General features: G+C 29.5%; 3 protein-coding genes and 1 pseudogene across 3 annotated transcripts; 2 read left to right on the forward strand and 2 right to left on the reverse strand.

The window, feature by feature from the left end:
* Positions 1–36717: 36717 nt before the first annotated feature.
* On the forward strand, positions 36718–44240 carry LOC125864563 (mitochondrial adenine nucleotide transporter ADNT1-like). Its single transcript, XM_049544582.1, has 8 exons — positions 36718–37177; positions 37994–38042; positions 38341–38504; positions 39881–39918; positions 41351–41463; positions 41568–41681; positions 42136–42480; positions 43818–44240. Exons 1-8 carry the CDS (start codon positions 37017–37019, stop codon positions 43899–43901), a joined length of 1068 nt encoding a protein of 355 aa, XP_049400539.1. The 5' UTR covers positions 36718–37016; the 3' UTR covers positions 43902–44240.
* Positions 44241–44944: 704 nt separating this feature from the next.
* Positions 44945–45498, reverse strand: LOC125864578 (uncharacterized). The gene is made up of 2 exons (XM_049544598.1): positions 45129–45498; positions 44945–44996 (listed from the first exon to the last, which is right to left on the reverse strand). Exons 1-2 carry the CDS (start codon positions 45431–45433, stop codon positions 44978–44980), a joined length of 324 nt encoding a protein of 107 aa, XP_049400555.1. The 5' UTR covers positions 45434–45498; the 3' UTR covers positions 44945–44977.
* Positions 45499–53293: 7795 nt separating this feature from the next.
* Positions 53294–54723, forward strand: LOC125864559 (acyltransferase Pun1-like). Its single transcript, XM_049544579.1, has one exon. It carries the CDS (start codon positions 53300–53302, stop codon positions 54698–54700), a length of 1401 nt encoding a protein of 466 aa, XP_049400536.1. The 5' UTR covers positions 53294–53299; the 3' UTR covers positions 54701–54723.
* A 3423-nt stretch (positions 54724–58146) lies between these two features.
* Positions 58147–60344, reverse strand: LOC125865520 (8-hydroxygeraniol oxidoreductase-like; annotated as a pseudogene).
* Between the last annotated feature and the right edge of the window lie 8973 nt (positions 60345–69317).

Raw genomic sequence — 69317 nt, forward strand, 5'->3', positions numbered from 1 at the left:
TTTATAAGAATTACACATGTATTTTTATATAATTGATTTGTTATTTTAAAAATTTTTGGATCATTCTTCATCTTAAAGTTTCTATGTATATGTAATAATAAAGCTAAAATAGAAAATGTGGGGTGACACCTTCTTAGCAATAGATACTTATTTATTCTTATCAATGTTTCTGACATTTTTTGTCATTTTTTCCTTAAAATAATTGTTGCCTCGATTTTTTGTTTTAGTTTTATTATTTTAGCATTTTCTAATTTTAAAAGACTGAAAAATTTATATTGAAAATTTACAAAATATAAAAAATGAGTTATTTAACTCCTATCATCATCAATATTATTATTAAATTGTTTTACTTCTTTTCTTAATCTTCATTTCATCATTAATGTAATTTATATCATTTTCTTAGATATATATATATATATATTTGTGACATTTCTTAGAAGTTAGGATTACTATTTATTTAATTTTTAAAATTTTTGAATTCTTTTGTCATACTAAATACAACATGTTTTATTATAATTACATTTAATATATTAATCAATATGTTGTACGAATGAAAAGAAAATTATCATTTCACAAAAACAAAGGTTAAAATATAATTTATTATGATTAAGGAAAGATAAAATTATTATTCCAATATCCATAACCATATATAATACATTAAAAATTAATTGAAAAGCTGTAAATGGAAAAGGAATCACCATTTAAGGAATCATTATTTTTAAATTTTTGGATCATTTCTTCTTCTAAAAGTTTCTATCCATACGTAACAATAAAGTTAAAATAGAAAATGTAGTGACACCATTCTTACTAATAGATAGTTATTTATTTTTATCAATTTTTTTTGACAATTTTGGTTATATTTTTCTTTAAAATAATTATTGCCTCGATTTTTTTTTAACATTTATTTTTAATTTTAAAAGATTGGAAATTTTATGTTAAAAATTTTAATAATAGAAAAAATAATTTATTTAACTTTTATCATCATCAATACTACTAATTTTTTTGACGTTTTTTCTTAATCTTCATCTCATCATTAATGTTATTTATATAATTTTCTTAAATCACTTATTTTTTCTTTTTTAACTCTTTTATATATATAAAGTTGGATATGTAAATGATGATGTGACATTTCTTAGAAGCTAAGATTACTATTTATCTAATTTCTCCAATTTTTGAGTTCTTTTGTCATACTAAATACAATATGTTTTATTATAATTACATTCAATATAGTAAACAATATGTTCTAGGAATTAAAACAAAATTATCATTTCAGAAAAATAAATGTTAAATTATAATTTTATTATGATTAAGGAAAGATAAAGATATTATTTCAATATCCCATAACCACATTCAATACATTAGAAATTAATTGGATATAACTGTAAATGGAAAATGAATCACCATTTAAGGAAAATAAATGTTTGCAATACCATAATAATTAAGGAGAGAGTAAGATATTATTTTAATATCCTAATTCGGAACTTTTAATCTACTACTCAATTAAAAATAAAATGCATTTAATAACATTAAAAAGTTATTAGTTTAATATTTTTTCTCATTGTACTAATTCAATTCAATCAAACTTAATTTTAAAGATAAAATAACAGCTTCATTTTAATTGTTATCAATATATTTCAAAAAATTATCGTGAAAAGGCTTTTCTTGCACCTTATTTTAATTTTCATATACTATTATTATTTTTTCTGTCATTTTTCAATGATTTTTTATTTCGATTTAAAATTTAATGTTTATTCTTAAAACTCTGATGGTACAAATTAAGGTGGAGTAGAATATAATAAATGATGATTCTTTTACTAAATAAGAAGATATAACGAAATTGAAAGGGTGAAGGTTTTTTTTTTAAATGGATAGGAAATTCTATTAAGGTATCATTACGTCATTATTCAATATATTTTTAATATAAATTTCATTTGTTGATGCATTTGTTTAGTACTCCCTCTGTCCCTAATTACTTGTTTACTTTTCCTTTTATAGTTGTCTCTAATTACTTGTCCATTTTGACAAATCAAGAAAGAATATTTTTTTACCTATTATACCCTCAATTAAATGACTAATTACTTTGAAAATTGCAGAACTTTTCATCTACTTCATAATTAATAGGGGTAAAATGATAAACTCACTATGTCATTAATTGATTTCTTAATAAATGTGTCAATTTAAAAGTGGACAAGTAATTAGGGACAAAGGGATTATTACAGTGTTATTTGACATTATGAGATATTTCTTAGACATTTAAGGAGAATGGTAGACCGAAATATATATTATATATTAAAGGATGAACTTCATGCAATGGAAGAATTTGTTATTAGCAAATATATTTTAACTTATTTGAAAAAAAATATATTCTTCCTCATTTAATAGATGTAAAATTTGTGAAGCTTTATTTTTTTTCACAATCTTCATATTATTAAAACAAATAATAATATTACGATTAAACAACAGAGTAAATATAAAATTAATAATAAATATTTAATTTAAATGATCGCGCGAAGTGCGGCCAAGTTCTCTAATTTAAAACAAAAAAGTAAAATTTAAATGGGACTACTATAGAATTCCTAGAAATCCAACTTCAAAAATTATGTTAAAAATGGAAAAAAAAAGTGAAATAAATTTAATTGAGAGTTATCCTTCGTCTGTCCCATTTTATGTGAGACTTTTTATTTCTCGAGAATCAAATAGTTTAAGTTTGACCATAAATTTGCGTATGATATCTTCAATTTTTTTTAAAAATTTGGAGAAATTAGAAAATAGTAATCTTAGCTTCTAAGAAATGTGACATCATCATTTACGTATCCAACTTTTATATATATAAAAGAGTTTAAAAAAGAAAAAATAAGTGATTTAAGAAAATTATATAAATAACATTAATGATGAGATGAAGATTAAGAAAAAACGTCAAATAAATTAGTAGTATTGATGATGATAAAAGTTAAATAAATCATTTTTTCTATTATTTAAATTTTTAACATAAAATTTCCAATGTTTTAAAATTAAAAATAAATGTTAAAAATAAAAATAAAAATCGATGCAATGATTATTTTAAAGAAAAATATAACCAAAATTGTCAGAAAATTAATTCTTCGTGTGGGTTGTTGTATATGTAGAAAGGCACGTGTACAATTAATGAGGTAGTGCAATTTGAAATGCTTTGTGTACAACATGGTAGTGCCGTGTTCGTGCTTTAAAGTGTCAACTCTAATAAGGAGCAAAATGAGTAATAATAATAATTCTAATAAGGAGTAATGAGTAATAATAATAATTGCAATGTTAGTCCTTGTAATAGTCCTTGTAATTGTCATTTATAAAAGTTAATGTACAATTCTTTTTGCACGTTGTACAACCAATTTAATGCAGTGAAAGTTAATGTACAAAATTGTATGCATGTTGTACAAGAGTATTAATGCAGTGTTAGTCCTTCTAAGTCTCACTTCTAAATAAGAGTAATAAAAGAGTTAAAAAAGAAAAAATAAGTGATTTAAGAAAATTATATAAATAACATTAATGATGAGATGAAGATTAAGAAAAAACGTCAAATAAATTAGTAGTATTGATGATGATAAAAGTTAAATAAATCATTTTTTCTACTATTTAAATTTTTAACATAAAATTTCCAATGTTTTAAAATTAAAAATAAATGTTAAAAATAAAAATAAAAATGGAGGCAATAATTATTTTATTAAAGAAAAATATGTGTAGAAAAAGTAGAAGTAGATGAAGTTACTTTAGTTTATCTTTTTGGTGGGCCTCAATGTACAATTTCTATAGCTTTTAGTCCAACTCTTTAGTGCAATGTTGGTCCTCCAAACTCCCATTTCTAAATAAGAGTAAAATAAAATATAAAAGAGTTAAAAAAGAAAAAATAAGTGATTTAAGAAAATTATATAAATAACATTAATGATGAGATGAAGATTAAGAAAAAACGTCAAATAAATTAGTAGTATTGATGATGATAAAAGTTAAATAAATCATTTTTTCTATTATTTAAATTTTTAACATAAAATTTCCAATCTTTTAAAATTAAAAATAAATGTTAAAAATAAAAATAAAAATCGAGGCAATAATTATTTTAAAGAAAAATATAACCAAAATTGTCAGAAAATTAATTCTTCATGTGGGTTGTTGTATATGTAGAAAGACACGTGTACAATTAATGAGGCACAATTAATTTTATAGTACAATTTGAAATGCTTTGTGTACAACATGGTAGTGCCGTGTTCGTGTTTTAAAGTGTCAACTCTAATAAGGAGCAAAATGAGTAATAATAATAATTCTAATAAGGAGTAATGAGTAATAATAATAATTGCAATGTTAGTCCTTCTATTAATGTACAATTCTTTTTGCACGTTGTACAACTAATTAATGCAGTCAAAAGTTAATGTATAAAATTGTATGCATATTGTACAAGAGTATTAATGCAGTGTTGGTCCTTTCCAACTCCCACTTCTATATAAGGATAATACGAAAAAAAAAGTCAATTACAAAATTAATTGATCTACTTTTCTTCAAATGAGTAATGTTATTGGTTTAGTTATTTACATTCTTCTTATCTTTATCTTTTTATGGAGTGAATAGAAACAATTATTTAAAATCTAGCCGAAGAAAAATTAAATATATTTACAAATAAAAAAGTGAAAATCCAAGAACAAGAAGAAGGATATTTATCAAAGTGAGAATCCTCTGCAACAACTGTTGATATTGTTGAATCTATAATGTTTTATTGTGATTTTTTAGTTCATTTCATTCAATTTGATTTGTTTCTATTATATTTTGTACTTAAATTCTTTAGGTCGAATGAGTTTCATTTAATTTTTTTAATTTACATTCGTAATTTTTGATGATTTTTAATGTGATCAATAATTTTTTACGATTATGTTATTTTTTATATAATTTTAGTGAAGTTATTCTAATACCTTTTTAAGTTATCATTTTCTGTTAATTTTTTTATTCAATCATTTATTATAACATGTTTTTTAATATTTAATTATTAGTCATATCTTCACATTTATTAGAGTGTTAACTATATGCATTTATAAATCGTAATTTTTATGGAATCATTTGTTATCATAGTTTAAGCATGTTACCCCACTTTCTTATAGGTCTTTAATAATAGATTTGTGGGTGATAAAATATTAGAGAATGAAGAAGAATATATTTAATTTTATTTGTAATTGTATGCTATTTTTTAAATTTAATTTTAGTGAAGTTAATCTAATACTTTTTAATCTTATTATTTTCTGTTATTTTTTTATTCAATCATTTATGTGTAATGTTATTTGTTGACTTAATTTCATTCTTCTTCATATTTTTTTTATGGGGAGATTAGTTAGATTATTTGATGGCTAGCCGAAAATATTTGAATATATTTGCAAATATAAAAGTGAAAGTTCAAGAAGAAGAATAGCAGTATTTATCAAAGTGAATCATGTGCAAATAATGATATTATTAGATATATAATGTCTTATTGTGATTCTTTAATTTATTTCGTTCAACTTTATTTGTTTTTGTCATATTATGTACTTTTATTATTTAGATCAAATGAGTTTTCTATGTCTGTTTTTATATACCTTTATAATATTTGCAATTTTAACCATGATTAATATTATTTAATTAAATCATTATTTTTAAATCACTTTAAAAAATGTATAGGTTGGGGATGAAGTGATGGGATCATGTCATAAGTTAAGTTTTATTTAAAATGTAAATTTTTTAAATGGTTTACTATACATTTAATAAATGATTTGTCTTTTAACTTTTAGAATCTTTTAAACCTATAGAATATATCGCTAAAGATTAAGGAGTCATTTGGTTTGAATTCAAGTTATGACGGGATTAGTTATGATGGGATGAATTATGACAGGATAATTTATGTTGAGATTATATTTTATTGCGTGTTTGGTTTGTTGTATTCAAAATAATAAGCTTTGCATAAATTTTAAGAACAATTTATTTGTTTACAAAAGTACCCTTCATGAATATGAGACTTCTTATATTACAAGATTTCAAAGGATTCAAAATTATTTTGTCAAAAGTGAAATAAATAATATTTCATTTAATTAATTAGAAATTACCATTTAATTAATTAGAATTTGCACAATTGTATATGAGATTGAGAAAAATATAAACGTTCTTCAAAATATCATATCGAAGAGAAATCAAAATTAAGATTATTTTTTTAACAAGGAATTCATATATTTTTCTAAAATATAGAATTTTTAACTTTTTAATGTCGTTAATTAAGAATTATAAAATTGTATTAAAAAAATCATAAAGTAGATATTTTTAAAATTATAAAATTATTTATAATTTTTTAAATAATTGATAACGACTAATCGACAGTTCAAATTTTAAATTTAATACTTATAGTTTTTGAAGATAGTTACACTTTTCAAACTTTATCATAATTGTAGGATACTTATTATACTAGAAGGTACTCTCTAATAGTGCATAAAATCATTTTATTTGTTCAAAGATGTTTTTATTTGTACGCAACCTCGATTTTTATCTCAATTATGTAGAGACATTAATAATTATCCTAAATAATTTCAATCATTATTATTAATAGAACATTAGAAGAATTATTACTCAAAATCTTTACGTTAATAAAAATATAAATTGTTTTACATATGATTGAAAAAAACATCGGGAACAAAATAATAAGTAAAAATTACACGTTGTATTAAATTATCTTTAAATTAATAAAAAATAAATTGTGTAAGTATTATTGTTTATATAATTAAACAAAAATAGCAATGGAAAAAAAAAGTGTTAAAATAATAAGTACTAAATATTATCATAAACTTTATAATAGTCAAAAAGGAATTTACGCAGTAAGTACTATAATCATTATTTTCCTTGACATAATTGATAAGTTCCTTGACATCTAATCATTAATAAGAATTTAAATCATTATTTTCTTCTACAAAAGTTTAAAAGATTAGATTTATGATTTAAAAAAAATAATATAACAAATAACTAATTCACTATATGTAATTAATTATTTTCAATAATTAATAAAAAATGTATATATAAGGTACATGTTTGTATTATTATTACATAATTTTATATTCACTCTTTTAAATCATTTTTCTATTATAGTATGACACAAATTTAAGAATGTAAAGAATATTTTGATTTTTTTTTCTTAGAAAAAAATATATTCAAAATATACTAAGATGTTATTTCATCTTATGATATTTAACATTATCATAATTGTAGGATACTTATAAGACTAGAAGGTACTCTCTAATAGTGCACATAATTATTTTGTTTGTTCAAAGATGTTTTTATTTGTATGCAACCTCAATTTTTATATCAATTATGTAGAAACTTTAATAGTGAATAATTTCGATCATTATTATTAATAGAACATAAGAAGAATTATTACTCAAGATCTTTACGTTAATAAAAATATAAATTGGTGTAACTACTATTTATAGATGATTAAAAAAATAAAATTGGGAAGAAAATAGTAAGTAAAAATTACACGTTATATTAAATTATTTTTACATTAATAAAAAAAAGAAATTGTTGTTAGCATTATTTATAATATAATTAAACAAAAATAACAATGGGAAGAAAATAATAAGTAAAGATTACACATTGTATTAAAATAATAAGTATTAAAAATTATGATAAACTTTATAATAGTCATAACGGGAATTTACGCAATAATTACTATATTAGAATACTAGAAAAACTGATAAGTTCCTCGACATCTAATCATTGATTAAAATTTAAATTATTAATAAGAAAATGTATATAGCAGGTACATGTATTATTATTACATTATTTATATCCACTCTATATTAAATCATTTTTCTAGTATAGTTTGACGCAAATTTCATAATGTAAAGAATGTTTTGGATTCGAAAAAAATATATTCAAAATATACTAACATGTCATTTAATCTTATGATATTTTATATTTCATGTGAAAAAAATTAAATAATAAATTTTTAATATGAAAAATATTAATTTATTAATACAACATAAAAGTAATAAAGGACAATACATAAAAATATTTGAAGTATTTGATATTTTATTAAATTAAAATAATTCTAAATTAATATATAGCCGCGCAACGCGCGGGTACGTATACTAGTTAGAAATAAAAACAACTGAATTAGTTACAAAAATAACAAGACAAGTAGAAATAGTAACTACTGAAATTAAAGAATTAAAAAAGACATTACAAAGACTAGAGGAACAACTCCTTTCATGAATGACTTATGCCAAGATCCATCATATATTAAAGCACTAAAATTTACAGCAAGCATTCAACCAGATCCGCAATGATTGTCTGATCACCAACCTGCAAGTAAATCAGATCAAGTATTAATCAAACAAAATAATACTATAATAGCACTACTGTTAGATTTAAATAAAAAATTAGATAAAATAATAAAAGAAAAAGAAGCCTTAAAGGAACAACCTAAGAACTCTGAAATAGAAGAATTAATAACCCAATTAAAAAATATTGAAATCACTCCATATAGAGAAAGACCGATAACAGCTAGAAAACCTCAAAAATGGACTTTCTTTCAGGTAGAAGAACAACAGTCGAAGAAAGACCACGAGTAAGTTTTTCTGAAAATCGAATAGGAAATAATCTTATATCAAGAATTTTAACACGAAACAAACAAAACGATAAATAAATCCAGGAGTTAAACCAAGTAATAGATATAGATAAAGACCTAAAAATATTTCAACAAAATCAGTTAAATTTACTTAATCCAAAACTACTATATGTTACATGATATTTTGTCAGAAATAATCAGCTATATAGACATTATAGGAAAGAACAAATTTCAGTCATAGGGAAAGAAATAGCTACTATGAATCTAGTAAATCTAGAATCCCTAAGAGGAATAACACATAACAGATTGACATTAATTTACATGGGATTAATAGTAGTAGGATTAACTAGAAAAAATGTAGGAACTAAAATATTAATAGTAATATACGATGATAGATGGTCGGATCTAAAGAAATCCATTATAGGATTAACAAAAGTAGATATGACAAATAATGGAGGAATATTTTACATTAGTCCAGATTTTATGATTCATCTAGCAAAATTTGAAAATCATATAAAAATAGGAATACAGACTAAAGGGTACGAAGAAATGAACAGCGGAAATAATTTACTTATGTGGGTAGGTTTCATTGGAAAAATAGCACTAAGTAGTAATACAAGGTTTAGATTAAAAGTGGAAGATGTAGTGGAAGTAATGGGAAACAAAGGCACAAAGTTAATAAAACCAATAAAAATAAATCCAGAAGAATACGCAGGATTAGAATGGAACCTAGAACAATTTAACGAAAAGAAAGTATTCACACCAGACTCTCATCTAATGTACACTAATACAAAAGGAGAAACATCTATACGATTTACAAATTATAGCTACTCTAACCAAACAGATTTGGAAGACGAAATAGAAGTAGAAGCAGAAACAGAGCTCATGAACATAGAAATAATACAAGAAGAATATGAAGTAGATGAAGCTTTGCAAGAAGCAGAAAAGAGATATAGAGATGATGAAACAATAACGTTTAAATGTAAGGGGTGTAGAACAGGAAATATGGGTATAGCAGAGGTAGAAAGACATTTTAAAACATGCAAATTCAGAACGGATAATTTAGGGTATAGAGAAGACTATAATAACCAAAAGAAATTAGCAAGCCTTGATGAGATAATGGAAAACATATCTGTTAGCGAAGATGAAACAGAAAGAAATTCTATAATAAGTCAAAAAGAACTCATGGAATCCACCAGTTCAAGTGCTAATCCGTTCCAAAGAACGGCCCAACCACATACGATAGATACAAGTACAGGAAATGTACCAAGAAGAAGAGTATTTAGGGTAAATCCCGACACGATAATAGAAAATGTAAGACCAATGGGTAGAAGAATGCCTATAGAAGAACCTATCAGGTTACAAGAAGGGGGAAGTAAAGGAAAAATATTAAATATAGCTGCACATGATCCACAAATGTGAAATGCGGTGATAGACCTATGGAAAGGAATTGTAGTCGCAGACTATAAAAAAAACATACCAAGATGCAGACGTAGAAACAATGTATAAATACATGGAAACCTTTATAGGAGAATCCGCAAAAGCTTTATGGGAAGCATGTAAATCTAACTTCCCACAAGAATTCTAAGCATTGATGAATATCTTCCCACAAGAATTCCAAGCATTGGTGAATATGGGAGCGAACCCATACACTTTTACTAATAAGATACATAGTCTAATTACAGGAGAAGACCCAAACAGTGGTTTAGTAGTATTACAAAGAAATGCTTTAATAAAACTAGAACAGTTAAGTATTGCAAGTTGGTTTCACATCAAAAACTTTCTGAAATATTACTATTATTATTGCACTATTAGCAAAAATTCTTTTGATGAAGAATTAGGGAAAAAGTTGTTTAATAAATTACTAGGAGCTCTAGGTGGAGAAATAGAAGAAAGATGGTATAAAAGAGACGGAGTAATACAAAACCCCAATGGTAGATGGTCTATTGGACACAAAGTACAACATATAATGGAAATATTAACGGAAAAATGTACAAATATATAAATATAGAAATAACTTAAGCAGAATGAAATGAGGTTCTGTAAAAATGTTATATATACAACCCAAAGTTATGATAAAGAACAAAGTAAACCAACTAAGAGATACAAGAAATGCCGACCTTACTACGATCAACACTATAATAATAGAAGATACTATCTAAGAAGGTCTTCAGCCAAAAAACCATATTTAAATAAAGATAGACATGTTAGAAAATATAGAAACGATAGGAACTATAAAAATAAGCTAGAATGTTTCACATGTGGAAGTATAGAACATCTAGAAAATGTATATCCTAAAAGAAATAGCAATAGAACTAGAAACTCACAGTTAATAGAGGATTTTCAAGAAACGTTGTTTAATGTAGATGAATATATGTCAGATAATAAGAGTATATATTCAATAGTAAGTGTAGAAATAGCAGAAAAGAACTGATCTGACGATTCAGATTTAGATAATGAAGAATTAATAAACGAAATAGGTTTAGAATTGAAAAACATGGATTTAGAAGAATTACAAATAAATACAATGATGACTATTTCACAAGAATGTAATCATGAATTCGAAAGAAATAAAGGAATAGATAGTAACCAATGTATTCTATGTAGATGGTATCCAAGTAGAGATAAAAGGGCAAAATGTAAGTTTTGCTATGCTGAAGGATGTATCACATGCATAGAAAATTTATTAAAAATTAAAGTAAAAGAAGGGCGTGAAAATAAAGAGGCAAGTAATGATACAATAAATTTACGAATGATAACATTAGAAAGCATGATGAATGAATTAGAATAGAAGGTGATGTTGTTAGAAAAATGAAAACAAAAACCGGAAGAAAATAGGACAAAAGCAGTATAGAGAACAGAAGAATGGGGGTGTGCAAAACATCCGCCCAAGAAGCAGAACTAATGAATATAGAGAGAATAGTAAATCATTATGAGAATTTGATATGTAATGAAGATGAAAAATTTACTACTATAAAAGTACTAGCTAGACTTAAAATACAAGATATCGAATTAGAAACCTTACCGTTGGTAGATACAAGATGTACATGTAATAAACAAAATGATCTTACCACAAGAATTAATACGAACCTTAGATAAACCAATTGCAGCAATGCAAATGGACGGAACGTATAATACATATCAACATTATATAGGAAAGACTCAGGTAAGTTTTGTAAATACATGTAATGAATTTTATAAACCAATGTATACCCTCGACAGGGTATGGGTAAGAGACCTAAACAGAAATGTAGATTTTGTATTAGGATTAAAATTCATGATACAATCAATGGAGGAACATTGATTACAAGAGATGTGGTAATATTATTTAAAAATTTAACCTATACAGCAGTACAAACTATCAATTTTGAAACAAAAGGAAGACAAGCTAGTATATCTCCCAGCACCCCAGACGACTTACAAACATGTTGTAAAGACTGTTAAAATAAAAGTCAACGTTGTAAAAACCAAGTACATAAAGAACAATACGAAGGAGAAGAAGAAAAATATGATATAAGGGAAAATAATTATACTCTGATAGAAATAGAAAGTGAATTCTATAATTTTCAAATAGGAATCGAAAAGATAGGAACAATTAGAAGTTTTAAAGACTTAGACAATATAGTAAAAATATTAGACGAAATGGAGATAATAGGAGAAAAACACTTAAAATATTGGGAAAATAATAAAGTAGTCTGTAAATTAGATATCATAAATCCAGAATACATAATAAAGACAACTGTTATTGAAGCAACTAACCAAGATCTAGAAAATTTCGGTGTACAGATAAAAGAATTATTAAATTTAGGAGTAATACGGAGACTACTTCAAAACATAGATCAGCAGCGTTCATGGTGAGAAATCATAGTGAGCTAGTAAGAGGTAAAACAAAAATGGTAATTAACTACAAAAGACTTAATGATAATACAAGAACAGATGCATATAAATTACTAGATAAAAATGAATTAATCAATCGAATCCAAGGAAAAAAGGTATTTAGTAAATTCGACTGTAAGTCAGGATATTGGCAGGTTAAAATGTATGAAGAAAGTATCGAGTAGACAACATTCACTTGTCCTGAAGGACATTTTGAATGGCTAGCCATGCCATTTGGACTAAAAACTACCCCGCCAATATTTCAAAGAAAAATGGATACTATATTTGGAGACTAAAAATGTTTGTTTTAGTATATGTAGATGACATTTTAGTATTCAGTAAAGACATCAAAGATCATCTAGGACATCTACAGACAGTATTTAGATTATTTGTACAAAATGGAATAATAGTAAGTAAAAAGAAAATGAAATTATGCAAGAATCATATAAATTTTTTCGGAGTAATATTAGGAGACGGAAAAGCTAAATTACAACCACATATAGCAACAAAAGTATTAGACATGCATGATAAATTAGATAATACAAAAGACTTACAAAAATTCTTAGGATTGGTAAATTATGCTAGAAACTTTATTAAAAACTTAGGAAAAATAGCCGGACCGTTATATTCAAAAACAGGAAGCAAAGGGCAAAAACATTTTAACATAGCAGCTATAAAATTAGTACAACAAATTAAAGAAAAAGTTAAAAAAATTCCAGAACTAAGTATACCACTAGAAATCGATTATTTAATAATTGAGACAGATGACAGTTTCTAAGGATGGGGAGCCGTATTAAAAGACAAACCAAATAAATATAGTGATAAGACAGACGAAAAGATTTTTGCCTATCAAAGTGGAAAATATAAAGAGAAAGGAAATATGAGCAGTATAGATGCTGAGGTTTTAGCAATAATATATGGCCTAAATAGCTTTAAGTTATACTCCCTCTATTTCACAAAGAATGACCTGGTTTGACTTGGCACGGAGTTTAAGTAAATAAAGAAGCCTTTTGAATCTTGTGGTCCTAAATTAAAGTTATGTCAAATGTACAAAATTGCCCTTAATCTTGTGGTCTTAAACATGCCACGTGGAAAGCAAAAAGTAAAATGTTACCAAAAAAGGAAAGAGGTCATTCTTTTTGAAACTGACTAAAAAGGAAAGGAGGTCATTCTTTGTGAAACGGAGGGAGTATGTTTTTAACAAAAATGAAATATTAGTAAGAACTGATTGTGAAACCATAGTTAAATTTCATCAAAAAATAAACCAAAAAGCTAGTAGCAAGAGAAGATGGCTAAACTTTATGGATACTATATCTATCTATCCAAATGTTATATTTGAATATATAAAAGGAAAAGATAACAATCTAGCAGACCAGTTAAGTCGACTAAATATAAAAATAACCTAATTATACGTTTGTTTCAGCATGAGACCAACAGGTCCGGCTCCAATAGACAAAGACAAAGGAGTAGCCTCAGCTTCAGACACATACGCTCAGACTCTATTACGTAATATGAAGTTTAGACCCTAGACAACATCAGTAGAAATGATGGAACACATGTATTTTGGTAAGCACAATTTAATTTGTTACCCAAAGTCAAATTTATCATTTAGAGAATTGCCAGAATGTGTGTTAGATAGACCGTTGAAATGTTTAGTAGACAACTTATGGATGACATATAATAAGAAAGACAGTAAATATTTCATAGTCTCATTAAATGCATTATGTCAATATTTTACCGACAAAAGTAGAGAGAATAAATTTAAATATTATGTTGTAATACATGGCAAAACTAATGGTATTTTTCAAACTTGGATAGAAGTATTAGACTCCATAAACAGGGTTAAAGCCCCTCTTTTTAAAGGATTTAACGATTTTACCGAAGCTCTAGATTATGCAAGAGGGATACTTGGTCCAAACTACTACATCTCCCCAGCCCTCAGGCAAAATCCACAAAAGACCCCTCAATACAACATCCAAAAAGACACTGATAAAATAATTTTCTGTGACCACTGTTCCTCGATGATAGAAGCCTTCAAAAGGTTAAATGGAAAGCCGAAGCCTTACTCTAAGAAAATACCAAATCAATAGAGCAGGTAAAATTATTTACAGGTAAGGATCCCTCTCAAAAAGCTCTCACCGGTACACAGATTTCCGCACCGAGTTTTCCATCTCAAGATAAAATGGATAAGAAGGGTGTGCATTCCCCAACGAATGCAATAAGATCTACCGTATTAAATGATAAAGATACGGCTAGTCCGATTCAAACGGTAGCCGGTAAAGACACCTCAAATCCGTTTATGGCTGCACTTTGCCAAAAAGTGAATAAGAAAGTTCTTCATCCAGACGGCGACTACCCAGATCCTTTATTCCAGTAGAGACGCTAAAAAAGAAAACTATGCTCCACAAAAAGAAAAAAAATGATAAAATAGAGAGCATAATAAAACAGACTTTAGAGAAGTTTTTTCAACATGGACAGGACAAGCATGTAATTACTACAGAAAATCCAGATCCAAGTGAAGATAGACTGGTACCAGATACAGACCGAATAAATACAAATTCGAGAAGAGACAGTCCAACAAATAATAGAACTAGATCCCCAAGTTCCGGAGAAGAAAATTATGAAGAACATTCATATTACCAAGACGCCCAATATCCGAATGAAGATGATGACTCTGGAATGAGCTTCGATTCTATCGTTTTGCACAACCTGGATACCTAAAGACGAAGAACGCAAAAAGACAAACAAGATGAAGACAATAAAATAAAGTGTAAATAAAGGTGTGTGCCATGTGGATATGCCCACATTTGTCGTGTGAGTGCTTACTTTATCACTATTCTCTAAAAAGGAAAAAACTGATAAACATGCGCCAAATAAGTGACAATAATGCATGTGACGATGGGGCCCAAATGTGTACCCGACGTGTATTATTCGATCTTATCTTTAGAGTGTCGGCTAATTTTAAGCCACTACTTTTTATCTTTTTATCCTTAGAGTGTCGGCCAAATTTAGGCCACTACTTTTATTCTACTTTAAACCTTAAGACCTCTATATAACGAGACTTCGAGGAAGAAACGAAGGACACACAACATATTTCCCTTACCAATGTTCTGAAAAATCCTTTCCACGACCCAAAACAAAGACCTCTAAAAACCCTCTTGTAATATTAAGTTTGTATAAAAGTGTGCATTTTAGCTTGTAAGAGTCCGTTGGGGTTCCCGAAAGGGAAACCTCTCTCAGTCCAAATCATGTGAGTCTCCTATGTTTTCCTGTATTTTTCCCAAAAAGTAATCTATGTAAATTATGTTTGTATTATACCATGGTATTATGCCTTGAACTACCCTTAGTATATGGTTAAGCTCTTAATTTCTTGATAACAACGATGGAACCTGTAAATTCCTAGGATGTTTTACAGGCATTAAGAAGTCCGCCATGATTAAAGGACATTATGTGTCATTTCCGGGGTGGGGTTAAAGAAGAAATTATCAGGAACACAGGTTAAGAGAGAGATATGAACGGGAAAATAAAAAAATAAAAAAAAGGAAAAAATATAGCCAAAAACCCATGACAAACATGATAGGACACAACGTGAGAGGGAGTACTGAGTAGGATTTAAATCAATCTGCATATTTATTCATATTTATCCAAAACTCGTTAATAATAATAATAATAATAATAATAATTGTCCAGAGTTTCTTATCATAAATGAGCTTTTCTTCTCTTAAAAGAAAAATACAAAGTCTTCATATTTGGTGAGTCTTTTTTTTTTGTTGGAAAAGTTTATAAGTTGATATTAATGGATAACATGGACACATTTATCTGAATAATCAATATGAGCTGAAAAGAAGCTATGGATATTCTAAATGACCTAATCGAAAGTCAAAAGCAAATAGCATTAAGACTTAAATTAATAGAAATAGAAATAAAATCTATCAAAGAAAATATGCCAGGAAAAATTACAACTCTAATAGAGAAAACAGAAAAATTTGACAAAAGAGTAAGTCAAAAATATATAAATAAACTCTTAGCAGACTAATTTGCTAATAAAAATTCATATAAAAAAGGTAGTCTTGATGAAAAACTTATTCAAGAGTTTTTGAAAAAACAAGAAAGTAAAAAACTAGAACAATCTAGTAAAAAGACTCTAGAAGGAAACGAGTTAGAACAAATCAAAACAGGTGAAAATCCTGAACAAAAAAATGAATGAACTAGATGAACTATTTTATGCTTAGAAGACCTTGATCTTTCAGATAAAAAATTAAAAGTTCTTACAAACAAGGGAGATACAGGAGGACCCCAAGGAAAATTTGAAGTAGGAGAAGAATTGTAACGACCAGCTTGGTCGTTTTGAGAACTAGGACTATTCTGACTCTTTTCAGAAAATTTAAAGGAGTGTTTTAAACTATTCGATAACTATGAGTATCTAGTCGATGAAATTTTGTTAAATGAGTATTATAGTTGAATAGTTAGTGGGTCACATCCATAATTAATAGTAACCACTTGGCCCATATAATTATATTATGTTAAGGGGATTTAGTGTTATTTTTATTAAAAAAAAGTGAGAACAACAGAGAAGAAACTGACAAAGCAATCACGAACGGAAACAAAAGAAAACCTACGATCTTGGTTGAGGATAGCTTGAGGTGCAAATTTTATTTTCTTGGTCAAGAGAACGAGGTTGTAATTTGATGAACTGTATTTCATTCTTGAAATTTTGTAGTCATTATATTCATAGTACTTGGAGTTATTTTAATTGGTTGATAGATTAGGTTAGCACTAAGTATATGTATTTAACGCCTAGTATAGTTTCTTTAAGATTATTAGGGGATAACATTAAGTTTTGATGGGTGGTTGATTTTAATAAGGAAGTAATTACTATAGGGTATATAATAAGTTACTATTAAATTAAAGAGAAAAGAATTGAATTTGTTGATTTGGCTGGAAATTATCGGTGGGAATTCTTTTGATTTAAAAGGAGAATCTTTGGCATTGAATATTGGCAAATCATTAGACAATTATCATGGTTGATTATTTGAGTGGTATAATGCATTGGGATTAGAACTTTGTAACTAGGTTAGTTACTTCCGGTAAATGAATTTTTGGGGTTAAATTGCAGCGTGATGATGATCCAGTGACATTAGGCATTATATTTTAGTATAAATTATAGGAACCACATATTATAAGTACTAAATAACATCATATCCCTTCTAGTTTTCTATTTACCAAAAATCCCTTAGAAATGATGTTTGCGGGATACATAGCGTTGTGCACGGGATACATTAGGTTTGATACATTCCACATAGCGGGATACATAGCGTTTGATACATTCCACATAGTGGGATACATAGCGTTGTGCACATGATACATGCGGGATACATAAATAAATAAGGGATTTTTGAATTTTTTGAAATAAGTAGGGATAAATGGATATTAAGGTAAGTAAAGGAGTGTAGTTAAGTAATTTGTTCTATATTGTATTTTAATTATTTTTTTTAGTGTTAATACCCATTATGGCTAGAGGAAATTGAGGTGAGGCTATTTTCGATCACTGTTACTTTTAGTCCCTTTCTGTTACTCTTTTTATTATTACATTTGGATGGTTATTGTTTCGGTACAAAAAATAGTGAAATATTCGGATTATATAATGAGATGTTTGTGGATCCATTTACTGATGCATAAGGTATATTTGATAGATTGAGAATGTTATGAAGCTCTACAAAAGGGAAAGGTGAAATCTTAAGGATTCGTGATACGAGTTCGACCTTTGAGGTATGTTAAGACTTTCAAACTTGTTGGAGGATGTTTTCATAATTAAAGATTAAAAAGGGGAATAGACAATGGGTAAGGGCGAAAGATGGGGGTCTCGTACCAATGGTGTGACGGGCATTGGTACGACTACCAGTGTTATAAAGGGAAAGTTTATTACTATAGAATGCGGATCTTAATCCGAGAATGCCAAAGCATATGGGCATTGGCTGGTATATTATTGACTGATTATTTTGTGTGATTGTGTTCTTATTTGAACCCGTATACTTGTGATTGTTGAGATGATTATGTATTATGTTGATATTTGATTGATTGAGATGCATTATCATCCCCTTTACTTGAGACAATATTGTGCACATGCATTGACATGAGATTGAGTATAAGTTGGGCACGTGGAGATCGTCCGTGCTAGGGATGGTGAGATGTTAAGATTATAATTTGGGGATGCGGATACCGTCCGTGCGGAAATTGTTTAATTTTATGATAGTGCATGTCACGCCCCGAGCTACCCTCGAGACGTGGACACGGGACCTAGGACCACAAATGATCCCAAGCTAACCTTGCTGGCATGATCATGAGCATACTAAAGATAATAAACTGATGCGGAAGCTAATTCATAAATGAATCTGAAAAGATGGGAAATACCCATATACTATAACTTAATATATCAAATCTGAGAGTTTAATACAAAAGAAATATCAAACTCAAAATACTAAGCTGAATCTAACTATGTCTGAAATAAACCTCTAAACTGACTAGAAATGTTGGGACATGCCCCAACTAGGTCTAGCAAAACTGAAACTAAAGACTAAAAGCAATAAAGATAGACATGCCACTAGTCCTCGAAGAATGAGGACTCACCACTGATGCTGCTGAACTGGAGATTGGGAACCGATCTAAGCGTGATCTGGATGCTGAGAACCTGAACCTACATCACGAGAAGATGTAGCGCACGTATGCGTCAGTACTTGAAAGGAACTAAGAATGCAGGATAAAGTAAAGCTGAAATAACATATAACTGAACAAAGCAATAAAGCAATGAAATAATCTGAACATGATATAGATACTGAAAATACTGAATACTGAGCTAACTGATGCAATGACCAAATTTATAACATGCTGAGACTGAATACTGACTGTACTGAAATATGGTCAATGCAATAGAGTCTGACTGAACTGTGGGAGCTACTAATAACCGACATAAAACCACATGAGCTAAATGTGGAGTCCGATGTATACGCCCCATCGAGAGGACCCAATATACCCTGCCAGAGGTATAGAGGCATGCTGGCGTGATCACTAAACTGATGTTGCCCACAGAGGGGACTTACACCTACGTGGCTCGTAGTTCTGGGACTATATGGGTACGCTGAAACCCTAGTCCAACTCGGTATTATGCTACTCCCAATGAATTAAGTGGTTAACTAGTTATGACTGAATTTCTGTAAATACTGGATAGCTCGAAACTGAACATGCAAACTGAGAATGCAACAATTAATCTGATAATGATGCATTCATAAACTGAGGCATGTATAACTGAATACTGAAATATCTGACCTAGCATGTGTAATTCAAGAACTAAAGAAATACATAACTAGGGTTCTGAAATTCATGTGATAAACTGAGCAATAACATGATAATCTGATTTGGAACATTTAAATAACTAATTCATGATGATCTGTTCAAATTCTAGAAACCCTAGGTCTGTTCATAATCATGGAATCAAGAATCTGACTGAATTCTAGGGACCTAATGGGCGAAAGGAACCCACTAGTGAAATCCCACATACCTGGTGACGAATTTCACGAAGAAATCTTTCGATTTTGGGGCTGGAACTGATGGAACCTTGCTGCGTTCTTGAACTAGGGTTCTTGACCTTTTTCTCCTCTCTTGATTCTAATTTTCTATGTTTTGATTAATGATTTTGACTAAGGTAAGTTGTAGTTATGTTTCTAGGCTTAAACTGACTAAAATCTCATGATTTAGGGTCTAAACAACGCATTTTAGGGGTTAAACGAAATAGGAAAAGACCAAAAGACCCCTGACTTAGCTGCTGTCGAAGTGACTGACGGACTGGACTTACGGGCCGTCATTCAATCGACGGTCCGTCGATTGGATCCGTAGGTCGAGTCTACCCGACAAGGCTTCACTAAAACGAGCACGACTTTTTAGTCGGAGGTCAGAATTTAGCAAACTCGGTGGCGTTGGAAAGATAATTCAATTATATATCTAAACATAGGTCATGGGACACATAATTAATTTTGTGCTAAGAGTTATGACCATCTGAAGTTGACCCATCAATAATTTTCAGCTAACTGGTTGCTGACCCTCATCTACGGTCAGACCTACGGACAGTGGATCGATTGACGGTCCGTACTGGTCGACCGTAGTTTGTGTCAGAGGCTGGGTAAGGGAAGTCTTGATTCACGAACACAGACCACGGACCGTGGGTTTGTCCGTGAGTCGGGACTTAGCCAATTTTCTGAGCTGGTTTGTGGAGGGGTTGCAGTGGTGAATCACGGACCACCAGCACGGGCTGTGGTCTGACCTACGATCCGTGGATAGTGACCGTAAGTTGCACCTGCAACTTCTCAAAATCTGCATTTTTGGCCTGATTCGAATACGGGGTGTTACAGTGCGTTGAGATTTTTCGCACAGACACGTGGAGATCGTCCGTGTTGGTATATGGACCTCACGAGTCCCCCATGGGTCATGAACTCTCGATGTATTTTCGAGGAGTATCATGTATATACGATTGAGAGAGTACTTGGCATTCTGAGGCATATCATTTCATGGCGTCGCATTGCACTGCATCTCATTACATCATTTATTATTGTTGATTACGTGCTTTATTGGTGGTTGTACGTTATGTTTTGATTATCCTTATTTTGAAGAAACTCGACTGGTAAGCGTACTATAGACTTGTATATGTAAAAGACTTATTTTTTATTATTTAAACTGATGTCACTACTTCTTCGTTATCAGTCTATGAGATATACTGGGTACACGTGGTTTCGTACTCATACTACACTTGTTGCACTCTTTTGTGGTGCAAATTCGATTCCGAGTACGAGCACATCTCGTGGAGCTTTTTGAGTCCGAGCTTGGAGTATCTTGGAGCTGTGGTGAGCTGCTTGGCTATTCCGTGACCCACACCTCCTTCTACCTTTTATTTATTCTGTTATTTTAGTATTCAAACAGAATATCCCTTATGTTTGGATTTGTCGTTTAGTTTCAGACTTACATCATATTTAGAGGCTCTTGTACTTATGACACCGATTCTTGGGTGGTATTTTGACTTTCCGCATTTCATATTTATAAAGAACTTAGTGTTGGAAATTTTACTCTTGTTTACCTTTTTACCTCATTAGTTAATCATAATTGGTAAATATGTTGGGTTGGCTTACCTATTGGTTGGGAACATAGGTGTCATCACGACTTGTGAATTTGGGTCGTGACAAGAATCATCCATAAAAGAAGAAAAATTTCAACCAGAAAATATAGAAAGAAACTTTGTACCAAAGGCAAAAAGAAATAAAGATTATATGAATCAATATCATAATAACAATAAATCAAAATACATGCCAAACAGACTCCCAACAGGAGGTGTAGGAACAACCCAATTTTTAGATCTAAACTGTAAAAGAGAACCAGAGTTAGATTTAGATATATGGGCACAAAACATATTTCTTTTTCCCTATTAGGAAAAGGAATAAATTACACAGACGAAGAAAAATATATCATTGCGATAAACACTTTCACCGATAAAGTACGCAATTGGTATACCGAATTATCAGATGATGCGAAAGGAATCATCAAAAATCATACCATAGAAGGATTCAAATAATCCATTTAAGAAGGAATAAGAAACCTTGTATAACACATAGGAAACAAATTCCTAGGTGGTGAAGGAAGCACGTCACAAAACAGAGAAAAATTGTGAATAATAGCAAAAGAACAATTAGAAAAATTACAAATCTGCAACATGAGCTATATTCAAAAATACACTTGTGAATTCGAAGAATATTACTATAAAATATTTGATAACAGTAAAGAAATGCTGCCATATTTTGAAAAATATTTTCAAAAATTACCAGGCTTTTGGGCTAAATATTTTCGAGAAGAATATGAAAAAGAAAACATAGAAGGAGATACTCTTGGACAAAGAATATCATTCCTAAACAATCGACTTGGACAACTATGTATGGCACATAACATACAAAGAAAGGTCAAAAGAATCAATACCCAAATTTATTGCCTAGATACGAATGCTGCAACCCAATATGGATGTAATGATAAGACCTATAAAAGACGAAAGAAGCACAAGAAAGGTTTAATCAAAAGAAAAAATATTTCAAAAAAGGACTATGTACCTAAAAACGGTATTATAAAAAGAAAAATAATTTTAAGAGAACAACAGATAAATGTAAATGCTACAACTATGGCGAAGAAGGACACAAAAATTACGAATGTAACAAAAAAAGAGTAAAAATATCAAAAATTGATAGACAAGAAATTGATTTAGATCTAGAATTTGTAACATCAATAAAAAGTGATGACTTCTATGAAGAATTTTCAACTAGCTCAGAAGAATCTGACTAAATGAATCAAGAAATACAAACAGATAATTCAGTACAAAATATAGAAACTGAAGAAGATCAAAGGGGATATGCCCTAAAAGCAACATTTGATGGAGAATTATTAAGAAAAATCCAAGGATTACAACTTAATCTTAAAGCAGAAGATAATATATTCAATAGAATGCAAAGAATGTTTGCAAGAAATAAAATTTTCTATCACGAATATCAAGAGGTAGAAAAAGTAATAGAAATTACCCAAACCACAGGAAAACATAAGTTAAATCTTTTAACTAAATCAATGATCGAACAAATCCTCAGAAAAATTCCTGAAAGAAAAAGGAAGAAAATGGATTATGTCCATTTAGGAGGAATCCAAATTTTAGTTCAATCAACTTTTAAAGAAGGGATCAATTGCCCTATTGTCATCAACCTTTCAGATGAAAGATTCATTAATGCCAGAGAAGGAAATCTTGGTATAGTTGAAGGCAACTTAGCCTATACCAAACTCCTATTCACATATTATCCCAAGTACTGTATTTCACTCAAGGATGCAGACTTTAATGATGCTCTAAGCTTACATTTTCAGGTCAAAAGAAACGACATATTCAAACCAGGTAATCACATCATGAGCTTTTATTACCAAGCTTAATATACAGTTACAAACTCCAATTATGGTAGTGTATGCAAAAACAAAGAAATGATCGAAATAGATCAAGATTGTGCGGGAATAGCAAGAATTGTTGAAGCAAAAATTCAACAGGCACAAATTTCAGATGAATACGAAATTCATTTCGAAAAAAACACAAGAAATAGGAAGTCCTAGTAACAATCCGAGACTTTCATTAGAATATGGGAGAAACTCAATAAGGAAAAGTATATCCCATAGATATTCCAAAAAGATTCTTGAAATCACTAATATTGCTAGAATTGTAGGAAGAATCTTTAACGGAACTGAATGAAAAAAAATAAGAAATCTTGTTACAAACAGGTGCAACGGTAAATCATGTCAAAGGTATTATATTGGACGGATTGCCAATCTACGAAGGTACCCCTTATATCTATAGGACCTTTGAAGGAAATAGCTTTAGCTGTAAGAATATGGTAAATTTACCAATACAATTAGACATAATAAGAATAATAGTCCCTTGTTATATTACAAATCACGAAAGTGATCACAACCTTATCCTAGGAAACATGTTCCTTAATCGTCTAAACGACTACAGTATAGGAAAAAATGGAATAGAGATAAGTTACAAAAATGAGACTTGTTGCTTACCAATAATCTAAAAAATGCCCAAAGAAACATCTTTTAGGGTATCAGTCTTCATAGAAATAACTTTCTATGATACTAAATTAACAACCTGTTGTCAAATTGATAACGGTTCAGAAGTCAGTTTAGCAAAATCTTTTTTACTAAAAAACTGGGATATCAATAAAAACAACATATCGATGATCGATATTACAGGTGTCAAAGAACAACTATCAAAGTCAAAAGAAAAGGTAGAAATAATTTTAGGATTAAAAATTGTTTCTATAAACAAAATATTTGCCTATGATAAATTAGAAACTGATTTATGATTTTCTCCAACAATTTCAAGATTATCATCAGACATTATATATGATAAGTCTTAAAACCTCTTGCGGACATTTTATCAAAGTTCCAAGAAAATAAAATCCTTATATTCTTGAAAAAGAAAATGGAAATTATAAGAGAAAGTATTTAGAAAATCTAAAGAAAATCTCTTGTAAATGTCTTAATCTAGAACAGATTAAGGAAAATCTACAAAGATTTTATGGTCAAAATCCCTTAGAAAATGGAAAAAAAATCAAGAAAGGGCAACCTTAATATTCAAAGAAGTATCATCATTAGAGTAAAACCCATGCTCTATAACGAAGAGGATAAAATTCAGTTAAAACTCAACTCAAGGAATTAACCAACCTAAGACTTATTAGGATGAGTAAAAGTACTCATAGCAGTCCAGCATTTATGGTAAGAAACCATGCTGAAATAAAAAGAGGAAGAACTCGAATGGTCATAAACTATAAAGAGCTAAATAAAAATTGCATATTTGATGAATATTTTATCCCAAATAAAAACAATCTTATAAATCATGCCAAAGGAAAGACTTATTTTTAAAAATTTGACTGTAAAAGTGGATTTTGACAAATAAAATTAGCAGAATAATCTATCCCATTAACAACGTTTAGTACGGCTAATGGACACTACGAATGGTTAGTAATGCCTTTCGGATTAAAAAACGCCCTCAAAACTTTCAAAGAAAGATGGACAAAATATTTTTACGAAAAGAAATTTTTAATCGTCTATATAGATGATATACTAATATGTTCTAACACGTATCAAGAACATTTAACACATCTAAAAGAATTTTCAGAAATATGCTTGAAAAATGGAATTATTCTAAGCCAGAAAAAGGCAAAAATAAATAAAAATGAAATAGAATTCTTAGGAATGATTATTTCAAAAAATGGAATAGAATTACAAGCTCACATCTCGAAAAAGATTGTAGAATTTCCTGACAAATTGACAACCAAACAGGAAATACAGCGATTTTTAGGATGTCTTAATTACACAGGTGAATTTATTTCAGATCTAGCAAAAAAGAGAAATATCCTGCAAAAATTAATAAGAAATTCCAACAAACTTGGATGGATTGAAGAGCACACTCAGTGAATTAAAAATTAAAAGAAGAATGTTCTAAGTTACCAAAACTTAGATTACCAGACGAAAATGATAATTTGGTATTACAAACAGATGCATCTGATTATCATTGGGGAGCATTATTACAAATGGATTTAAATAAAATCTGCAAGTACACAAGTGGTACATTTAATGAAGCAGAAACGAAATATTCCACTAATGAAAAGGAATTGTTAGCCATTGTTAGAGGAATTAGGAAATTTTCGGCTTTCCTATTACCAAAATAATTTGTTATTAAAACTGATAACACGCAAGTATCATGATTAATCTCAAACAAACTTCCATCAGAATCGCAATACAGAAGATTGCATAGGTGGCATGTTTTATTATCATTCTATTCTTTTAAAATAGAACATATTAAAGAAATTGATAATTCTTTTGCAGATTGTCTCTCAAGAAAAGCCCAATATGGACAATCGAACACAAATTCTGATTAACAGAGTATTTGAAAAAATGCAACTTGTGAAAAAGTTCATTGATGACAAGAGCCACAAATTGTTTAACATCAGGGATGAATTAGCCAGCTTGTTCGAACAAGCCAGGAAAATGCAATACGAAATCAATCAACTCAGTGATGATCAAGCTGAAAACATGAGCGAGTTTCTTTTGTTATGTGAACGTCTAAACACATGTCCAAAAAGGAATTCAAATCCTGAAGGGAATATTAATCCCCACAAAGTAGCAGGAGATGTTCCACTAGCACCTAGTGCCAAAAACATCTCATCGGTAAGCATGGATATGCCGAAACCTGAGTCTAAGGACAAAGGTAAAAGCCAAGCAAATAAAAAAGATGTCAATTCTTCGAAAGAGGAAAAGAGCACATCTTCAACAAAAGTTTGAAAAATTATCTCTGGGAAACCAGAAGGAAGTACTAACAAAGTTTCATCCGGAACAAAAGTTTTCTCTTCTTTTCCGGTTGGAAAACACGAAGGAAGAAGAATATCTTGCTTTTACAAGATATATTTACAATCTCCCAAAAGAAAGCGGATAAACATTTGGAGTTTTAGGGACAACTAGTTTGTTTCCAAGAATTTCAATATTTCCGAACGGATCACCAGGCTTTACGGCTCAATTATTTGAATTTGATTACTTAGACCGAGTTTATGCTAAACTAGATCTATAGGAGATATCCAAACTACCTGAACAACTCAGTAAAATATTATGCACAATGTGAAGGAGTTTATTGCAGATTCTTTAGTATCTCCATGGAAAGCAAAGACTTGCAACTATATTTTCCAACAATTAACTATATTACAATGGAAAAATTAAAAGATTTTAATATCAAAGCAACAAGAGTTGATAAAAAGCTCACACATCTAAACAAAAAATGAATACAAACTAAAAGAGCTTTGGGAATTAAAGCATTATATTTTATTCTCAAACGTTTTTACAATGAAGATTACAAAGTCTTGGACCATGATCATGATTAGGTCTTAATGACTAAAGGAAAATCCAAATCCAAAATATTGAAGGAAAAATTCCTTGACATTGAGCTTCACAGACTAGTTGAGAAACGTGGAAGTTTGCCTACAAGTTTCTAGACCACAAGCATTCAATACCTAAAGAGGGATCTGAATAAAGTCACAATTGTTTGTTAACAACTGTAAAAACAAAAATGTAGATAGTCAAAAAAGGACAAAACAAAAGATGTAAGCATTTACGTCATGAAGAAAGAGAAAGGAAATTTTATCTCTTCACACTTTATCTCTTCGGTCAAAAAGAGATGTCAAATCTGGTCGGCCATCATTATCTTTACAGCTATGATTGAAGGACGAGTAGAATAATTATCCAAGTTTTCAGGGAAGTCCCTGCAAAACAAAAATGTAATAATTAGTCCCTCCTTACATCTATAAAAGAAGATAGAAATTACACTTAAGAGGCAGATGTCACGACCCAAGCCTAGGGCCTAGACGTGACCGGCGAATGGGGAACCCGAAGGAACCCCAAACAAGCCTCATAGCATATCATTACACATCCTTGGTCGCGGAAGCAATTAAAATGACCATAAGCGATAAGCATAATCAAGGGGAAATCTGGACTAAGGGAGCAAGAAAAAAAAAGGGAATGATACATAAATACCATAGATGAATCAAGCTCAAACATAATACACAACTTGTCCAACACCACCTCTAAACATAGGTACTTTAGCGGGGGCCAAGACAAACAACTGGGCTCACCCTCATAGTCAAAACATAACTAAAAGGAAAAGTCTTATACATAGCAAAAGATCATAAGCAACGTCCCCGGAATGGAGGACTCACCAATAACCTTGATAGAAAATCGTATTAGCCACGCGGAGGACGAGGGTCAAGCGGTGCTCCGGTCCCTACATGGTGACATCATGTAGGCATAGAGTATGCGTTAGTACGTTTGAATGTACTAAGTATATGGGATGCAATGCAATGCAACAAGGGATGGACATCATAGGCAAAATGCATAATCGTACCCGATAGATAGCATATTAATGAGATGATATGTATAATGATGCTTATATAAAAATCATATTTAGTAGGGCATAGTATATGTGTAGTGAGTGACCATCAATATAGTATTTCCAAGGCCTACCACCCCCTTGGAGAGGCGAAAGAGGTACAAACCCCTCAATGTGGTTACCCGGGCCTACCACCCCCCGAGCTAGGGACCAAGGTACAAACCCCTCGATATGGTTATACGGGCCTACTACCCCCCGTACTAGGCAACCAAGGTACAAACCCCTCGATACGGTTATACGGGCCTACTACCCCCCGTACTAGGCAACCAAGGTACCAACCCCTTGATACGGTTACCCGGGCCTACAACCCCCCGAGCTAGGCTTGGTCGACTCACACACTATATAGAGAAAATCATATACATGTATCCATTTCATCATCATTTCAATACTTATATAATCATCCGACTCATAGGACGTACATTGGACCTTCCATTTCATAAGAATTCTATAAATGGCATTTTATCAAACATATGGTGGGCTACTTGTTCATGTAAATAAAATCATGTGTTTCAAGAGTACTAAGTCCAACCAATTTCAAAATCCATATAAAACAGCCCACCAACAACATACATATATATATACATATATAACAACCTTCATAATTTGATCATGGAGGCATGAAAACCATAAACATCATATAATCATTCCATTTCATGATAATATACAAAAATAGACCATAATAGGATGTGTAGTAATAATTCCATAATTCAAGAGTTCATAAATGATCATAAGGACCCATAAACTTGAAGTAAAATAGAGGATAAATGGTTGGACTTGTGGAAAGGAAGGTTTCCACAATCAACCCACATACCTCAACTTTGGAGAATTCTTGATGAAGATTGGAATGGAGAATTGCTTGAGATTGAATCTTGAATCCGGAATTAAAGCTTGGGATCCTTGAATTTGGTTGATGATCTTGGTGGAATTTTTGGAGAGGGTTTAGAGAGAGTTTTTGGATGTTTTGAAGTTAAATGACTAAGTATGGATATGTCCCCTTTTTATAAAAACGTCCCAACACTTAAAAAAAAATTGAGGCGGGTGAACAGTGTTTTCGGCTACTGGAATTTGCATTTTCTGCCGGACAGGTTTTACGAAAATGGTCATAACTCCTTCATCCTAACTCGGAATGAGGTGAAACAAATTGCGTTGGAAAGCTAACTCACAGAGCTTTAATTTTGATAGTTTGAGCTCCTTCCAGTTCCTTGTGTGCTGAGAGATATGCCCCTTTAAAGTTGACCCTCAAAATCGCATTTTTTGCGATTTTCGAATTTTGATACGGTTGTTCTAAAATTCGGGTTAGACTCATTTCCCACTCAATTTGACCCCCTGAATAAGAATATGAAGTCGAATTTCCGAAATCATGCACGGATTTTGAGATATATGGAAATTACAATTTTAGGTGTTTTCGAAGCACATTTTCGGGCATTTTTGGGGTCGTTTCAGCAGACTACATTTTCTCCAAAACAACCATTAGAGAACAATGTTAGGTACCTTGATAAGTGAGTAGAAACTTCTCCCGTCAGGGAAAAGTATTTTTTTTTATGTTCTAAGTATATGTAAAAATAGGTATGGTTTGTATGCGAAGATAATATTATGAAATAAACAGTTGGTTTGTATATCTCTCTTCTCTAAATTCCAAGAATAGTCTTAAGTGAAGATATAGATCTTCAGCCTGAAGGAGGAACAATATAAAAGTAGCTAGAAGACTGAGGTCAGGGAGGCAAAAAATTGTTCATGGCCTGAAAGGACAATTGTTGCGGTAGTGATAAAAACTATTCTACGAAGGAATAGGAGAAAGGTAGAAATGCAAAACTCTGTATTTCATAATTATTATCTTTAAAAACAAACTCTATTCATATTTTTATCATGTTCTTAGACCTAAGAGAAAATACTTAGTACCTCTAGGGAATCAAATATTATTATGTTGATATTAACAAAGCATTACATATCATTCATGCTAAAATGAAGCATATTCAATATCACTTACACTTAGTAAGAAGAAGAGAATGGAAACAACGCCTAGCTCTATACAACCTAGACAAATACATACATGATTTAGAAAAGACTTTTTTATCTGTAAGCCTAAGATCAATAAAATTGATTGTAGCCATCCATGAGATAAAAATGATAAGAATACAAGAGTATTTTGAATACCAAAATGCTAAAGGCATATTAAAAAGAAATGACCTTTATACAACATAAAATGTTATATAGTGAATTGTTCATCTCCTCTTGTGAATGTATGTTAGTTGACCGAATATTCTTGTTTGTATTATTACTTATGATCTTTCAAGATTTGCATTACTAGATCACGCATGAATACACCTGATTATTTCGATTCTAACCATGACACTTTAGGTATAAATAAATGTATAGAACTACCTTTAGAGGTTAGGCATTATGTCTCCCTACTTCACATCTCCACTTATTATATATTATTTGCATGAGATTTTTTTATATATAAATATATAGTGAGTATATAAATTTGAGTCAGCAATGCGGGCTTAATATTTTATCATTTTATGTACAACCTTCTAGTCTAGTGTAATGTACAATTAATAGTAGTAGAACATAATGGAAAAAAATGAACATAAATATATTCTGAATTCAATTTTCTTAGCTAACAACTGGTCAAGCAAGTCGCTCTGCCTGTCTACATTTCGTAAAACGTATAATACATAAATGTGTTTTTTAATTTGATCTTAGCTAAAATATTTATCATTCAATTTTAGATTTACATAAATTAAACTTATTTAAATTTGAATAAATAGACACATGTTTCCTACATGATATCTTAGATGACAATCCGCGTTCTATGTGTCGTCCTATGGTAATATGTCATGTAAGAGTTAAGACACTACTTGTTCAACTTTATACAAGTTTAAGTATCTATTTGTGCATGCCCAAAGTTCGAAGACATATATACGAGATAAGGTCAAAGTTAATTAAAAGGCATGTTTATATGTTATACCTTTATAAAAAAACAAGTACTATTAAACTTTCCCAACTTTTATACAATTTTAGCAAATAAGTAAATCATAATTTATAAATGGAATATTAAAATATCCTAATATAAACAGGGACGGAGCTAGGTTGGGGTTCATGGGTTCGGACGAACTCACTAGCTTTTCTGTTGACTCTATATTTATATAAGAAAATGGAATAATTAATATATATGCATATTAACTTGTGACCCATAACTTGTGACCCCATAACACTTATTGTTGAGTTTATCATCTTCAAATATATATATTTTTTTTTTTGGTTAACAAATGTGCTTTTGGATTAATATTTCTACTTGTATGGAAATTCAGCTATAACTATCGGACATATAGGACATAATTCACTCGGTAGATAATAATATTAATTAAGTGTTAATTACATCTCACCCCAATTTGGTGACGTCACGATTATTAATAGTAAAAATAATAGCAAAATAAAAGTTTATTTGACGATAGCATAAAAAGGTGTCAAGATAAAAATAATTTGACTACTGTAATCTTTGTTGTTTATTTAATATTATATATATGAGAGAGATTTGTTTGCGATATATAACATATTCAATAAAAAAATATGTTTGTGGATCTTTTAATTGAATCAGGAGGTTCCATCAACATGAGTTGTGGTGAGATGATTGAGATTCTTTCACTCTTAATAGATATTTAGCTTTAAGCTTTTAGAAGCGAAAGAAATTTTACTGTCATCTTCAAAATAAAATTCTGCTAGACACAATTTCAAATTTAATCAAGCTTTACTAAAAATATTGAACACATAATATAATTATTATTATTTTAAATATGGTTCTTTTAACGTGTTCCAAATGTAGAAGAAAAGACAAGTGTAATTGATTAGTAAATAGTCTTATTAAATAAAATTCATTATTTAAATTTGCTATGTTTTAGGATTTTTCTCCTTTGTATTCACGTAAATAATTGATAATCCCTTGCAGTCTTGTCGTGATATTTGAAGCATCCTTATGTCAAAATATAAAAAGATATTTGAAGCTTTTTTTGTTTTTTAGTAAATCATATATACACCCATTTTGCCCCCTAATTTTTATAAGTATAATAATTTCACAATGGTTATTTCATTTTTTTATTTTATTATATAAACATTTTAAAAGTATATTTATAACAAAAAAGTTACTCAACTTAATTTAAATATTCCAAGAGTCACTAAATTATTTTTTATATGAAAAACATTTTATTTTTATTAGGTACAGTAGAAAATGTCTCCTCTTAATTTCAAGTAAAATTAAGTGATTTTCTTGTTACAAATAATAGTAGTATAATGATTTTCATAATATTTGAGTAAAACCAACTTTTTGTTATGAAAAAATAATTTACAAATTTTGATATAGTAAAATGAATAAAATAAAAAAATTGATGATCAAAATTGACTCTTTCATTAACAATACATTTTTTTTTAACGATTTGTTGTTTTCACTCCTATAATTATATATATAAAAAAGTAATTTATATTATTCTTGATCTTTTGAGCTTTGAATATAGGGGATGATTTTATACCAGTCTAAGGGTACGTTCGGAATAAAGAAAAATATTTGTTTTTAAAATTTCTTTTCTATAAGATTTTGGTTGAATCTAATCATGGTTAATTGTTGAGATTATTTTGTAAAGTTGCATATTAAATTTGGAGTTACTCGGAGATTATTCAAATAAATTTCTAAATTTAAAATGTGTTTGTAAAAATTTCACACACTAAATTATAGTGACTCATCATAATTATATAGTCAATCCCAACAGTTTATCGTGATCTATAATCATAATTTGGTGATCCATCAGGATTTGACCACTAATCCTAGTGGTTCATCAAAGCTAGTAATAAGACAAGTTTTTTTTGTTGGAGCTTGTATTAAAACTCCAATTAAATTTAGATCGCACATTGCAAAGTCCATTTTGGGGTGGCGCTCCCAATAGGATCAACATATACAGGGCTCGACCCGAGACGTCTAGTTAAGAGTGAAACAATCCCACCACTGCACCACAACTCATGTTGGTGAATTTTGTGGTTGAATTTGAGTGATTCGTTAGAATAGAAAAATTGAAGAATATTATTGTGTTATGGAAAGTTTTGTACCTTAATTTGAAATTATATTGACTCTTTTACCATGCTATATACTATTTATAAGAAAATTAACGGAATCAAAACTTAAAAAATGGCATCGAAAAATCCTAATTGTGCAAATTATCCCTTGATTATTTTTTTGGTTATGTCAAAATTTTTCATAAATAGACAATTAGTGAGTAGTTAATACAATATTAGATGGGGCATGCCCCATGTCCGAATGTTGATTATTGCCATGTGTCTTCAATCGATGCCAATGATATTGTAAATTATTCAACTTATGAAATAATATTTTCTCCGTTTATTTTTATGTGTCAAATATTGACTTGATACATTTTTCAAGGAGCAATAAATATAACGATAATTTTATTATATCATTTTAAAAATATGATAAATTCAATACTTTGAGAAATGCATTAAAAATGACTATTGCTAATAACAAAAACAAATAATTAGAAATTCAACAATAAATTATCTTTTGATTTTAAATTTTGATAGTCTATATGATCAAGAGTATAGTCACGTAAACATACTTCTATTGATTAAAAAAAGGATAATGTATCACTGTGTCTTTTAATTTGGATTTAGTTGATATCTATGTTCTTAAACAATGGGGCATGGATTGGCTGCTGCTTGATTTACTAAAAATGAAGTGAAGCAACCTACATTATTAGTCCAAAATAAATTGGTCAATTAATATATGTGTCCGCCCCGTTAAATTTTAAAGGATAATTTTACAAAACTCACCTCTCTGTGGTTTATTATATTACGTATACCTTTATTATTTTTATTTTTTTAAACTATTTTTTAAATTTATTTAAAATAAATATAAATTAATTATAATTTGACAACTTTGTCCTTTTGTATTAATTTCTTCATATTAATTCACATTATTTTAAAAAATGACTTATATAATGAAAGTTTTAAAAATAAATCAATACGAAGAAGTGTGAATCTTTGTTTGGTAATAAAGAACACGTTTCGCTCTCTCTCTCTCTCTCTCTCTAATATATATTTATATATAATAAATATTATAGTATAAATTTATTTGTGTTGATTTATTTTCAAAGTATTTATTAAATAAGTCATGTTTTTAATAGTATGCATTAATATGAAGAAATTAATACAAAGAAGGGAAAATTTGTCAAGTTATAATTGACTTATATTTATTTTAAATAATTTTAAAGAATGGTTAAAAAAATTAAAATAAGGGAGTAACATCATTAATTGTTCTAATTATATTATTTTATCAAGATAAATACAACTGAAACAATATGAATATTGACATGGTAATACATGGGTCAAATAAAATTGATATTAGTAACAATTAATTGGGTGTCAAGCGTCAGGTTATACATACACAGAGCTTGAAAACATAATAAAGGGAAATCACAATGATGTCAACCTTCTTGAATTTAAAAATTGGTAGGCAACTGGCAAAAAATAAAAAATGAATGGAGGCCATAGAGAGGTGTCACATCATGTTGTCTATGGTCCTCCTTTATATATATATATATATATATAGATATATTTTGTCAAATTCTCACTTTCAAGTTTGAATAAACTTATTCAAATCAGTTTTAAACTAGTTTTTGAATTAAAAAAAAATCCTCACAAAGCTTCAATAGTTTTACAAATGAAATGTTACACAACTTTTATAACGGCCTCTTAGGTCATAGTGGTTGATTGGTTGAGGAGTTTTTTATTGAACACTAGGTTAAGAGTTCAAGACAAATAAACAGAAGAAAATCAATATTATAGGTATTTAATTAAAAAAAAAACAATTACTCTTTCTTAATTATGCTATAGTGGTTATGGTTGAATTTGAGCTTGTCATGTACTACACCGTCTTCTACTGATATTTGAAATTTCAATTGTTATGATACGATTCATCTCTAAATGATGAATGTATTATTAGTACTAACAACATTAGGTACTAATCCCGATTCTTAAATTTGGCTCCATACATTTACCTTATTGATGAAATGAGTGTTTAAATTTGTGTTTCTCTTTTATGATAATAGAATTAATTGACATTAATAAAATTAAGAGAAGGATGCAAGATTTAATATATAGTAACCATATAAAAACCTTATTAGTCTTACATGTTCATGTGCTGACATTATATTTGGAAAAGCTTATCACAAATAAATATTCATCCACAATCATAAAAGATTGATATATTTAGCTTTTACGTTCAAGACTCAGACATTAAATTAATGAGCATTTTTTAAAAAAAGTTATTTATTTTATTTTATGTGTGCCACCACTAAGTCGGTGCACCTTGCAAGTTATATTTTTGAATATAATATAATTGAGTTTGATTAAAAAATTTAAAAAGTCAAGTAATGTTTAGTTCGTGGACTAGTTATGAAGATAGTACTGATGAATTAATTGTCTATTATGAATTATTATGCGGTAAATAATAATATATAGAATGTCATGTATGTATTCATTTAATTTGTGCATTTTTGTATTAATAACTCTTTGCCACATATTACTAGTAATATATGTGTTGAAGTATTATTTTAATTACTTTATCTTAATTCTTACATAATCAACTAAATGACATATTTTTTTTGTACGATTTTACATGATACTATTATAATTTAAAGTCAAATAACTTTTTGCTTGACTACAAGTATATGAATAAACAAAGTTATATCATTTACACTACTTTTTTTCTAACTTATGATTTTGTACTTTATATTTAAAAGAAATTGAGCATATATTATCAATGAGAAATTTTATTCAGAAATTATTTTCGTCAACATATTTAATAAAATAATTTTTATAAATATTTAAATTATGTAAATAAATACTAAATGTTCCATATTTTCGAATCTTAATAATTGAGAATAAACAACATCCTAGTCATAATCGTTTCAAGACTTTTATTAAATTTATTTCCAAACTTTTTAACCCTCTTTATTCTTTTTTTATTGATTTTTTTTTTATAATGACCCTGTAGGTCTTAGAGGGTTAAGTTAATTATAAATCACTACTTTTTCTTTTGGTCCCAAAGTGGTCCCCAACACACTCACTCTAATTCCCTGTATCAATGCCACTTGTTCCACAACAGCTGAACAAGTATTTCTCTTATTTTTTTCTTGCTCGTCAAAATAGCAATATGATAATAAAAATCAAAAGCAAGATAATATATACGATCAAACCCAAAATAAATCGCTGATAAGTAAGATAATATTCTACTATTTACTATCGTTTTACTCTAATCTACAAGCTTCATAGCCTTTTCTTTAAAGTTATATCCTCTATAATTAAGTTGGAGCTGCGCACCTTTCTCGAATACATTTTAGACCTATTTCTACCTTTCCTAATACACAATATTTAATTTTTGGTACTTCTTCATTTGAATATCTACAGACTACACATCTTTTCTTTACCTATCCAAATTATATTTTCCTCATCTTATTCACCACAAAAAATATTTTTACCATATAATTTAATCACTCAAAACCTCAATTAAATTAAATTACGCCATAAAATTTTGTTCAAATAAAGAATAATTCTATCTATGTCATCGCAATTCATCGATAACAAGTGGCAAGTTCCGGCCTAAAAAGAGACGGACCAATTTTTCATTAATTAATTCATTAATTAAAGCCCAACACACTTTCAGCAAACGCCGTCGTATAAAAGAGCAGGTTTTGGCCTTCATTTCTCCGCCGCATTTACCATTGATCTCTCGCCGTCGCTGCCACCGTCAACCACCGTAGCTACTGGCTGAGGAGTTGAATCACCGAAACGGTCAGTGGAAAATGTGTGGATTTCCATAAGTTTTTTTTTCTCATTCCGATCTATAAAGTGAGTATCGGCTGGTGAGTTTTTTTTTCGGCGAAGGAGTTTGCTGTTAGGTCTAGGTGTTCCTTTTTAGTCTTATTTATGGCTTCGGAGGATGTGAAGGCGGCGAGAGATTCGGCTGTGGAGAAAATTGTGAACCTGGCGGAAGAGGCTAAGTTAGCTAGAGAAGAAATTAAGCCTACAAGCCATGCTGTCCTCAGTATCTGCAAGTCACTTGTCGCCGGAGGTGTTGCCGGAGGCGTGTAAGTTTTTTTTATATACTATCACTGACTGTATATGTTTTCTCATGACTATAATCACAAAGCTTTGCCGAGTACTATGCTTCTTTTTTTCCCACCATAGTGAGAGTTATGTCTATATTTGAATAATTGGATCCATTTATTGCTGATTACATGCATGGAAATGAAAATTTGCTATTTTGTATGCTCGAGGTTGATTTGGAGTTGTTATTTTTGATTCGGAGTTATGATTATTTTTGTCTGTTCGGGATTGATGCAGAGTTGTTGTTGTTTGTGTTTGTTAGAAATACCTGCTCTCTTTGTTATCTTTGGGTAAAAATGTTAAATTTTATTTATGAAATTGTATCTTTTTATAAGTAGATACTTCGAACAAGTAGAAAGATGTGTTCTTGATGAGTTGTCACCCTCCTTATGTGGGAGTGGGTAATTACTACTATCAGTTCTGTCATCTTTGGGGTCAGTTTGCAGGAAAATTACCAGAGAATTGTTATTGAACTGATAAAAGAAGTACAAAATACTGGGTTGACAGACTCGAAATAGTATATAAGATGTTATTATGATTTTATGTTTGCTTATATAAGCTTGTTTTTATCTGATGGACTCAAGGTTATAAATTGTATCCTGTTTTATAGAAGGTAATGCTCTATTGGAAACATGCATCTCCAAGGTTTTTGGTATATGCTTTAGTAAAATGATACTGATACTGTCTGCTCTACATGAGTGTTGATACTGACTATTGTTTTGATATGCTTGACTAATCTTTTTATTTTTGTAAACTTTGACTTGACTTCACACTTACTGCTACTCTCTCTCTTGCAGGTCACGAACTGCTGTGGCTCCACTGGAACGGCTGAAGATATTGCTACAGGTGAAGTATAATCTCATAGCTTGTGTATTTTCTCTCCGTTGAATATTTTTACCGAAAGACAACAATATAAGCTTTCTTCCTGCCTGCCATACTTGGTATGAATGCTGGAGCACTAAACCCTATATTTTAGTTTGTAACTCTGTATTTTTTCCTATTATAAAAATGTTTCAAGATTTCAAACTTTCTACCTTCCCTCTTTTTTTATCCTGTATCCCCCACAAGAGGCTCAGTGCTTAGATGGAGGTTCCATTTAAATTGTTTGTTCTCTACTTGTAACGTGATGATGTTTAATGTGCAGGTTCAAAATCCACATAACATAAAATACAATGGCACCATTCAAGGCTTGAAATATATCTGGAGAACTGAAGGGTTCAAAGGACTGTTTAAGGGCAATGGCACCAATTGTGCCCGGATCGTCCCAAACTCTGCAGTCAAGTTCTTCAGCTATGAACAAGCTTCCAAGTAATGTTCTTATCATAGCGTAGACTTTACATAAACAGTCTGAGGATAATAGAATGCACCTTTATGTTTCTTGTGGCCACTGCATATTTATAGATATTTCGCTGTTTATATTTTAACATTCACCTTTTATGTGGTGGTAGATCTTTTTCAATTTACTTCAATTGTTCAGTTTGGTGCCATTGTGCGTTTTAGGAGGGACCCTCCCCATACTCAACCAAGGAAAAGAACAAAATGAAAAAGAAGACAGAAAGGGAAAGATGGTACTTGTTCTTGAAGATTCCATGATCCTAAAGGAAACGAGCTCAATGTGGGTTCCCTACCTTTTGGTATACTGGGGATTTCCTTACCCCAAAACATCGATAAAATATTATGTTATCAAAATACTAAATGAAAGGAACGAAATTAGCTGTCTGTGAGAGGAATGTTGGAGAAATCATGATGACATAACTATGTCTTACATGCAAACATGACCTAATTTATGAACCTCATTGTGGCGATGGACAAGTAATGTAATGACCTAATCTGTAGGGATGGCAATTGGTACAGGTTAAAGGCTTAACGGGGCAGGGAAGGGCAATGCTTGAATAGGGCAAGCGGGTCAAAGCTTAAATTTTCAATAATTTAAATAGGGCAGGGCATGGACAGGTTGTGTATTGGGTAATAGCGGGGGGGAGTCCTTTAATGATCTCATTCGCTTTCACATTCTGAAAATTACCTCCATAATCTAACATTTATGGCTACAACATAAACTATTATTAATATTATTACTATTTCTTATTCCTCTTTTTCCTATCCTACTTTTTCATGCTCACTGGTCCTTTCACGCACACAGAGAAAAGTAGTAAACAATGTTGTTCTTTGATGGATATACATTAGACCCTTTGCAACATTCTTTGATGGATATTCTTGCAGTACAGTTTAGTGGTAGTCTTCCAATCATATGAAGATATTCCTATTCCTTTGTTTTCTGAAACCAAAATCATATGAAAATTTCACCCTTTAACTGTAGCTTAGTCTTGCATTATTGTTGTAAATGGAGTGGGGCGGGGTAAGGCTTAGTGGGGTGGGGCCGGGGAATATATTTGAAAAATGCTAAATGGGATGGGTCAAAATGCTAATAGGTCAAGACACCCTGCCCTAACCCGCCCTATTTACATCCCTACTAATCTGCCCTTTTGGGTATAATAGGGGAAAAACCTATGTTAAGGGTAGGTGAAGACGAGGTCTTGAGAAGGGCCCCATGAAGTACTTTCTGAAGATGGCTATTGTTGATGTCTCAAGTCACTAAAGGATTGTTGAATTTCCAACTTGTTTCTCATGTTACAGTTATAGCATTCTGTTCTGGCTAACTGATTTCTTCCTTGATATTGGAACAGGGGTATATTATATTTGTACCAGCAACAAACTGGAAATGGTATGTCTCTTCCCTTCAAGTTATATACTGGTCATGGAGATCACCCATTGGAAGAAAAAATAGGGATATTTTATGGGGGCTTCACTGTTTGTTTTCGTTTCACCATCCTTGCATTTTAATGAGACTGATATTTCATTGATGAGTCCAGTCGTGGGAGGAAACCTAACTACTCATTTGTAGAAAACTGTTAGGAATAGTTCTCGTCTTTTTGGATGTTATTACACATTGCTGTGTTGTAGCTTGTGCTTTGTATGTCATATACCTATATGAAGTTCCTTTCTCCTTTGCCTTCAATCCTAGTTTAGACTCATTTTCTGCTAATGTTTGCTTCGCTAGTTGGAAATGGAAAGCTTTGTTTATCACTTGATTTATGTGTATTGCCCTTGCTGTTCACATTATGTGTATTTGGCTATTTGCTATTTGGATGGTAAAAACCCAATCTGTCGAGCATAGAGATGCAAGTTTGGGCTGTGGGTAGTCATTTAGTGGAAAATGAGTCTCCTTTGCCAAGTTCAAGCATAATAATGCCTCAGATTGTGGAGCCAAATTTCAGTGATTGCTGTAATCTCACCAGTGTTTTCTTCCCTTTTGTAGTCAATCCCCTTCTCAGCAGAACTTTTTTTCTTTCTTAGTTGCGTTTCTGTTATAATAGTGGAAGAACTTCTCTATATATGGGAGTAATTGCTGGGTCTCTAGTTCATGACGTGTCCACAAGATGAGTGTAGTAAAAATGGGAATGTTTAGATGAGTGTGTTGTCATACAAGATTGGATAAAGTTAGAAATAATCACGTCCAAAGTAGGCTTCAAGTATCATTTGTTGGGGGATAAAATAAGAGAAGCACTAGAAGGACATTTGTCGTGAATAGACCTCTATATGCAACAATTGATAGATGTTGCACAAGGTGCTAAAAAAGGGGGAGAAGGTAGAATTACATGCAGGGAAGTCGTCTCAAAAGACTTGCAATCTTGCAGATCTAATGCAAATTTAATTAAGAATAAAATGCAATGGAAATAAAAGATCCATAAGGCTATATAACCCAATGGATGTGTAGTTTCCCTAGGCTATAACCAACAATTTAATGCACTGGAAGTAAAAGATTCATAAGGCTATAACCAAACGGATGCGTAGTTTCGTATCTAAAACTGAGAAGTTCCCCTAGGTAGGAGGATCGGCTGATCATAAAAGCTCCCAAGGCATTTCAATCCCCTAACTCTATGTGTGCATTAAATTGCTGGACTCATCTGCACATACTGTGCTCTCTTAGACAAACTATCATCTGATAAAGGTTCTTTCTAAGATGTCTGCATTTAGTTGATGAAGCAATTGCATGATTTTGCTTGTTTTGTTTTTTATATGCGAAACTATTACATTCAAGTCTAACAAGAAAATGGAAATGCATTATTTGACTCTTTCATCTTCCTTTACGACAGAGGACGCTCAGCTCACTCCACTATTACGTCTCGGAGCTGGTGCTTGTGCTGGCATAATTGCCATGTCTGCAACTTACCCAATGGATATGGTGCGAGGAAGACTCACTGTGCAGGTAATTTTGTGAATCCTTTTGAATAAATGTTATGAGTTTTGATTTATTCCTCTGGGTATTATTTTGCGAAGGTGCCTTCTAAAATCCTCTTCTCTGCTCTGCAGACCGAGAACTCTCCTTATCAATACAGAGGAATGTTTCATGCACTGTCAACTGTGCTTCGCGAGGAGGGTCCACGAGCTTTGTATAAAGGATGGACTCCTTCTGTCATAGGAGTTGTAAGTTCTCGTTCCCTGGATCAAAGGAGCTGGTTACCAGTACTTGTGATAATTTAATAACCATGCTCACTAGATTTAATCGTAAATCATAATAGAGACCTCCACTTTCAATGTTTTCTATGAAGAAAAAGATATGTGAATTAATTTGGCAATCATATTCTTGAAATGCATTGTTGTCTTCATTTGAGAAGTTGTCCATGAAGAAGAAATAAAAGTTCCATTCTCTTTTCAAGGTGAATAACATAAACCAACAGTCAATTAGCTAATTAGTATTACAGCCCAATTTTTCTATGGATAAGGTTAAAGATCAATCCCCTTCTCCCTGAATCTTGGATGAAAGGAAAAGGAAGGAACCTATCTTGGAAAAAAAAAAGGAAAAGAGAAGAAAACATAACACTAGTGGGGAGTTCTTATCGTTCTTGCCAATGCTTATCATTTTATTTGGTGTTTGCAGATTCCATATGTGGGGCTTAATTTTGCTGTATATGAATCTTTAAAGGACTGGTTGGTCAAAACAAAACCATTTGGTCTTGTTGATAATTCTGAGCTTGGGGTTGTTACAAGGCTGGCATGTGGAGCTGCTGCAGGAACAGTTGGACAAACTGTTGCCTACCCTCTTGATGTTATTCGCAGAAGGATGCAGATGGTTGGATGGAGTCATGCTGCATCTATTGTTACTGGTGATGGGAGGAGCAAGGCTCCCCTCGAATATACTGGAATGATTGATGCTTTCAGGAAAACTGTAAAGTATGAGGGTGTCAGAGCCTTGTACAAGGGTTTAGTGCCCAATTCAGTGAAGGTTAGTCTTGTTTTTCAATATTATTACCTTCCAGCTAAGTTACTCACGCACTTCACTTTTGATGCCGCACCTGTGTCAACATGACATGGGTGTGGGATCCTTACCGAATTTGGGTACTTTGACCAAAGTTAATGGAGAACTTCGGGAGATATACCTACGATTCTGTAATCAAAATGAAAGCTAAGGTGAAATTGAAGAAAATAGAATAACTTGTATATAGAAATGTATATGTCATTCCTTTTCCTTTTATCTCCTTCTAGGATTCTCCTCTTGATCAATATTTCTCCTTGGAATACCTTGCCTGTATCTGAATCTTATATTTTAGATTATAAAGGTTTTAACCTCTAGATCCACACCCGTATCGGGTACCCACACCCGAGTCCAAGCAATTTAGCCTTCCAGTTCACGTACAGCCTTTTATCCTTCCTGTTTTGGTTATTTGAACCAAGTCCCGTGATATGTTTTATTAGTTGCTTAAGTTCTTGGAGTTGTGAGCACCTCTTCACTTACTATACTGTAGTGTTGCAATTGAGTGTTTACTTGCTTAAATAAAATTTACTGTTTCTGAGTAGACATTAATTTTGCTTCTGATAAGACATACTTTATATCATTGTTATCTTGTGGATTGTATGCACTTCTACACTAAAATGTTTTTCCCATTATCATTGATGGAGACATTGTTAATTATGGGTTCCCAAATACTAACTTGTGTAATTATGTGTATCATCAACTATCGGCTTTTTTACTTTGATAATCTTGCCAAATCAGACTAGGACATCTTTTATTGAGACGTATTTGCACGGGCAAATTAAATTCCACATCCTGGAGGATATCTGATACTTTGTAGAACATTGAGTTGGATAGTTCAAACAAGTTTAGTGTTTCTTATGCTTAGTAAAAAGTATCAAGCATCACATAGAGATGGAATATTGATATGCTTCAGTATTAGTATAATTTGAGAACTGCTCTTCTCTAATAATTTGTTGCCACTGAATACCGATCCAAGACAAATAAAATTAAGGGGATACCCTGAGCATGAAATCTTTCCCTGTCAATGTAGAGGGGCGAGCCTATGATCCGTGAGTTTTAAATTGTGCGTCACTAACCCTTGGGGATTCTCAGTTATAAAAAAATCGTTCCTTGCCAGTGTGAGCTATGGTTGGAGTGAACATATACTGAATGGAACCTTCTCCGTATGTTTCTGTAAAGAGGCTGTTATGGTCCTCTTTTCTGACCTATCGAGTTACTGGGATTTTATTTCCTTTTTCATAATAACTTTTTGTTCCTTTGTCATGTCAGTTTTCTTGATTTCATCCTGACGGTGCTGTGTTGTTCAGGTTGTTCCTTCAATATCTATTGCTTTCGTGGCGTATGAGCAAGTAAAGGACCTATTGGGAGTTGAGATCAGAATTTCTGAATAATGAAGAGAAGCTCCAGTATTTATCTCATTCTTATGATAATTTTGTAGGCAAGGATACAAAGGGTTATAATAATATGGTGGTTACATAGTCTAGACGGAGAATTTAGAGTCCTGTTCCTAGCTTGTGTTTAGAACTTCCTACTGTATGTGGTTGTTGCTTATTTAGTGGTGTTGTCAATAAGAAAATTATCAAGAATAGTGTAATGAATAATTTGAGTGCCTTTGTTAGTGAGAGAATACGAATATTCTGTGTTTTCAACAGCTTATTTTTGGCTATATGATCAGTTCCTCGAAATTATACAAGTACACTCCTATTTGTATCTTTTCAGTTTGTAGCCTATTTGTGCATTGTGTTTTAAAGATGCAAAATATGGTCCTGCCAATAGTATTTATATATATTCTCTGTGTAGCTTCTATCTCCATTGGAGAAGCAAACCCCTTTAATTTATTCTCTTGCCTTTAGTTGTTTAAAAATAGCTGTTTGAGGATAAAGATGGAAAGGATAAACCCAATGATTCCTTTCCCTAGTGGATGTTCTTGGAAAAAGGAAAATGACCAACCACCAAGGTTGTGGTGGGTGATGTGATAAGTACCATTTGTTCTTAACCAGAAGTTTCAGGTTTGAATCTTGGGAATTGAGATTGAGCTCTTTTTAGTAGGGAGCTTTGGACTTGTCATCACAAATTCGAATTAGTCTGGTTCCAAAATGGATATTGAACGCCAAGTGAAAAACCAAAGAAAATGGGGGAAATGACCATGTAAAGCATGAACAAAATCAAATATACGTTGACATAGATAGCTTTGATCTATGTTGACAAACTAAAGAGTGAAAACATCACTAGATTTGTCAATACATTGTTTACTTGTGGTTTTATAAGACTACGAAACTTTTTATTTATCTACTTTTTTTGCTATGGCTATAAATTGCTGATTTTTTTTTATCAAAAGTATTTAGTAGAAGTGTATAATGCTTTTGTAAAGTTGAAGACAAATGCCTCTTTCTTCATTATCATCTATTCATAAATGGAAAAGACCTTTTCTTTCTTTTTGCTTGCTTTGCCACAAAGATGTTATTCTTCACATTCTTCTGCAGTGTCTGAATGAAAAGAGAGAATCTTGATTACTTTTAAAACAACATAAAGATTAAAATAATTCGTTACTTATGCTGGTGAACGATAACAAGTATCTAAAGGCGCACAAACACCATCATTATTTGTGAAAACCTTACCTGCAATCCTTAATCTTGGTTTGAAACCTGGGAAATTCATGTTCAGTAGCTCTGTATTTATTGATTCCTCCGCGTTTCTTGGAATTAACTTTAGAAATAATGTTGTGTTCTTGATGATCTTTATCATTATCGATCTCAAATTCCTCTAATTTTCGTTCTTCAGATGATAACGAAAAAAATGAGAGAACAAGAACAAGATTCAGCTCTACTAGAAACATTTCTCTTAGTTTATCATCACCTTTCTCTTCCTCTCTATCCATTAATTGTTCTTCAAGCTTCGTTGTTGTACTCGTAGATTCAGCCATTTTTTTTCCACTCAAAAATAATGTCAAGTAGAAAAAATATGTAGATTTTTTATCATAGGAAAATGCCTTGTTGCTATGTAAATAGTAACTGGGATTTGGAAACCATAAGAAGAATAAAGGACAATTATATATAGCTTTAATATGTGGTGTCTAACTCTTTTTTAGTCATCCATCATTTTTTTATGTAACAATAACCACAATTTCATGTATTTTAGGCACATGTTTGGCTAATAGATTTGGTTGGTTTTTTTTTTTGTTCCTTTCTTTCCTCCCATAATTTTTTTAAAAAAATATTTGCCTTTGCACTAAGAGTATTTTTCTATCATCACGAATTATTAGTATTATCTAAATGTTGGGGAATGAATTGAAATAAGTAGGGTAAAATAGGTATAAAATAAAAAAATATTTCTTAATTTTTCAAACTGAATAAGTTAATATAGATATTTATTTTTAATATAATAATCAAGTAAAATAGACATTAAATAGTGAATAAACATGTATTATGATGTGATATATAGTTATACAAAGTCAATTGCATTAGGTAAACATTTAATTAAAAAAATTCAAAGTAGGTGTAATAGGTTACTTGAATGATGTCACTTGTACAATATTAATGTTTAAATAAATGTTACTTGTACAACATAAATGATAAAGAATTAAAAAGATATTCATCTTCAATTTAAGTTGGATAATGATAGAGAAGTAGAATATATTCATAACGATTTATTTCTCAACTCAAATTCAAATTAAAGATAAGTGAGATAATGATAAAAATTGAAAAGATATTTATCTTCGATTCAAATTTATTAACTATTATTGAAGATAAATACTACCATCTAGGGGCTAGAAGCACACACCAATTGGTCGACACGTGTGCTTCTGGGCATTAACATTTCATTTAAGGACAATTTAGTTATTTATTATATAACTAGTAAACTCATCCGCGCTTCGCGCGGGCATAAAAGTAAATAAAATTTGAAAATATTAAACATGATGTCTACTTTAATTTACTATTGTTTTGTACATTTTTCTATCTACAAACATGAACAAATTTAATTCACTATCCATAAACTAATATCATAATTAAAAATATATTAATTAAAAAAAAACAAATAAATACAAGTGTCAATATAGAAACACTGTATCGATTACTTGCGTGATTATACAATGCTGAATCTTATTCTATTTTTTCTTCCTTCGTTGCAGTCATACTTTACAAAGTACTGGATTCCATATATCATCCCATTAATCAAATAAATCCCTTCATTTACTGAACTTTTTTTTTTAATAATTTTGATTTTTAAAAATTAATTTTGTTATTATATCAATGTCTCATTATTCTATTCTATAAATTCAGCATATCAGATTAACTCTTGAATAATTATTTGTATCGATATATTATATATGAAATAACTGTCAGAATCTATAAATTAATTAATGGAGAAGTGATTTAACATCTCTTTTAGACAAATATTTTTAAACATTTGAGATTCTTAATGTTAAATTAATTTTAAACACATAAATAACTGTAATTATAGTTAGCTACTTGTTAAAATAAAATAAGGTGGCGTTTCACTTTGACAATAATTTTTTTTTCTATTTTTACAATAAAACATGACTAAACGGCTATTAAATATAGCAATTGTTTTTCTCATATTTAATTTTTTTGTGAACAATTCTAAAATGACCGCAGTATCACTCAAATTATCATGACATCAAAAGCAAGCCAAAAGTTTAGAATCATTTGTTCCTATTCCAGAAGAAAAAATAGATGATATTAAATGGTTATCACTCAAAATTCATCATAACAAAACAATAATTAAAAAAGCACAAAACTCATAACCATAATTATAAATAAGTCACCTATTTAAAATTTAATTTCAACTATTATATGCTTGTCTATATATGTAAATTTAATATCCACGACATATCACAAGAAAAAAAACCAAATAGATGTTATTCAAATTCTATTTGATATTAATCAAATTTTTCATATCATCATAAAAGCGTCCTCCCTCATCTAAAAATAAATTAATTAAAAGTGGACAAAAGAATTATGTACCTATAAAACTTCTTGCTCAAATGGTGTAATATTCTATAAATATCCACGACATATCACAAGAAAAAAATATATCAAATAGCTATTATCAAATTATATTTGATATTAATCAAATTTTTCATATCATCATAAAAGCATCCTTCCTCATGCAAAAATAAATTAATTAAAATTGAACAAAAGAATTACGTACCTATACAATCGTCTCATCCTCCCTCATCAATAAATAAATAAATTAATTAAAAGTGGACATACCTATATAATCGACTCTCTATTTGCATACTTTTTCTTTTATTAATCAGCATAACATATGCACTATGTTATTAATCATCATAACATACACTATTGTTGAAAAGAAATGAAAAGTTTATGTATGCAAAATATTATTCAAAGATCATTGCTCCCAAGATTTAATGCAAAAAGTAAATGTAAGAGTAATTGTTGAATATACGGGGGTTATAGGAAGGGGAAAGATGAAGAAACATAGACAGTCACTATCCATTAATTATTCAATTTATTGAAGAATTAAAACTCAATAACAAAGTCATGATATATTACTATTATGTGGGCTGATTTTTTATACCTAAAAAAGGGAAGTGCTAAATAGCCAAAAAATTTGGACATAATTGCTAGAAAATTAAAAAAACTATAATATTTTATTTTTTAAAAAATAAACCGATCTTTTTTCTATTTTTTAGTTAAAGGATATTAAAGTTTAAAGGGTAAAAATGTTTAAAAAGGTAAAATAACATAGATAAACTATCATTCTGGCCAAATTCTGACCAAAAAAGATTTTTCCCATAAAAAATATTAATATATTATTATGTTATCATTATATAAAAAAGAAGGAAAAAAGATAGGAAATTAATGCAAAAATAATAGAGTAAAATGAACCGTTTTAATTTTTATGAATTTGATGTGTAATTAAGACGTAAGAGATTTAATTGGAATGTGGCATTTTATAAATGGCAACATTTGAGCAAGAAGTTTTTAAAGACACTAACATTTCTCTTTCATATTTAATATTTATTTAAAATATTTTTGATTAAAAATTGAAATAAAATTCAAAAAATTGAGAAAATAAATAAATATACTTCCTGATCAAAGAAGCATGCCACATTAGAATGCTTATGATTCCCTTTTATATATCCAACTCTTCTTAACAACCAAGGAAATAAGTGTCCTAACAGTAGTCATTTTAACCACATGTGAGAATGTTTCAGTATAGTCTACTCCAACCTGCTGTGTGTACCCTTTTACTATCAATCTAGCCTTGAATCTTTCCACACTATCATCTGCCTTATGTTTGACTTTGTACACCCATTTACAGCCAATAACATTTTCCCCTCTAGGTAATGGGACCAGGTCCCAAGTGTCATTTGCATACAAAGCTTCAAATTCTTGTGTCATGGCATATTGCCGGGCAGGATGCAACACAGCTTCTTCATATGAATTAGTTTACCAACTGCTGACTATCAGAACAAAGAGTGGTGAAACAAACATGGTCATGGTGAGACAAAAATGAGGTGAGAGAGTGATGTGGAGCAGAGGTGTTATGTGCAGGTATGGAAGAATGTAGATTGGGTAGTCTGTAAGTACATATAAAAAAAAGTTGGTTTAACTCTCAAACATAAAAAGTAACATATGTTATTAAAAACTTTAATAAAAAGTACTATAATTTACAATAAATAATAACTTAAAATATCTACAAGACAACAAAAAACAGACTAATTTTTGTACTGCTTGTGTCACATAAATTAGGATTTGGATGATTTTAAAATTTTAATTTTGGTTATACATTATAAAATAGCCGAAAAATTGAATGATATAATTTTTTTAAAAATAACCGAATGAATCATCCTATCGATAACCCTAATGTTACTTCTACTCTGTTTATTTTTACTTAAATTTAGAAAGATATACTTCATTTCTACCCTCAATCTTATCGCTACATTTATTTGCTATTTAAAATTGAAATTAAAAAGACAAATGACAAATAAGTTTCTATATTACCTCACTTATGAGCAAAATATATTATAACAATCTTTACTAATTTTATAACAATACATAAACTATACTCCCTCCGTCCCATATTAGATGGGCACTTCCAACTTTACACGGTGATTAAGAAATCATTAATAAATTGGAAGACGTCACCATTTTGCCCTTTGTTTATATCAATGCACATTGAAATGAGTTACAAAAAATACACATGCAATATAGGAATGGTCATATTAATTGTAGGGGTAAAATGGAAAAGAATTAATTAATTCTATCCTAATTTAATAAGTGCTCAAATAATATGAAAAAAATATTTTTAGTAAGATTCTCATCTAATATGGGACGGAGAGAGTAACAATATAACTTTATTAATGTTGGGCATATATATATATATATATATATATATCAAGAGAAAAAATTAAAAGAAAAGAAAAGGATTTATTTAAATAATAATAATAATAAATTAATAATAGTGATAATAAGGAGAAGAAATAAATAAGATTTTCTTCAAACAACAAAAGGGGAATTAAAAAAAATGTTTTATAGCAACAACGAGAAAAAACAAAAAAGTAATTATAATAAATTGTACCAATGATGCAGAGAAAGATAAATAAAATATTTAAGATCTATTTTTTAAAAAAGAAATTATAAATCAAAGGAAAGAAAACAATTAACAAAAAAGAGAATTTTTTGAATAAGAAATATTAATTATGGTAATAATGATGAGAGATCAACAAGAATTTTTATTTTAAAATACTATAAAAATAGAAGGTGGAAAAAAGTAAATTGTAGTAGTAGTAATGATGAGGAGAGGTGAAAAATATTTACTATTTAATAAATTGTAATAATGGTGAGGAGAGAAATAAATAAAATGTTTTTTTTTTTTGCAGATTTTACAAATTAAAAGATAGTAAAAATTTTCAAAAAAAAAAAAGAAGATAAATGATAATCCTGATCAAAGTGAGGTTCTACATCAGTCTTTTATCTTCCATCTTTATATTTTACTAAATTGAGATATCAATCTTTAATCATAGTACTTAATAATGATTAATAAAAAAATTAATGTTTGTGTTTAATTGCAATACAAATTTAAAATTTTTCTTTTATCTTGTGTTGCAATTTATTTCAATTTTCTACACTGAATAGATGAATTTTCGATGAATATTATGTATGATAAATATTTAAAAGTTATATTTTTTATACAAAATTTACTTCTACGACTTTGCTACAATAAACCTTTAGCCCGATGACCATTTGTGTTCTTTTCATTTTGTTCAAAAAATCAAACACATCATATAATATATTTAATATTGTATGATCTATTTTCTTTCAAGTGCATCAACAATTCAGCAAAACGATTATGATTCAATTAAAAGAAAATATTTATTATTTTTAAATTACGATTCTAATCAATAGCAAAAAAATTCACACTATATTGAATTATTTCAACAGTTATTATTACATTGCTTAAATTGTATTTAATAATAACTAGAACTTAAAACTTAAATCTATTTGAATTTAAAAATTAAGAAATGAAGAAACTATAAAGAGAAACAGAAAATACTACAACTAAAATTTCTAACATATCTAATAAGCATTAGGGATTTTACGTTAGTATTCTCTTTGCCATGATATTATTTAGATTAAAACTGTGTACTTAGTTGTATTTTCCTATTTTAGAAACTAAAAAATTCAATATCTTTTCACTGAAGATTTTGAGTTATTTAGTTTTTTTTATGAAGAAAAACTTCCACTTTATAAAGTTTATAAGAAAAAATTCTGTTTTACGTCATAATTTAGACGTTAATAGATTAAGGTCTGCCGTTTAATTAGATTTTTTATCAAAATGAAAAAGAAAAATTGCACTAAACCTGTGTTAGTTGCATCTTAAAAATATGATTTATTTATGTTAATTTTATCTTTTTATGACTCAAATAGATTCTCGACTCAAGTTAGGACTTCTCTCGTCGTACCGACATAAAATCATTAAGTGTATTTTTTACAAATATATTATAGTAGTAGTTGTTTTCATTTTCTTCAAGAAATTGTCAGCTATTTTTTCCAATAAGCAAATCTGTGTTCAACACTTTCTTATAATTAATTATTACAATTATGTCAAAGTCCAAATTGCCATGCAGAAAATAATTACTTTTAAGTGCAAGGGTTTGACACAATAAAGTTGACAGCCGTTTTTTCTAAATAAAAGGTTAATATTATTTTTGAAAAAGTGAAGTCGCTTTAATAAAAATATATATATTTTATATTTAAGGTGAAATTTTTTAATGAGATTTAAATTAATCGAATTTTAAATGAATAACGAACATCAAATTTATAAAAATAAAAAATAAATAAAAACTTTGAGATTGCCAAAATGGGTCCGCCCTTTACCTTGAAATTTTAAGAGCTAGTATAGCAATCCAAAGCTGACCATTTATTTGTTTTTATTAATAAAAAATATCTTTTTTTAAAAAAAATAGAGTAAAATAAATATAGAAAAGATAATGAAAAAAATCATATAAAGAAAGTTGACTATTGATTATCCCATTATATATGTTCTTTATAATTGAGACACCACTATAATAGTAATTTGATTTGTGGGACTTATTAGAATTTAAGTTGGATACACTGTCTATATATAACTTCTTTTATAATATTATATGAATTTTATTTTTAATAATACATAAAGTTTAATACTAATTAAATTTGATATTATAATCTACAAACTAAAATTGTAACATGTTTGGCACCGATTAAATTAGCACAATGATATATGTTTTTTTTAACACTGAAGGAAATTATTTATCAAATGAGTTTAAATTATATACATGTTGAATACAAAAAAATAATTTTAAAAAATAAGTTACACCATAAAGTTAGCAACTTAGCATGAATCATGATACGTAATTATGTACTAAGACCAGATATCAGTTGTTCAATATTTTATATTCATCATATTAAAGAAGTTTGACTTTTCTGCTGTTTTTTTTAAATAATATTATCACAGTGCAAAATTGGGAAAAAAAAATATGGGCAAAAAAAAAAAGATATTGTTTTAGGAGTTTGCAATGTTATGTGTGCCCTGCTCATGTATTTATTCCATTCTTTTAAAAATAATTAATAATTGATGTTATGGTGATAAAATTAGTTTGAGAAAATATGGTTCGTTTCAATATGTTTAAGTATTAATTTGTCCATTATTAATCTAGTTTATCTTGATTTGTTAGCTCGTTTAAGAGTTTGAAATAATTTAAGTATGTAACCTAAATTGATTAATGATAATCTTGCCAAAAAGTTCAAATTAAAAATATATTTTTTCATTTGATATATCATGTAAAGCTATAATAAAGAACAATTTATTTACTTAACTTTTCTCTAAGTATATAAAACAAATTAAGAAAAAAAAATTAAGAGTTCAACGACTTGGAATGTGATTCATATTTTTAACCCATGTTTAATAGAATTTGACTATATTTATTTTGATCTGTCTAAATTTAGCTCAATTACATTGCGTCGATATTATTTGTTGATAAAGATTGGAATCTTTGACATTGCCAGAACAGTTCCAAATGGTGCTGTTTGACTAAATATATAAATAAAATAGGAGTTTTATTATTATTATATATATAGTATATGGCAATCCAAATTTGACCATTAATTCCAAAGTGAGAAAAAAAATTGTTTAAACTTTTTTGGCTAGTATTTAAATACTGTTTTCCTAATGTATCTATATATAGTAACAAAATACTAAGAAGAAAAATTCATTAGTGTGAGATTTTAATTTTGCATTTAAAAAAAATAAAAAACTAAAGATGTCTAGTTTTTCAAGATTGCTATCAACAATCTCCAAGAAAGTCGTGAAACCTTTTTCTCCCACTCCATCAACTCAAAAAATTCACAAATTTTCACTTCTTGATCAATGTATGGGTAATTTTTATATGCCCCTTGTTCTATTTTACCCAAAACATCAACTAGAACAAGGTCCAAAACAACTCTCTAAACTTCTAGAAAACTCATTTTCAAAAGCATTGACTTATCATCAACCATGGGTTGGAAGTTTAAGAGATAATGCAACTATTCATTGTGATGACACTGGGGCTGAGTTCTTTGAAGTTGAAGTTAATTGTCCAATGAATCAAGTTGTTCATCGCCCAGACTTAGCATTTCCTCCAGGGTTATCCTGGAAGAATGTTCCTCATGCAAATGATGGTGGCCGATTGAGCGTAGCGCAGCTTAGCCACTTTGATTGTGGAGGAATGTCAATAAGTGTGTGCATGTCACATAAGGTGGGTGATGCGCATAGTGCCTTTTCCTTTTTGAAGGATTGGGCTACAATAACCCAACAATATCCAAATGGTGAATTATCATGTCCTTCGTATTATGTTCAGGATTCATTAATGCCATCTCTACCCAATGGCCCACTAAAGTTCCCCGTTGTGGTTGAGCCAAATGCAGAAGAAAGTGTCGAATTTGAAAAGAGATTTTTTTTATCTGAATCCAATATAAGAGCTCTCAAAGCATTGATAGTTGATGATCCATCATCAATAGTGCAAAATCCAACAACTACTGAGGTTGTTAGTGCAATTGTTTACAAATGTGCGGCAATTGCTGGTGCAAACATATCAAATGGTAATGATTCTTCATCTCAAATGGTTTTAGTATCCGATTTACGAAAAACAATTCCGCCTTCAATAAAATCAACATCCACAATCGGGAACATTCTCACCGCCTTCTCTACACCAATATATAACCTAGAAGACCTGAGGCTACCAAAATTAGTAGCCGATATAAGAAAGTCTAAACATGAGCTTTCCACCAGAGACAATTTCAAAGAAAACAAATGGGTATCAGAGATGCTAGAATATGCAAATAAAATAAATACAGGAACAGAGGATGACCAATCGTATCGTCAGAAGAGTTCATGTCACGATGTGTATCGATGTAGTAGTATATGTAACATTCCATTCCAAGATTTGGATTTTGGATGGGGGAGACCTACAAGAGCAAGCATAGCAAGTACACCATTTAGCAATATGATTTATTTGATGAATACACAAGATCAAAATAAAGGAATTGAAGTGTTTATTAACTTGAATCAACAACAAATGTCCATTTTTGAACAAGACAAGGAATTTCTACAATTTGCTAGTCCTGTTGGTGATAATCATGTTCATGAGGACAAAGAGAAATTATATTGCATGGAAGCTTTCTAAATTATTCTTACATGTGCATTCATGTCACAAGGAGTTTATAATTCAACAAGGTTATAAATTTGTATTTGCTATATATGTTTCTAAATTTCTATTTTATGGTATGTTGTTTATTTCGTGTAAAACCTCTTTAAATTTATCTACCAAAAAAATATAAAAAATTTAAATGTCAAATTATTTTTAAGAAAAAAATTATTCTCATAAATTCTTGAACGTCTGAAGTTCATATAAGATATCTACAACTTTAGACTCATATTTAAAAGTAGTAAACTTGTAAATTCTTATACATTGCAAATATAATTTAAATGATGGTTCACAAATCGACGACCTATCACCCTCTTTAATAAACTTTAAAGTGTAACAACAATGCCAAAAAATTAATTAAAAAATTATACTGTTAAACTATATAATATGTTAGTCAAACCTTATATTAATTACATATCTTGTATCTTAAAAAATGTTTTTTTCTTTAAATAACTAGTGAGATTCATTGTTTACTTTTTTTTAACTGCATACATATATTATATATCTGTTGGCTATTTTCAATTTAGGTGGACATTATTTACTTTAGTTTTTTAAGAAGAAAAGCGAATAGATGGCGTTTTGTCATGAAAACACGTTTGATCATAATTTTTTTTAAAAAATTCAAAAACAACTAACAAAAATTATTCTTACAAAAATTTAAAAAACAACTCTAATTTATTTCATGATCAAACACAATTTCAATTTTTGTTCGTAAAATAATTATTTTTCCAATAACAAAATGAAACATAGTCAAACGCCTCCAATATTTGGGATTAAACTTCAAATTGAAGTTCACCCACAAAAGAAACATTATAAGACAAAATGATCCATAAACTTTTAGAAATATCTCCGAACACCCTTTATCTTTCCTTCTTTCTCCCTTTTTCCCCTTTCAAAATTTCCCCATCGTCTTCAAAATTCGATTCAGGCATCCAAATCTCCTTCAAATTCAGAGCAATTTTCAGTAAAAAAAAAAAATCAAAATCTGGGCTGCAATGAAACGCTATATGAACCCATTTTCCTGTATCTTATTGTGTTGCATCTTTTTGTTGAGTTCGATATACATCGCTAAAGCTGAAGTTATTACCCTCACAGGCAATACGTTTAATGATAAGGTAAATAAAACTTATTTTTGTTGCTTTTATGTTGCTCGGACTCTTCAAAAATACTGTCACACTCGTATCGGATTCTGCAAAAATATACTACTTTTGGAGGATTCGATACGCACTTGTGGACATTTTTTGAAGAGTTTGAGCAATATAGATTTTAGTTTGTTGTTTGGTTAGATCAGAGATTAGTTTTACCTTGTAGAAGATTACTAGGGTTTATAAGATCTGTAACATGTATGTGTTTTGACTTTTTGAGTAATTGTTGCTCTATGCTGTTGTTGTGTCATTTGAGATGATATTTTGTTAGTAATTGAGTGATGATATCTAAATTTGATCTGGGTATTTGTTGATTTGGTGTGTGTCGGATCGTTCAAAAGTAGTACATTTTTAATGGCTATGATACAGGTGCAACAACATTTTTGTTTGATGAGTTAAGTAATTATTGTTCTTATTTTGCTGTTTTATTTTTTAAAAGATGACAAGTATTTCATTAGTTATTGAGTGATGATGTCTACATTTGATCTGGGTGTCTGTTAATTTGATTGTTTGTTGACTTTTGTTTTGTTTGTCAAAGTAAGAAATGAGTGTTTCCATATTTGATATTGCTCAAACTATTCAAAAAAATGTTGATGAGTGTGAGTATGTTCGTCTGGAAGTAGTACATTTTTTTACGGATACGATATGTGTGCAGCAACATATTTAAAGAGTTCGAGCAACATAGTCCATATTGGAACCTGCTACGTGTCATTTTGGGTTGGAATTGCATGAGATGCAAGTGTCCTTACCATTCTCCTAATTGTTTCACGGAATTATTTTTCTGTGTAATTTGATTAGGAGCTTGTAACAACATCTACGCCTCAATTCCAAGCTAGTTGGGGTCAGCTGTATTCACTTAATATAAATGGTTTGTCTGGTCTATAAAATTTCAATACTCTATAATCTGTACTTAAGGATTATCTAACACGAGGAGTTTTCTAATATACTAGAGTGGTTAATCTCCAATATACTAAGAGTAATTTAGTATGCACTTGAGCATATTGGACACAACTGTTTTAAAGTAGGGGATAAGCATTAAGGGCTTGTTTGATGATGTATAAGCATTATAACCAACATTAAATTATGGCCAAATACACACACACACACACCCAACTTGTCTAATACTTTCATTTTGACACTTGAACTACAAGTAGCATCTATTAAATACTTTATGTTGTAGAAAAATGTAACTTTTGAACACAAATTTGATAATTCTAAATTATGTGTGGTGCATGACTATCATGCACGTGGCATGGCAAACAAGGCCAATTAGAAAGACATGTCAACAAACTCCCCTCCCCCCCAATTGTCTGATACCAACCACCTCGTAGCGCAAATAATATCCATTAAGCTGAACTCTAGCTTCTACAGATTGAGAAACCAAGCTGTTAAAAAAGTTGTTTAGTGCTTGTGAGTGAACCCCATATGGGTCTTAGAATTTCTAGTTAGCAAAACCACAAATTTTGTGAGTTCAGAGGATGATTCAATAATGGTGAATGAAGCTAGAAATAGAAAAAACCTAAGTTGCTCGGACTTTTCACTTTCAGTGCCACATCCGTGTCGACATGACGTGGGTGTGGGATCCATACCCGATCTGGTCAACCGGTATTGGATACTTTGACCAAATTCGTGGGAGAAATTTTGGACAGATTCATGGTGGGCGAGAGAGGAGGAAAATGAAAGAACAAAGATGTTCCACTTACACTAAAAATAAGTGTAATTGTGTCTAATGGGCACATTTTGGCTCGAATTCAAGTGTTCAGTAGATACTACTCCCCGTTCAGGTGTCAAAATGAAAGTGTCGAACAAGTTTTGGAGGTGCTTATGTACTTGGCCTTAAATTATACACCATTTGGTTGCTTATTTCTTAATAGTTATACCATATTTGGTTGCTTTATTCTATGTTGCCATAAATAATACATTTATAAGTTATGAATTTTGTTTTATGTGGATAAAACGTGGAATAAGAATACATGCATTAATTGAAACAACTAAAAAGACAAAAAAGCTCTGAAGTTTTCTCTAGTATACCAAAAAAAAAAATTGGTGGTGGCTGATTTTATAACAAACATGATTGTCTAGACATTCAGAACTACTTCAATTACACATTGCATAGTTTAGAAGTAAATAAACTTAACTTATTTTAAAAGTAAACACACACTTCAAATTTCACATTGCATATTTGAAACAAATCAAACATACAACAAAAATATTCTCCACATTACCCATATCCTTGCATTACCATCCTTACCTACTAATCTCTGCACTACCAACTTCTGCTTAATTTGTTTTTGAAGCTTTTTCACTTTTTATTTCATGTATATCCATCCCAATTATTTTAGCTGCTTCTTTTTGTCTAGCTCCTTCTACTACCTGTATTTTTAAAGACAAGATCGAAAAGTGATCAGTAAGTAATATTTTTATTGCATTAGATAATAGAAAATCAAATCGACTTATAAATAAATCGATATGTACATGTAAACTTCATAAATAATTATCACTTTTCAATTTCTGTATATTAAAAAATAATCGTTATACATCATAAACTTTTGAATTTCACTAGTGTGAAAATTCCATGCATGTCCTCGATTTTCAGTTGTGAAAAATGAAACTTTATAATAATAACTATTTCTTAATTATAAGATTGAAAAGTGATCATTGAATGCTATTTCTATCGCATATACTTACACTCATAATTGAAAAATGGTCATCATCACAAAATATCAAATCATATGTGAAACTTTAGAAAATTCCTATGCAATGATAATTAAACTGAACTGACCAATGAACAACCTTGAATGTACTAATAACATTCACAAAACATATAGCTAACTAATCTTTTGCCTCCATAGTTGAAAAATAGTCACTGACCTAAAATATCAAATTTCACATGTGAAACTTCAGAAAATTCATATGAATCAATATTTTTCAATTAAAAAATGACCAGTAAACGTTAGTTCTATCGAATGCACTTACACCAAGTCCAACACCTCCAAGACCAAGGATAGCAACAGTTGAACCCTTTACAATGTTAACATCTTTCCATGTTGCTCCAAAACCAGTTGTAAATGCACAACATAAAAAGGAACATGTTCAATTGGTAACCTAGGATCAGCCTTAATAACATAGTTTTCATCAAGAACTATGTATTCTGATAATGTTGAACAACTAACATGGTGATAAATTTTTTGACCATTAATGGACATTCTTGATGTTCCATCCAACAATAATCCACTAAAATTTAAAGGGTATTTATGGCATAAATTGGATTTTTTGGACTTGCAATTGGGACAATCTCCACATTCTCCCAAGAAATGTGGCATCACTATGTCTCCTTCTTTCAAATCTTTTACACTCTCTCCCACACTTTCTATCGCGCTGCAAAAAAACAAAAAAAGTTTCATATATAAGAATATAGACAAAATTAATTTTAAAAAAATATAATTATTGTTACATTTCTGCTTAGGATAAGAAGTTTCATATCGGAAAAATACATGAGACTTGAGAGACGTTGCCATGTTGGATATATAAGTAAGCATGTACACCCTAGTGACGTGTTTCAAAATCGTACGGACCGATGCCTAAAACGAACAATATCACTAGCGACTTGGGCCGTTAAATCTATGATATTGTCTAAAGTAGCTTACACCTTGTCTAATTCCATGTCCATCATTTTCTTATTTTCAAAAATGGTAGCAAATACGGAAAAATAGATTCGAAATTTAAACTTTATGATTCAATCTTCATGAAATTTAGTATTGAAATGATTGTATTTTTAGAATTTTAAGTTCAAATATATATTATTTATTGCAATTTCAATGAACTTTTATATTTTTCTAAATTTAAAAATATATATGAGAGAAATCAATTATTCTTACCCAACTCCTTCATGTCCAGGAATGCGAGGGAACAAAGGCTGAGAATCATCAACAATAGATCAGATAATTATTAGCTATGAAATTTATCGCTAAAATTTTTAATTTATAGTTATTGATGATTAAATGAAATTAATAGCGATTTTTAATTATTTCGCGATAAAAAAAATATAATTTCAAAGAAATTTCCATATATACCTTTGGAAAGCCTTTGCAACAAAGAACATCAGTACCACATAAACTAGCATAAATCATTTTAATTCTAACTTCCGTTGATTTTGATGGATCAACTTCTATTTCTTCTATTTTCAATTCCTCTCCGGACTTCCATACTATTGCACCTGCATTTATTTAACGAAATTTCTGACTACATCATTTGAAATCATTATATTCATGACTTGATCGTTAGACAAGAAAGTTTGTAGTATCTTTTTTTATTTAATGCATAGTATGCATGTAGAGAGAAATTAAAATCTCACCTTTGCATGTAATGACTCTGTGATTGCTTGAATTCATTATGGTGAAGTCGAAAACGAGATATAATAATGTGGAGAAGATAAAATTGTTTCAAGCAGTGATATGTATATAAAAAAAAAACAAGTAAGTCACGTTATAAAGCTGGAAAATTTATATTTTGGCATGAAAAAATATTTTTTTTTATAAATGACATATATATATAACCATAAAAGAAGAATGTACAACACTATCTTAGCACATATATATCATCCAACACTTGTCATGTGCTAAGTAGTAGATATTCCCACTTACTATATATATATAAATGGGCCCAAATGAGGTAGGTAATTAATGGTGTTAAATTGTCCAATAATATAAATTTTAAAGGTACAACCATAAAAGAAGAATGTACAACACTATCTAAGCACATATCATCCAACACTTGTCATGTAACAAGATTTTTAGTTATATATTTATTATTTAGTTAATAATAAATATGTTATTGTATGAGCTATTTGTTACTCATTTCTTTTGAATTTGTTAATCTGATTTTGATCTAACACATAATTTACGAAAGTAAATTAGATTTTGAGAAAAAACAATTAAGTGATACTTGAAGTTGTCCCACATTTTCAAAAAGACACCTTAACTTTATTGCTTTCTGTAGGCTTCAAATTATCGTGGTCATTTTTTAGGCTGATACAAGTTTTGTACATTTTCTATTTAATTTTATTTTAATATTATAAATCGCAATAACATATGCTACTTTTTATGTTTGAGAGTTAAACCAACTTTTTTTTATATGTCTTTTAATTTTATATGTGTTTTGTCCTTTTCCATTTTGAAAAATCAATACTCTCTCCATTTTATTTTATATGTCATCTCTTTACATTAATAAAGTTATATTGTTACTCTCTCCGTCCCATATTAGATGAGAATCTTACTAAAAATATTTTTTTCATATTATTTGAGTACTTATTAAATTAGGATACAATTAATTAATTCTTTTCCATTTTACCCCTACAATTAATATGACCATTCCTATATTGTATGTGTATTTTTTGTAACTCATTTCAATGTGCATTGATATAAACAAAGGGCAAAATGGTGAAGTCTTCCAATGTATTAATGATTTCTTAATCACCGTGTAAAGTTGAAAGTGCCCATCTAATATGGGACGGCGGGAGTATAGTTTATGTATCGTTATAAAATTAGTAAAGATTGTTATAATATATTTTGCTCATAAGTGAGCTAATATAGAAACTTATTTGTCATTTGTCTTTTTAATTTCAATTTTAAATAGCAAATAAATGTAGCAATAAGATTGAGGGTAGAAATGAAGCATATCTTTGTAAATTTAAGTAAAAATAAACAAAGTAGAAGTAACATTAGGGTTATCGATAGGACGATTTATTCGGTTATTTTTAAAAAAATTATATCATTCAATTTTTTGGCTATTTTATAATGTATAACCAAAATTAAAATTTTAAAATCATCCGAATCCTAATTTATGTGACACAAGCAGTACAAAAATTAGTCTTTTTTTTGTTGTCTTGTAGATATTTTAAGTTATTATTTATTGTAAATTATAGTACTTTTTATTAAAAAATTTAATAACATATGTTACTTTTTATGTTTGAGAGTTAAACCAACATTTTTTATATGTCTTTTAATTTTATATGTGTTTTGTCCTTTTTCCAGTTTCAAAAATTAATACTCTCCATTTCATTTTATATGTCATTTCTTTTTATAAATATATTAATTATTCTCTCTTCTTATTGAAACACATGTTGACTTCTTATACAGTAGTTATTTCCTCTTCTTATTGATTCTACTATATTTTTTTATGGTTGTATTATTTGTACGCTTTGAAAATTGTGTGGTTCAAGAATATTTTTTTTAATTCCTATTTTGTCATTTTGTTGATAATGTATTTGGTTGCAGACTTGCAGTACTTTTTCAAACTTCCATTTACCCCTTCTTTTCCACTCTTTTACATAAATTCACAAATGGACTTTGGTAAACACTCCAATAATAGTTGTTCATTATTGACTTGACACATTTCTTAAAAAATAATAAATAATAAGGGTAATTTTACTATATTATTCTTTTATTTTATTAAATTTAATGCTTTGAGAAATGTGTTAGACGATAAATGGTACTCCCTCTATTTCACAAATAATGGTCTAGTGTGACTTGACACGAAATTTAAGAAAATAAATAAAACTTTTGAATCTCGTGGTCCTGAATTAAAGTTATGTCAAATGTATAAAATTGCTCTTTAATCTTGTGGTCTTAAACATATCATGTGGAAAGTTTAATTAAAATGTTACCAAAATAAGAAAGAGATCATTCTTTTTTAAACATACTAAAAAGGAAAGGATGCCATTCTTTTTTAAACGAATGGAGTATTTAATAGCAAGGGTAAAATAGACACAAAAGGTAAATTATCTCTTGATTTTCTAAATTGGACAAGTATTCTTGGACAACTACTTTTTAATATAGTGGACAACTATGGTTGGACAGATGGAGTACATTGAATAATTGAGCCATTTTCAATGAAAAAAGATCCAATCAAGTACTCCCTCTGTCCCTAATTACTTGTCCACTTTTGAATTGACACACCTATTAAGAAAACAATTATTGACATAGTGAGTTTACCATTTTACCCCTATTAATTATGAAGTGGATGAATTAAGAATTTAAGATTTTCAAAAAGTTCTACCCTTTTCAAAGTAATTAATTGAGGGTATAATAGGTAAATTTTTTTTGTCTTTTCTTGATTTGTCAAAATGGACAAGTAACTAGGGATAACTATAAAAGGAAAAGTGGACAAATAATTAGGGACATACAGAGTAATGTTCAATGAGCTTTAGATTAGTACCATGTGGATCATAAAATAATATATGGTTGAGATTCATTTCAAATCTTACACTTACCATAAAAGCTAAAAATAATAGAGTAAAGCTAATGTTATCCATTAAATAATTAGATTATTTTAGATTTACACCAAATAGCGCCTTATTCGAAAAAATAGCACTATCTAGGAGAATTTTTTTAATTCAGTGAGTAAATTACCGCTGTCAATGTCTTAATTAAAAAAATGGCATTGGCAGTGGCATTTTTTTTAATTAAGACGTTGACAGTGACAATTTACTCAATGAATTTTAAAAAAATCTTCCTGAAGAGTGTTATTTTTCGAATAGGACGATATTTGGTGTAAATGTTCAATAATAGAATTATTTTAATGAATATTGTTAGCTTTACTTTTACTGATTTTTCTATTAAGTGAAAGATTTGAAATGAATCACAACCATACATGATTTTATGATCCACATGACATTAATCTAAGAGGCCATTGAGCATTACTTGACTGAATCTTTTTCCACTTTTAATAGTGTTTCTATGTTTTATATTATAGAAAAAAAAAACTACTTTTTAAAGTTTTTGAAAATAACTTCTCCTATTTTTCAGATACATTTATTTTCTTCAAAAGCTTGGTCAAACACCTCATATTTTTAAAATAAATATTTTTTAAAGGAAAAAAAAAATACTTTTAGCCTCTCAAAAATTTGACCAGATAGACTGTAAGTCTGAACAATTTCTTAAGATTTATTTTTTCTTAAAAATAAATTCTTAAGTTTTATTTTATTTTTAAAACTCTCGATCGATCCAAAAAAGACTAATACGCAATGTACTATTTGTCCCCGTGCATATGTTTAATTTGTTCTTTAATTTGAGGGCAGTTTAATTTAGAAACAAATTATCAGGTAATTAATAATAGAAAAAATATAATGTATATATGAATTATCTTTTATTGAACATTTAGTTTAATACAGTGTATGTTGGTATGCAATGACAAATTTCAGATTTCAAATACAGGTTCAAATACCTATAAAAGAGCCCGTATAACTTAGATAGTCTACTGATCTTAGCAAAGTGTAGAGTAACTCGAGGAAACATCTCAGTTACATGATTAGAGAACCTATTCAAGTCACCAAAGAAAACAGTTACATGATTAGAGAACCTATTCAAGTCACCAAAGAAATTAATTAGGTACTTAATAATTTGAATTAAATATTCATTATCGAAATATAAAACATTAACCATGAAGAAATTAGATAGCATGAAGTCATTCTTGATATGATTAAATTGGCAAAAGATGAAATATTATCAGTTACCAAAGAGGGTGTTGTTTTGAATACCTTATAGTCTATCAAGGATGCAATATTTTTGAATCAATTTAAATTGCAAATTTTTTCTTTGTATGATAAATTTGAGGGGAAGGGCAATTGTTAGTACTACCTCTTTTTCTTTGGCGATTTTCATTTCATAAGAAATGAGACTCTCATCCAATGTGGGCATTTTGGAAAAAGAAAAGAAAACTTTTATTATATATATGATTTTTAAAATAAAATTATTAATTGACAAAAGATGCACGTATAATGCACATGAGATCCATATGCAATATACGATATTAGTTTTGTTGAATATACTTACATTGTTTACTAAATTTAGACTTTATAAGCTATTAATTAATTTCATTCAACATATATATGATATTTTAAGAAAAAAAAATACTACATAATTAACCAGAGATACACGTATAATGCATAAAAAATGCACAAGATGCACGTGTGACACATAGTTGATGGTAGCAGGTAAGACAAATACTCGACGAGATTCAGGTCGAAGGAACCATTCACTAAAAAATTGATGATTCTAGTAGTAGTGGTACACAGAATCCGAGCGTTTCTAGCTCGGTCTCTAGCCTCCAATTCGTCGATTGTAGTGTTGTGATTTGCTGGTAACAGACTCTCTAGGTGCAGTACTTCCGCAGCACCTGAAAGCAAATTTCAAAAACGTATATTATAAAAGCTAAGAAAGTACTTATGGCAAGAGGGGATCACTATATAACCTTAATTACAACGACTAATTATTACTATAAATTGTACTATAAGTATTACTATAAATTGTAAAACCTCACCTGAAGAATAGCACTCCTCCTCCGTCTTGAATACTTCATTAAACTTCAACACATATGATCAAAAGAAAATTAATTATAAAAAACTAATTAATCCATGACAAACATGTGTGTATACTAACTAATTATCTTACCACATCAGAAGCACGTATCTGGCTATAGGAGACCAGTAGAAACAATGTTCATATCATGATCTTTATTTTAATTTTTTTCATAACGAACTGAAAAATCATATATTAACTTTGTTATGTTGAGACTAATAATTTCTTCAAAACTTTGTTATGCCGAAACTAACTTTGTTACGTTGAGACTAACTTTGTTATGTTGAGACTAATAAATCATATAATCCAATCAGTTTTAAATAATTATTTTTATTTTTATGTTGTAATCAGAAGTTATGGCCAAATCCCCCTATCCTAAATGACTTGAGAAAATTTATAAGAAAGACTACTCACCCAAAATAATTGGTGCTGAAGAGTTAGCGATCAATGAAGCCCTTAGGATTGTGTCCAAATGCAATATGTCAGATACAAAATAGTTAGTTGTACGACTCTCATCCACGTAATTCAAGATATAACCACATTGCTTTGTCCTCGTGCATTTACACACTAGGGCAGAACAAGAAATGATAGTTGCCAATGTCATAGAAGTTCAACTTAACCTGCAAGAACATAATAATGACTTTAGAAAATTCTAAAAAACATAAATTTTATATATTATAGTTTATAAAAGAAACTAAAAAAATTACAACAGAATGATTTTATATATTATAGTTCTTGAACTATAATATATAAAAAAAATTTATATATTATAGTTCAAGAACAATTGTTGCAAGAATTACATGAAATCCACGAGACCTCTCTCTCAATATCTATCAACAATTTGTATTCTCTTGGTGGTGATCCCACTTTTACTTTTGAATAATATATGCTAAAATTACAAAAAGCATAAATAAAAATCAGTGAAATACATTGGTCAATAACATTGGTTGTAAACCATTAACAAATGAAAAAAAATATAATAACAATCATTGTATTTTATTAAAAATAAAAAATAAAATCAGTGTAAAGTTAAATTATCAAAATATTTTCTTAATTATTGAACCATTTTTTTACTCCTCATCTAAATACCACTTCTGTAATATTACTACTAATTAGTAAATTCACTTCAAATAGTAAGTAAATTAATTAAATGAAAAATCATTGGCATGTAATTCATGTATATTTCAAGTACTTGTAAGAAAAAAATGAATTAGTCGTTGTCATTCAATTGAAAGAGTCTTGAGAAATTTTATCTCATACAACTCCTCCATAAGGTGCATAATGAGAATTGCACTTTCTTGAAAGTGCATTTATTTCCGTGCAATTATTGGTATATATTACATTTTTTTTATATTATAGTATCATTTTATGTGTAATGCACATAAGATGCGCATGCGACGCATGATACTAGTTTTGTTGAATATGTTTGGATTCTTTAATAAAGTTTGACTTTATAAGCTATTAATTAATTTCATTCAATATATATGTGATATTTTAAGAAAAAATATTACATAATTAAGAAGAGATACACGTATAATGTATAGAAAGCGCACAAGATGCACGTGTGACACATATTTGATGGTAATAGGTAAGATAAATACCCAACGAGATTGAGGTCGAAGGAATTGTTCAGTGGAAAATTGATGACTCCACTAGTGGTTGTTCGCAGAATTTGAGCGTGTCTAGCTCGGTCTCTAGCCACTAATTCGTCAATTCTAGTGATGTGATTTGTTGGTAATAGACTCTCCAGGTGGAATACTCTTGCAGCACGTGAAAGCAAATTTAAAAAAACATGCATCATAAAAACTAAGAAAGTAATTATGGCTAACTGTATAACCCCAATTGCAATGACTAGGTATTACTATAAATTGTAAAACCTCACCTGAAGAATAGTATTCCTCCTCCGTCTTGAATACTTCATTCAACTTCAACACAGATAAGCCAAAGAAAATTAATTATAAAGAACTAATTAATCAATGACAAACATGTATGGATACTAACTAATTATCTTACCGCATCAGAAGCACAAAACTGGTTAAAGGAGGCCAGTAGAAACAACATTCGAATCATGATCTGTCACGATCCGAACCTACACTCTAGACGCGATCGACACTCCAGAACCATTGCTAGTATTCATAAAAGATCTGTTTCCCAACTCAAATTCAAATTGTAAATAAGTGAGATAATGATTAAGAATTAAAAAAGGTATTTATCTTCGATTCAAATTCTTTAAGTATTTATTTTTAATTCAAGTTGAAGATAACTACGATTATGATAAAGAATCAAAAAATATATTTATCTTCAACTTAAATTAATAAAACAATAATTTTTCAGCTTAAATTTGAATTGCAAAAAAAATTTTATATAAGGAATAAAAAAATATATGCATGTTCAACTTGCTTTTTAGTCCTTTCTAATATACAAAACACATACACTAGACTTTGTCTATTAAAATTCATAGTCATAGTCTCTGTATTAATCATAGCTTGGTCAGTGTATGTCTTCTGATTTAGATTTGCTTAGGATCGATTCAACTTGGTATGATAAGAAGTTTGGTTGAGTTTGGTTCGATTAAAATTTACAGTCATAGTCTCCGTATTAATTAAAGGCAGGATTCTCTTGTCTTTTATTTTCCTTTATCTGAGAGAGATGTCGTCCTTTCAGTTCCTGATGAATTGAGTCCGTCATCTATTTCATAGTAGTTACGAAAAGCAAATTCTATATGTCACAAGCAGGCATCACGAGTTCTTTACTTTTTGATGGAGTGGAGGACTTTTGTGCATTATAACATAGGCCGTGACTATCCTTTTACCTTGATTGATGTTGCATATCGTCCGCTATTAGAAATAGATAATAATCGAATGTATTAGGCCCACTTGACAAAGTTTTTTAATTTTCTGATGCTTAGTTGGTCGAAATTTTCAGGTTATATCATGATTTGGAGTAGCGAAAATGATAAAGTTTACTAATCCAAATTATAAGGAAGGTGATTATGTTTGGGGAATCACTGGTTGGGAAGAATATACTATGATAAAAAAGTCATCCTCAATTTCTTAGAAAAATCAAATGTTATACAATATTTACATTACCGTAAAATTGTCTAATTTGTAGGTTCATAATTTAAATGTGATGATGCTTTTTACTACAAAACAGAAAAAAGAAAATAAAAAATTAGGGGCAGCTTGAATTGTTCCTCTTCAATTAATTAGATTATTAAATAATTAAATTTTAAAAGAAATTATCTTAACTGTTAACGTTTTTTAAAGCAAAATAATCACTACAATATTAAATATTTAAATTTATTTTTATAATTAAAAGTAATACTAAATATTATACAAATAAAAATAATATTCTATTTTGCATACATAATTAGGTGAAATCTTCATTCTAGTTAATACTTCTACAATAATTTTGATAACTTGTGTAACAAATTTTAAATTGTTTTTAAAACTATAATCAATAATAACTATCTAAACATTTGTATTATTATGTGAATTACAATAATTTATATATACCTATTTATATTTTACAAAATATTAGAATAAATATTATAATCCATTAAAAAACATAATTATCAAATTATAATTAAATATAATATATTATCAATATGATCGTCCTAGTTCAAGCATCCATTTATCTCTGTATCCTATTATTGATACAAATTTCTTCAATATAATATGCCCACTTATGAGCTCATTTTGATACTCAGAAAATCCTATTAGAAAATCTGTATGGTATAATTAGATTATTGTTAGGCAAAAATGACTTTGAATTCAAAATAAAATTTATTTAGGTGCTGGGTAGTTGAAAAGGCTCATAAAGCCATTAAACACGATGATAGTGATGGTGCAGGCAATGTTATTTAACTCCTTCATCAATTCTTTTCTTCCTAAAAATTGTGATGACTTAATACTGTATATATACTAGTGTTTATCGGTCAATCACCTAAATTAATTTATTATTTCATCATAATTATTTTTAAATTTTTTGTGCTTCCTAGGTTTTTCTTAAAAGTCAGAAGCTTAATTGGATGAGTTTAGTTTGTATTTTTTTTTTTTTAGAAAAGGATTTGATATACCCTTAACTTTGTTATTT

Source organism: Solanum stenotomum, chromosome 5 (genome assembly GCF_019186545.1).
Source record: "Solanum stenotomum isolate F172 chromosome 5, ASM1918654v1, whole genome shotgun sequence".
Classification (NCBI taxonomy): domain Eukaryota; kingdom Viridiplantae; phylum Streptophyta; class Magnoliopsida; order Solanales; family Solanaceae; genus Solanum; species Solanum stenotomum.

What these genes read in the sequence shown, in the direction of transcription:
- LOC125864559 (XM_049544579.1), top strand. Translation starts at nt 53,300, where the DNA reads ATGTCTAGTTTTTCAAGATTGCTATCAACAATCTCCAAGAAAGTCGTG.
- LOC125864578 (XM_049544598.1), bottom strand. Translation starts at nt 45,433, where the DNA reads ATGGCTGAATCTACGAGTACAACAACGAAGCTTGAAGAACAATTAATG.
- LOC125864563 (XM_049544582.1), top strand. Translation starts at nt 37,017, where the DNA reads ATGGCTTCGGAGGATGTGAAGGCGGCGAGAGATTCGGCTGTGGAGAAA. An exon ending in GGCTGAAGATATTGCTACAG is followed by an intron (nt 38,043 to 38,340) that starts GTGAAGTATAAT and finishes TTTAATGTGCAG; the next exon opens with GTTCAAAATCCACATAACAT. An exon ending in AGCTATGAACAAGCTTCCAA is followed by an intron (nt 38,505 to 39,880) that starts GTAATGTTCTTA and finishes ATATTGGAACAG; the next exon opens with GGGTATATTATATTTGTACC.